Raw genomic sequence first — 72089 nt, forward strand, 5'->3', positions numbered from 1 at the left:
ACTTGAAGACAAATCTCTAACATTGTATTTGCATAAGAATAGCTGACAATCATGGAGTCTTTAAAATTTGCAAAGTACTTTTCCTACATTATCTCAATTTGATCCTCATAACCATGTGAAACAGTTCCTACAGGTATTACTATTTTCATTTTACAGATAAAGAAACTGAGGTAAAGTGACTTGTTTGTAAAAGTCACATAACTGGTGAGAAATAGCTTTGGAATAGAGATCTCACTGATTTGAAGACCAATATATCTATGTAGTCCCTTCAATTAACCATATAGCTTCACAACAACAAGTTATATCTTTGCTCAGGACAGAAATAGAAAGCATCATGTTTGTTTGCCTGTTTATTTGTGAAAGTAATAATTCTAGGTCAGCCATTTTTAGCAGAATGGCAGTTTATCAACTGAGTCTCACAGAAGAAAACCTCTACAGATCAGGGATGACTGATGATTGAGAATTACAAACAGATATCTCTCCTTCCTTCCCAATTTCTTTTATTCATACTCTTCAATTTTAATGCACCTCCTCCTAATCCCTCTCCATCCCCATCTCCTTAACAGATAATCCTTCTTGTTAATCAATGGGAATGAATTGGCAAAACAACCTCCAATTTGCTTTCTGCTTGGAGTGGCCCAGTGGAGTTACAATAATTATCTAAAATGATTGATCAATAGAGGTCAAAAGACAAAGATTTAAATTCCAAACTGAGATTACATTAATTAGTGAATGGGACAGATTGGGAGAAGTTTTTTCAATTTATGAAACTAGGCCTAAATCACATGATCCCTATTCCCAAAGCCAGAAGATCAGTCCTTGAACCCTGGGTTGCAGGGAGTCATATGGTCTCTAAAGGTCAGACTCTCAGAAAGTTATGTGACCTGTGGGAAGCAGACAATATTGGTTACCAATAGTCAAGGATGGTTACTTCCTTTTAGTCTATTCAATGAAAAAGCGTGGTTCTTTTGCTATTTAAATCCCGATAAGCTGGAAGCTGGCCAGGTTCCATGAGCACATGATGGGAGCTGGGATGGCTCCCAGGTGTGTATCTGGGCCTCTCCAGGCAGAGACTAAATAAATGATCTCTCTTTGTACCTGAGGATGTCTCTAATTAGTTAATTTAGTAAGGGGGGTCTCACATCCCTCCCACACATTAGGATTACTTTTTTTCTCATCTATAGAAAGATATTAACAGATCTTTAAAACCTCTTGTAATATGTGATTTTGGCTTTTTATATGTAGCCAGAAACTGCTGAAATAAAATAATCTAAAAAAAAAACCAAATTATTAATATGCATATCTACAAATCACATTAAGTAGAGCTATTTTACAATGAACTGCCCTAAATATTTTAGTAAAAAAAAAAAAATCAAGTGTAATTCTAAGGGCAATTCTTAAATAATGTCTGCAGTTAAACCCAGTAGAAAGAACATGACAGAAAAATAAATAACAACATTTATTAATGTAGGATATAATCGGGTTGACTTTTTTTTTTTTTTTTTTTTTTTTTTTTTTTTTTTTAACATCTGTGCTTCTTCCTTGGCAATCACTAGTTTCATTTCCCTGCCAGAAATTCCACATGTGAGTGGGAGGTGTGGGGAGTTACTATTTGTTCCTTTTCTACCTTGTACAGAATGTTCTCCTATCAAAAAAAATCATGTCTTAGAATCAAGGCTTCATTGTGGGTGTGGAGACTAAGGCAGCATCTACCTACCAGTTCTGCTTTTGGCAAGTCTTCTCCCCCTCACCTTGCTGTCTGCACATAGGTACCCTCTAAGGTTACAAAAATACCTTTGAAAGTACTCTCCCATTTAATCCTCACAACAATCTCATAAGGAATATAGTGTATTCTCATTTTATGGAGGTACCCAATGTCACCTGAAATATAAAAGATGGACTCAGATCTGGACCCCAGGATTTGGACATCAATGCCAGTATCCTTATCCTTATTCTAAACTCCTTTAAGATTGATCTTCTGATAGTACTACTTTACATTTCATATCTGACTAGAAAACACTGAGAATCCTTAAAGTCCAAATTCCTTAACTTGACATTCAGGATCCTTTGCCATTGTAGTTCTAGCCTATATCTTTGGTCTTATGTCCTGTAATTCACTCATAGAGAATAAAATTTAACAAAATCTTATTCAATTTAAATGTCACTTCCTTAATGAAGAATTTTATAATTGTTCCCAGCTAGTACTGTCCTATCTGGAAGGGATTTCTCTCCACTCTGATTTCCTAATTATGTGGCACCTATCTTATAATTATTAGACTGTATTGCAGTTATTTATGAGCTTATTTATCTCTCTTTTTTGTATTTATTTACCTCTTACTGGACTGTGTATTTATCTCTCCAATTAGAGCTCTATGAGCAAAGGCTAGAACTCATCTCTTTGTGCTTCCTAAGTTTTAAAAAAATGTATATAAAACATGTTTCTTGAGGAATTTATAATTTAATTGGAGAGAAAAAACTGAAAACAAACATGAGAGTATGTAATCAAGTCATATTATAAGTATGGGGTGGACTCTTAAGTGCTGTAGGAGAAGAGAGATCAGTCTGGGTTCATGTAATTAAAAAAAGGTTTAATGGAAGGGTTAAGACTTGAGCTGGTTTCCAAAGAATAGTAATGAATAAATTGGAAATAGAATAGAAGGTAGAGGTAGATAGGTATCATAAATAAAAGTAGGGTGGCCAGAAAAAAAAAAAAGTTTATTTAGGAGACAGTGAAAGCAAATCACTTGGAATAAGTGTTGAATTTTATGTTGACTTAGGTAAAGGATAGGATGGTTTTGGATAATAATACCAATTTAGGCAAGGCCCTAAAATTCAATTCAATCTATAATCACTAAGTGCCTGATGTACATAAGACACTGTACTAAGTGCTAGAGAAATGAGGACAAAGTGATCCTCAGAATGTTTACATTCTGTATTGCAGGAAAATCATTATTGGAGAAACTGGGTATAAATTATTTAACTTGGGTGTGATTCTGAGCAAATCACTGATCTCTCTAAGCCTCTCTGTATAATGAAGAGATTGGACTTGATCTTTAAGGCCCCCTAGAGTCCTTATTTTATGACCCCATATGCATACCTACACTTTTCCCTTTTAGGATTGTTGTATTTATGTGATCAAAAAATTATAAGCCCTCCTATAGATTATTGAAAGGTAAACTCATTGATGGGAGACTATGCACTGTAAACCTGAAGCATACATTAAAAATAGAAAAATAAGATAAGCGATTTCAATATGGAATTTTTGAAAACTAAAAAAAAATCCATAATAAACATAGAAAGAAACCTTAAAAATTATTGGAGAAAGAAAAAAATGAGCAAAAAGACTAGAAACAAAATAAAAACCTTAAAAAAGACTTACAAAATTGTACAAAAATAATCTAAATAAAGAAGAGAAAATCAAATTACTAAAATAAAAAATTAACAATGTAAAATCATGAGAACAACAACAAAAAAGATTAAATCCTAGACTACAAATCTAAAAGAAAGAAAAGAAAAAAAAAAGAACATCCACAACAGTATAAAATATCCAAATTCAATGCATCACTAAAATACATATCTTAGGATTTAAAATAATTCAGTCACAGAAAATGAAATTGCACAAGACTTATATAAAGGAAATACCAAAAGGTAACAAATCCTGGTCCAGATTTGCAAGTTAATTCCTCAAATATTTAAAGAATAATTCTTATACCATATAAATTATTCTCAAAAACTGAGAAAGAAACCATTCAAATGACCTTTATGGGACAAATATAGCCATACTATTTAAACTATTCAATCCAATAAATATTTATTAAGCACTGTGTGATAAACAATGTGTTAAGAACTGGAAATATTATTAATAAAAATATAATCCCTGCCTCCAAGGAGTTTATGTTCTAATGGAGAGACTACAAAAGAGGCAGGAAAGGGGTGAAATGGGAGATGTATACCCAGTGTGGAGGCATTTTGTTCTGTGAAGTTGAAACCTGGCAGGGCAGCAGAGGCAAAGCAGAGTGATCTGAAAGTCTTGTTTCTGTCCAGTATAAAGGCAAGCATTGGGAGGAATTTAGGACTCCATCTTCTAGCCAAAAGGGAGAGGAAGCTGAAAGAAGGATGAAGATTATGAAGAAAGATTAAGAAACAATAGAATAAATAAATATTAATGTAAAAAAGTTAAATAAAATTCTAATCAAAAGATCATTTTATGTACAAAGAATTATTTGCTATAATCAAGTTATATAAATACTAGGGACTCAAAAATGTTTCAATATTAAAATAGTTAGGACTATCATAAACAATCATATTTAAAACAAAAATACCTTAATCCAAATGATTTGGATTAAAAAAAAAAGCCTTTGGCAAAGTGTAAATCCTATATGCCTAAAAAACCCTTTCCCTACAAAAAATATATACGTATAAGTGTGTATGTATGTGTGTGTATATATATATGTGTGTGTGTGTGTGTGTGTGTGTGTGTGTGTGTGTGTATTAAAATATGAAAAAAGTAAATAGTGAATTGTTAATTTGTGAAATTATGGAAAGGGGCAAACATGTCTGGTGTTTAAAAAAACGATAACATTATATGAAATGGGGAGATACTGAGACCTTTCTCAACAAATATCTGGATGACAAAAGGATGACCCCTTTCTTGTTAATTGTCTTAGTTCTAGAAATTCTAGCAATAGCAATTAGGTAACAAAAAGAAATTAAAAGTATGTATGATGATAGAGACAAAATTATCACTATTTAAATTAATAGTATTTTTTCCAATTATATTTAAGGATAATTTTTTTCTTTTTTTATTATTAAACCTTTTTATTTTCAAAACATATGCACAGATAATTTTTCAACATTGACCCTTGCATAGATAGCCTTGTGTTCCAAAATTTCCTCTCCTTCCCCAACCCTAGATGGCAAGTAATCCAATATATACATGTTAAAATTATGTTAGTTCCAATATATGTAAATATATTTGTACAATTATCTTGCTGCACAAGAAAGATCAGATCAAAAAGGAAAGAAAATGAATAAGAAAACAAAATGCAAGTGAACAACAAAAATAGTGAGAATGATATGTTGTGATTCACACTCAGTTTCTGCAGCCCTCTCTCTGGGTGTAGATGCCTACCTTCATTGAAACTGGCCTCAATCATCTCATTGTTGGAAAGTCACATAAAGACAATTTTCAAATTCATGTTTTGAAAGATTTTTAATTATAAAATTTTTTCCTTATCTCCTTCCCCTCTTCTGTCCCCAAGATGGCAAGCATCTTGGCAAGCAATCAGATAGGGTTTATGTATGTACAATCATTTAAAGCATATTTCCACATTAGTCATTTTGAGAAAGAAGAAGCAGAACAAAAGAAAAAAAAGGGGGGGACCAAAATAAGTAAAAATAGCAATCTTTGATCTGCAGTCAGACTCTCATCAATTTTTTTTTCTGGATGTGGATAGCATTTTGGTCATGAAGTTCTTAGATCATTGTATTGCTGAAAAGAGCCAAGTCTATCAGAGTTGATCATCACACAATATTGCTGTTACTGTACACAATATTTTCCTGGTTCTGCTCAATTCATTTAACATCAGCTTATTTAAGTCTTTCTAGGTTTTAGTGAATCAGCTTGCTCATCATTTCTTAGTACAATAATATTCCATTGTATTCATATACCACAAATTCACCATTCCTCAATTGATGGACATCCTCTTACTTTCCAATTTTTTGCTACCACAAAAAGAACTGCTATAGACATGTTTGAACATGTAGGTTCTTTTTCTTTTTTAAAAATGAATTATTCCTATTTGAAAAGAAATACCATTCAAAATAACCTTAAGATGCATAAAATAATTGGAAATCAATTCCTCAAGACTCAATCAAGACGCATTTAAAAGAATTTCAAAACAAGAATGACAAATAATTAGAAGGATCTATAGTGCTCATTTACAGATTTAATGTTATACTTGAAGACAAAATGGCATAGGGCTAGAAAAAATATTAATAAAATTAATTTGTAGTGATAGATTTGGAATCTGAAGGAAAATAATGACAAACAGTAGGAATGAAAGAACACCAGCACTTCCAGACTTTAAAATTTATTATGAAGCAATTATGACCAAAATTATATTAGTGAAAAAGACTAAATAAGCAAAAATTAGAAACAATGAAATTTAATAACCAAGTATTTGATGATTTGTCCTTCTTTCTAGAAGAGGACCATGATATCACGGATGTGATGCCATGACATGCAAATACATTGGATTTAAGTGAGGGAAGACTGTGTATTGTTAGCTGTCTCACTTTTCCCTCCAGAGCCATCTGGGTCCAGTGGCCAGATATAGATCAGGATGACTGGAGATGCCCCTTGATACAGGGGGAGACTTTGGTCTTTTTTATGCTGAGGTTTTCAACAAGTCACACTGCTTCAGTAATTAAGGCTAGGTAGTAATTGAGTCAAAGAATCTCCTCTTTCACCTAGTCAAAAAATAATAATAAATAAAAATTGGATAAATCTGTCAGCATAACCAATGTGGGGAAATTTATTCTTTCTGAAAAGAATTATTGGAAAAACTGGAAACCACTTTGGCAAATTTAAGTTTAGAACATCTTGCATTATAAACCATAATAAACTCAAAATGAATACATGACCTAAATATGAAAAGTCATACTATAATTTTTAAAAATGAAATTAGGTACATTTGAGTTATTTCAGGAGAAAATTCTCAACCAAAGGATGTAGGAGATCATAAAATATAAAATTAATAATTTTGATTCTGTGAAATCTAAAAGCTATTGCATGAACAAAACTTTTGTATCTAGGACAAGAAGGGAAAGCAACACTATATATAAAAAAATCTTTGTGTCAAATATCTCGGACAAGGGGTTTAATATCCAAGCTATGTAAGAAATCAGCATAAATATATAAAACAAAGCTACACTCACCCCAGTGGATAAAAGGTCAAGGGATTTAAACAAATATTTTTCAAAAGGATAACTGCAAACTATTTAACAACTATATGAAATATTACAGAGGCATTATGGACTACTGATTGAAAACTTGACCATGGAGTCAGGAAGACTTGGCTTGAAATTTTGCTTCTTTTGTTTATATTGGATATATAACTGTAGGCCAGTTACTTCTCCATGCCCCAGGCATTCCTTGAAATTCACTTCAGAATAATTACCAGTTATACTATGCATGGATATTCTGGGAGACACTGTTGTTGTTGTTTAGTCAATTTTCAGTTGTGTCTAACTCTTCATGATTCCATTGGAGGTTTTCTTTTCTTTTTTTTTTTTTTTTTTTTTTTTGAGGCTGGGTTTAAGTGACTTGCCCAGGGTCACACAGCTAGGACGTGTTAAGTGTCTGAGACCAGATATTGGAGGTTTTCTTAGCAAAGGTAATACAGTGGTATGCCATTTTCTTCTTTAGCTCATTTGACAGGTGAAGAAACTGAGGCAAACAGAATTAAGGGACTTTCCCTGAGTTACACAACTAGTAAATATGCGAGGCCAGATTCCAAATCAGGAAGTTTTCTTCCTAACTTGACAACCTACTGTCTCTCTATCCACTGTGACTTCTAGCTATAGCTAATCCAGGGATTTAGACTGGGGGTTAGAATGTAATGAGGTATGGAGACAGAAGAGGAAGGGAAGATGGGAAAACATTTGGAACTCAAATCTTACAAAAATGAATGTTGAAAATTATTTTTACATGAATTTGAAAATAATAAAATATTATTAAGTGGGGTATAGAGGGAGAAGAATGCAATGAGGTATTCATAGACCATGAAATCAATTACTTAAAAAAGTCCCAACTTTACTAATAACAATAGATTAAAAGAATATAATTTATAAATTTAAAAAAGATACTGACCCATAAAATACTACTTTCCTTTACATGGACAATCATCACAAAAACCAATCATGCTAGATAAAGAAAGTGTTTCCCTCTGGGCAACAGAATCTTTGCTAAAACCCTAGACAATTTTGATTGCTGAAACCTTCCAAGACGTCTTGGGGTTTATAGGCTAGGTTTCTTTCTGAAGAATCATGCCTTAAACCCAAATCATTTGGGGGCTCTAATGGATTGGCCAACAATAAGTCCCAAGCCAAACCCTAGTTGGTCACTGTTTGGATCTGGATTGACTCAGAGTGAATGTAAACAGTAATTGTTTCTGTTTTGGCCAGAAATCCTGAGGATCTTCCCTCCAGACTGAATTCCACCACCACCACTACTACTATCACCACCATTTGGCAAAAGAAGCCATTTTTTTGCCTCAATTTTTACCTAGCCTTAATCACTGAAAGGGGAGTTTGCCTCAGTTAACTGAGGCAACTGAGACCTATTAAAGTCCTTGGCTTAAAAAGGTCAAGATTTCTCACTGCATCCAGGGCCATCTCCAGTAGTCCTGATCAATATTTTACCACTAGACCCAGATAGCTCTGGAGGAGTAATTGTGGCTGGTGACTTTGCATAGATCTTCATGACATCAACTTCCTGATATCAAGGTCCTCATCAAGAACTAAGGGCAAACAACAGCTATACCCCTAAATAGTATTTTAAAATTTTAGACCTAAAAAGGTCCTTTGGTTTCTAGACCAAGTCCTTTTGTTTCACAGATAAACTAAGCTGGGGTCAAATGATTCCTTCAAATTCAGAGTGTATCTCTGTCCCAAACTGTCCCTGAAGATTTGTGGAAAGAAATGCAGCTTTACTTTCTCAGAGGCCCAGCCTGTATTTATTTGCAGCTTTTCTGTCCCAAGAGGAGCAGGAAACATGGGAGCTTATCTGTTCAGAGCTCATTGTTTGGAGGGAGGAGGCCCTTGATTGATGCTGGAAAGTAGCCATGTGGTTCTGCAAGAGTTCTCCCAGGCTGTATTTTCAGTCCCTTTGGCTGGACTATTCCTTAGCAACCATTCCCACACATCCTTGCCTATATAGGATGCTCTCTCCCTATACCAATCAATCAACAAGAATTTTTAGTTACTGTGTGATAGACACCAGAGCTACAAAAATGAGACAAGTTCTTGCCCTCAATATTCTACTCAGAAGATACATGCTCACAGAAAAGTAAACACAAGATATATACAAAATATATACACTATGATTTGAGGGCTTCATTAACATAAAGATTTTAGAAAGACTCTAAGACTGTCACTTTGAGATGAGCCCCAAAGGACAAAAATGTAAGAGATTCCAAGAGGTAGAATTGAGGAAGGAGAATATAGAACTATGTAAAAGCTCTGAGATGAGAGATGAATATGGTGATCAGGGGACAGCAAATAAGCCATTTTGGCTGGAACTTCAAGTGCATGACTGGAAATAATATGTAATGAGCCTAGAAATAAAGGCTGGAGCCAAAAAGGCCAAACAAAGGCCTATATAGTTTCCATTAGAAGAAATTAATTTTAAAAGCCATCAACCTTAGGGTAGAACCTTTGAGCAGTTAGGGGTATTTTTCAAATGCTATCATCTAGATCCTCCCATTCCAGTATAACTTTCCCCAAACCACTTCCTCCCCACTTCCAGACAATGTCTGTGACCTGTGACTAGCACCCTATTTCCATTTTACCAATTAATTTTGATTAATGATACATCTCTCTTTAGGAATCTATAGAGCAAAGCTGTGGATCTCAACTACATATGGAGTCACATAACTGAATATGGGCATCATGAAATTATGATTTATTATCAGCAAATGTTTGATTTGTATGCCTATTTCATATACCTATGTACATAAGGGCATATAAAAATTTCTTGGACAAAAAGGATTTACAAGTGGAAAAAGTTTAAGAAGTGCTGCTATAGTAATAGAGTCCATAGCTATGATCAAACAGCACATGGCAGATTATTCTGCAGTTTATAATTATTCAGAATCACAAAATCATGTGACAATAGCAGTCCATGAACTTTGAGCAAAAAAATCACTGAAGTTTATTTTTCACTGAAACTGGTCATCTGTCCCACAATCCAGCTATGCTAGGAGCCATTGGAAATTACATTTCTCTCTCTCTCCATCTCTACCTCTACTCTAGCCCCTAATATATTGTGTTATTTTCCATCTAGGATAACTGATGTAGTTGGGAAATTTGGTCTAGATTTCTAAGTCATAGCCCTCAAGGGATTTTCCTCTAGGGAATAGATGCCATTGTCCTTAGGGCAGGGAGAGGAAGTACTGGTCACCCAATCCATTTCCCAAATAGTTCAAGGAATGTGCTGCAGTAAACAGTGAGCTCACACATTCTTAATCATGTGATGCCTAATAGTAACATTTGCTTTATTTTCTCCCATTCTGGGTATCTTGGAATGTCAAATCAGGGAAGTTACACAGAGCAAAGCTGTATAAACATCCAGATATGTCTAGAGCCTTCTCTAGTTTTTCACCATTTGATCCCCAAACAATGTACTTTAACTTAAATTATAAGCCTTCAAAATGAGGAAGGAATCTGACCAACTGAATAATAAAAGCACATTCTTTTGAGATGTTTCAAGAATGCCACATCATACAAGGAATCTCCTAAAACCTTTAACAGAGATCAAAGAGAAATAAAGAGGACTACTAGAGACATTTGTCTCTTTTGGTATCCAAAGCTGGGTCAAATATGACTAAACTTCTTAATTAGGGTAGATGTCAATTTTGGGTTCCTATGGTTTGGTGATTTAGAGTAGTTGCAATTCACTGGTACTCTGAAAAGGATTGTAAGGAGTACCCATACTAAGTTGAGGTGGCCAGAATGCATTGAGGAGAAAGGGACCCATTCACAGGGATTAGAAGGGAAGCAGTCCAGTGAAGAGGAAGAGGAGAGAGACTCCCCAGCACCTGGGTCTGATCAGGTCTCTTTGCAGTGCTCAGGACCCCAACTTTTTGGTTCTCTCTAATCCTTTGACTTTCCTAAGCAGAATGATTTTCCTAAATTGGGTGAAAATCATTTTCTACTTTCCTTGCTTGTCTTTCTCGGAGTGATATTTCCAGACAGATTGTGTTTTTTCTTTAAAGCTATCTGTTAAGCAATTGTGTTTATAGTATCAATCAGTTAACTAGTATTTATTAAACTTGTAGTAGTGCCAGATACTATGCTAATCACTGGGGAAACCAAAGTAAGGCAAAAGGAGTTCTGGGAGGCAAGATGGTGGATTAATCAGTGAATTGCTATAATTCTCCCATACACACCTCTAAAGAGCCATAAAATAGCACTCCAAACAAACCCTGCAACAGCAAAACACACAAAAAGATGTGGTGAAATATTTTTTTTTTTTTAGCTCAAGAAACTTGAAAGATCAACAAGAAAGATCTATCTCACTTAGGTAAAAGGGGATGGCAGTCCAGGACAGGAAGCATCCTAGGAAGCTCCACCTCAGGAAGCTAGCTGGAGATCCTGAGTCTCAGTGCATTAAAGCAGGCAACCACCAACACCAGATCCCCCCACATGCTTCCACATAGCCAGGGGAATGGGTAGACTCCAGTTCCAAAAACCTTCATGTGCTTCAGTGTAGTCCCATGGCAACCTCTAGCAGCCAGACCACTATGTGCATCAATGTAGGCCCAGGTAAATGCATAAATGGCCCACTGGCCCCAGGGCACAACAGTATAGTACCGGATAAACAGCTAGAGTCTGCAGCCCCTGGCACAAGAAACCTTAGACAATATCTCTTCTACCCCAGGAGCAGAGCTCAAATTTAAAAAGAAAAAGGCCAAAAAGAATAAGCCCCCCCGCCCCCCAAAAAAAGACAAAATGTGAAAATAGAAAGTTATTATGGTAACAAGGAAGATCAAAACACAAACTTAAAAGAGGACAATCATGTCAAAGCATTTATGGACAAAATCCCAAAGAAAAATGAGAAGTGGTCTTAAACCCAGAAAGAACTCATAGAAGAGCTCAAAAAAGAGCTTAAAAATCATATGAGAGAAGTAAAAGAAATATTGGGAAAAGAAATGAGAATGATGCAACAAAATTATGAAGAAAGAATCAAACAGTTTAGACAAAAAAAAAAAAAAAACTCCTTAAAAAGGCCAAATGGAAAAGGAAGTACAATGAGGAAAAACAACTCCTTAAAAGTCAGAATAGGACAAGTAGAGGCTAAAGACATCAAAAATCAAACAAATTTTTTAAAATAGAAGAAAATATATCTCATTGGAAAAATAACTGACTTGAAAAATAGATCCAGGTGAGACAATGTCAGAATTATATGCATTTACCTGAGCCTACCTGAAAGCAAGTTATTTTGCTAAACAAAAAGAATCGGACGTTGAAACAGTGTACAATTAGCCTGTGAAGGAAATAAAATATGCAGGCGGACAAAAATATATGGATTGGGAATTCTATGTAGTTGTTCATAGTCATCTCCCAGAGTTCTTTCTTTTTTTTTTTAATTAAAAAAAATTTTTTTTGACAGTACATATGCATGAGTAATTTTTTTTTTTTTTTTACATTATCCCTTGTATTCATTTTTCCAAATTTTCCCCTCCCTCCCTCTACTCCCTCCCCTAGATGACAGGCAATCCCATACATAATTAAATGTGTTATAGTATAACCTAGATACAATATATGTGTGTAAATCCAATTTTCTTGTTGCACATTAAGAATTGGATTCCGAAGGTATAAGTAACCTGGGTAGAAAGATAGTAGTGCTAACAGTTTACATTCAATTCCCAGTGTTCCTTCTCTGGTTATAGCAGTTTCTGTCCATCATTGATCAACTGGAAGTGAGTTGGATCTTCTCTATGTTGAAGATATCCACTTCCATCAGAATACGTCCTCATACAGTATTGTTGTTGAAGTGTATAGTGATCTTCTGGTTCTGCTCATTTCACTCAGCATCAGTTCATGCAAGTCTCTCCAAGCCTCTCTGTATTCATCCTGTTGGTCATTTCTTACAGAGCAATAATATTCCATGACATTCATATATCATAATTTACCCAACCATTCTGCAATTGATGGACATCCATTCATTTTCCAGTTTCTAGCCACTGCAAAAAGAGCTGCCACAAACATTTTGGCACATACAGGTCCTTTTCTCAACTTTAGTATTTCTTTGGGATATAAGCCCAGTAGTAGCACTGCTGGATCAAAGGTATGCACAGTTTGATAACTTTTGGGGCTAATTCCAGATTGCTCTCCAGAATGGTTGGATTCTTTCACAACTCCACCAACAATGCATCAGTGTCCCATTTTTCCCACATCCCCTCCAACATTCATCATTATTAGTTCCTGTCATCTTAGCCAATCTGACAGGTGTGTAGTGGTTTCTCAGAGTTGTCTTAATTTGCATTTCTTTGATCAGTAGTGATTTGGAACACTTTCATATGGGTGGATATAGTTTCACATTCATTATCTGAAAATTGTCTATTCATATCCTTTGACCATTTATCAATTGGAGAATGGTTTGATTCTTATAAATTAGGGTCAGTTCTCTATATATTTTGGAAATGAGGCCTTTATCAGAACCTTTAACTGTAAAAATATTTTCCCAATTTATTACTTCCCTTCTAATCTTGTTTGCATTAGTTTTGTTTGTATAAAAGCTTTTTATTTGATGTAATCAAAATCTTCTATTTTGTGATCAATAATAATCTCTAGTTCTCCTTTGGCCATAAATTCCTTTCTCCTCCACAAGTCTGAGAGGTAGACTATCCTCTGTTCCTCTAATCTATTTATGATTATTCTTTATGCCTAAATCATGGACCCATTTTGATCTTATCTTGGTATATTCCCAGAGTTCTTTCGCTGGATGTAGCTGGTTCAGTTTGTTACTGCTCTATTGGAACTGATTTGGTTCATCTCATTGTTGAAGAGGGACACGTCCATCAGAATTGATCATCATATAATATTGTTGTTGAAATATATAATGATCTCCTGGTCCTGCTCATTTCACTCAGCATTAGTTCATATAAGTCTCTCCAGGACTTTCTGAAATCATCCTGCTGGTCATTTCTTACAGAACAATAATATTCCATAATATTCATATACCACAATTTATTCAGCCATTCTCCAATTGATGGGCATCCACGTAGTTTACAGTTTCTGGCCACCACAAAGAGGGCTGCCACAAACATTCTTGCACATACAGGTCCCTTTCCCTTCTTTAAGATCTATTCGGGATATAAGCCCAGTAGTAGCACTGCTGGATCAAAGGGTATGCACAGTTTGATAATTTTTTGAGCATAGTTCCAAATTGCTTTCCAGAATGGCTGGATGTATTCACAATTCCACCAACAATGTATCAGTGACCTAGTTTTCCCACATCCCCTCCAACTGTAATGACCACATTAGCACTCTGGAAACCAATCAGACGGAGTCAGGATAAGCGAAAGTCTTTATTTTTGGTCTTTAGTGGTAGAAGTCAAGGGGATGAACATGTAGGATCTCCGAGACTTCACCTCCTCATCTCCCACCAGAGTGAGTCTGCTCCTCCTAGTCCCTCCCACAATTCTCTGTATATACCAAATGATTGGGCCAGCACAGGATAGTGGAAAGGGCCATTTTCCAAGAAATTCTTATAGAATATTGTCCAATCGATAATTAGCCTCAAGTGTTCAATTGTCTGACCTCAGTGCATTGACTCAAGAGATTCATTCCTTTACATCCAACACTCCGCATTATCTTTCCCTGTCATTCTAGCCAATCTAACAGGTGTGTAGTGGTATCTCAGAGTTTAGACAGCATTTTTCAATGAATTATCAAGGAAAACTTGGAATCAGAGGGCAAAATAGATAATGAAAGAATCCACTAATCACCCCAGAAAAGAGATCCAAAAATAAAAACTCCAAGGAACATTATAGTCAAATTTCAGAACTATCAGGTCAAGAAGAAAATACCGCAGGTAGACAAAAATAATTTAAATATCCAGGTACATTCAAAATTATACAGGATTTAGCAGACACAACCTTAAAAGATCAGAGATCATGATATTTTGGAAGACAAAGGAGCTAGAACTACAATAAGAATCATCTACCTGGCAAAATTAAGCATTTTACTTCAAGGGGAAAAATGGTCATTCAATGAAAGAGAATTTCAAATTTTTATAAAAAGAAAACTAGAATTGAAAAAAAACACTTGATCTCCAGTATTAAAACCCAAGAGAAGCATAAGCAGATACAAAGGGAAAAGAAAACATAAGAGATTCAATTCAGTTGAACTATTTACATCCCTACATGTGAAGATGATACTTGTTATTCTTAAAAACTATATCAGATAATACAGCTAAAGGAATATACATAGACAGAGGGTAGAAGTATAAGGTGAATTTGAGGGAATAACATTTAAAAATAAGGGACAAAAAAGGGGAACATTAGATACAGAAAGAAGGGGGAGGTAGGATGAGGTAAATTATTTCACATGAAGAAGTGCAAAAATCTATTATAGTGGAAGAAAGATGGGAGAGTGAGCGAGGAGCATTGCTCAAACCTTACTCTCATCAGTATTGGCTCAAAGAGAGAATAATATAGTTAAATATAGAAATCTATCCTATCCAACAGGGAAGGAGATTAAGTAAAAGATAAGGAAGGAGAACCCACAGAAGGAAGAGCAGATCAGCAAGGTGTAAGACTAAAGCAAAATACTGTTGAGGAGAAAAAGTGTGAAAAGAGAAGGAGGACAAACAGGAGGAAATATAGGATGAAGGGAAATACACAGATAATAATTATAACTCTGAAAGTTCATGGATGGGATTAACTTTTCCATAAAGTTGAAGTGGATAGCAGGGTAAATCAAAACCCAGAATCCTACAATATGTTGTTTACAAGAAACACCCTTGAGGTAGAGAGACTTATGGAGAGTTAATGTAAGAGGCTGGAGCAGAGTCTATTATGCTTCAGCTGATGTAAAAAAAAAAATCAGGGGTAGAAATCTTGATCTCAGACAAAGCAAAAGCAAAATTAGATCTAATTAAAAGAGGTAAGAAAGGAAACTACGTCTTGCTAAAAGGTACCATAGACAATGAAGTAATAGCAATACTAAATATATATGTATCGAACAATATAGCATCAAACTCTTTTTTTTTAAATTAAAGCTTTTTATTTTCAAAATATATTCATGGATTTTTTCAACATTGACCCTTGCATAGCCTTGTGTTCCAAATTTTCCCCTTCTTCCCCCCCACTCCCTCCCCTAGATGACAAGCAATCCAGTATGTTATACATGCTAAATTCAATATATGTAAACATATTTACACAATTATCTTGCAAAAAGGAAAGAAAATTAGTCAGAAAACAAAATGCAAGTGAACAAACAACAAAGAGAGAGAATATTATGTTGTGATCCATATTCCCACAGTCCTCTCTCTGGGTGCAGATGGTTCTCTTCATCACAAGATCATTGAAAATGGCCTCAATCATCTCATTGTTGGAAAGAGTCATGTCCATCAGAACTGACCATCATATAATATTGTTGTTGCCATGCACAATGATCTCCTAGTTCTGCTCGTTTCACTTAGCATGAGTTTATCTAAGTCTCTACAGGCCTCTTTGAAATCATCTGGTTGGCCATTTTTTATAGAACAATTATATTCCATAACATTCCTATACCATAACTTATTCAGCCATTCTGAATTAATGGGCACCCAATCAGTTAACAGTTTCTTGCCACTACAAAAAGGGCTGCCACAAACATTTTTGCACATGTGGATCCCTTTCCCTCCTATAAAATCTCTTTGGGATATAAGCCCAGTAAAAACACCGATGGATCAAAGGGTATAACATCAAACTATTTTTTTTTTAATTATAGCTTTTTATTTACAAAACATATGCATGGGTGATTTTTCAATACTGACCCTTGCAAAACCTTGTGTTCCAAATTTTCCCCTCCTTTCCCCCACCCCCCTCCCTTAGTTGGCAGGTATTATAATACATGTTAAAATCATGTTAAAATATACGTTAAATCCAATATATGTATTCATATCCATACAGTTATCTTGCGGCACAAGAAAAATCGGATCTAGAAAGAAAAAATAAAAAAATCTGAGAAGGAAAATAAAAAACTGCAAGCAAACAACACCAGGAAAAGTGAAAATGCTATGTTGTGGTCCACACTCAGTTCCCACAGCCCTTTCCCTGGGTATAAATGGCTCTCTCTTCATTACTGAATAATTGGAACTGGTCTGAATCAATTCATTGTTGAAGAGAGCCACATCCATCAGAATTGATCATGGTATAGTTTTGTTATTGCCATGTATAATGATCTCCTGGTTCTAGCATCAAATTCTTAAAGAAGAAGTTAAATGAGTTACAAGTTTGTGAACAAATGAGAAACAGAGCATTATGAAACATAAAATAGATCATTTTAATTATATTAAATTAAAAAGCTTTTCCACAAACAAAACCAATGTAATCAAGATTTGAAGGAAAACAAAGTTGGAAAACAATCTTTACAGCAAGTGTCTCTAACAGAAGTCTCATTTCTCAAATATATAGGGAAATGAGTCAAATTTATGAGACTATAAACCATTCTCCAGTGGTCAAAACAGGCAGTCTTCAAATGAAGAAATCAAAGCTATTTTTAGGTCTCTTCTCTAAAGGAAAATAATAATAGTATTTACATCACAGATTTGTGGTGAGGGTCAAATGAAACATTTGCAAAGTGTTTAACATAGTGCCTGGCATATTCAATGTACTTAATAAATGCCTATTTCTATCCTTTAGTTCAATCAGTCAAAAAAGGCCCTTCTTCATCAAAAACTTAGCAGAACAGAACCAGTTACAGAATGCCTAAGCATTTTTGAAAAGTCATGTGAGTGTTACAGCAGTCAAACATTCTGAGCTTGCTTATAATGATGAGACTCATTGAGTGATTGCCCATTATATATTGTTATTCTCCAAACTGTAATTTTTTTTATTTAGAATTTTTTCCACAGTATATATGAGTAATTTTTTTATAATATTATCCCTTGTATTCATTTTTCCAAATTATCCCCCCACTCCCTCCACTCCCTCCCCCGGATGACAGGCAATCCCATACATTTTACATGTGTTACAATATAACCTAGATACAATATATGTGTGTAAATACCATTTTCTTGTTGCACATTAATTATTAGCTTCTGAAGGTATAAGTAACCTGGGTAGATAGACAGTAGTGCTAACAATTTACATTCACTTCCCAGTGTTCCTTCTCTGGGTGTAGTTATTTCTGTCCATCATTGATCAACTGGAAGTGAGTTGGATCTTCTTTATGTCCAAACTGTAATTTAATATCCTCTTCCCTCTTTTCAAAATTCTAGGTGTCTAAGGCATTTTTCCCCTTTATAGAGGTTAAATCATACATACTGAATGTCAGACACTGAAAACTTAATGGGAAAATAAGCTAACTTTTTTTTTTTATTTTATTTGCGAATTTTACATCTATTTTTCTTTATTTTTTAAATAGTTTATTTTCTATCAATTAAATATAAAAAACATTTTTAACAAGTTTTTTTTTTAAGTTTTGAGTTCCCTCCCTCCATTTCTTTACCCCTCTCTAAAACAGTAAGCAATTTGGTGTCAGTTATACATGTACAGTCATGTAAAAAACACATTCCCATAATAGTTATGTTGTGAAAGAAAACACAGCTCAAAAAATTTAGAAAAAGAAAAGAAACCAATAAAAAGATAAAGTAAAAAATAATACATTATTGGTCCACTTCCCTCTTACTATGATTAGAGAATGTGCAAAGTGACAGGCAAGGTAGGTGGAGATTCAGACATTGCAGCAATGTTTTCCCTACCGTCATTCTGACTGCATGATCAATATTTTTTAATTCTTCTCTAAATCAGAGTGTTACTCTCATAGCAAAATATTTTCTCTGACATTTGCCCAGACATCATAATAATAAATTATAATTATATCATGTTTTAAAGGTAGTAAATCATTTTGCACTGTACATATTTGTCTTTAGATCTGGAAGCAATCATAGAGTACATCTAATCCAATCGCTTTTCATTTTAGAGACAATTGATTAAGCAATTACCATTTGCAAAATAGGTAGGGTAGTAGACAGTGCCAAGTCTGTATTTAGGAAGACCTGAGTTCAAATAGATACTTAGATACTTGATTAGCCTTGTGACCATAAACAAATTATTCAACCTCTGTCTCAATTTCCTCAACTGTACAATGGGGATAATAATTGCAACTACCTTCCAGGATTATTTTGAGGACCAATGAGATAATGTTTGTAAAAGTGCTTAGCACAGTGTCTGGAACATAGTAGGTACTATATAAATGGAAACTCCCACTATTACTATTTTTATTACTATTATTATTAATAATCTTTTGTGACTAATAATATTTATAATATCTGGGGCCATTTTTTGAGTTTTCTTTTCATACACAGTAACTGCAGGAGAGGATATTGTGCCCATCTTTAAGCATAATTTATCTTCTATTGTCTCAAGAAAAAAGAGAGAACAAACAGATGGGTCCCCAGTCACTGTTTTATGGAGACAGAATTAATTTAGTTTAGATGAATATTTAACATCTACTAAAGTCTCTTAAAATGATTTCTAACTGGTTCTTTTCCATAATAGCCCAGAAAGTGACACAGAAATTTCCTTAAGCATTATTTCAAAGAAACCGCTCTAGCTTTCCCAGTGATATAATTCCAAGGAAAGAAGGAAAAACAAAATTTGTCTTTCCCCATTTGTGATTGAGCATATAGATCATGATATTCCTACTTGAGTTTCATGACCAAAGTCATGAGGCAACATCCATCATCCATTAGGTTTATTGAAGCAATATATTCTTTCATTTACAAAGCAATGGTTAGTCTTTTTCAGTGGTCACTAGTTTAACCCTTCACTCCTATTCTATGATAGGCAAGACTTTTTTATATTCTCCACTTTTTGCATAAATTTTTCTCTTATCCTGTTCTTAATTATAACCTGGAGTTCTCTTGTTGACATTATATCTCTTGTAAGCATGCTGTATGAAGATGTATTCTGATGGAAGTGGATATCTTCAACATAAAGAAGATCCAACTCACTTCCAGTTGATCAATGATGGACAGAGACAGCTACACCCAGAGAAGGAACACTGGGAAGTGAATGTAAATTGTTAGCACTACTGTCTATCTACCCAGGTTACTCATACCTTCGGAATCCAATACTTAATGTGCAACAAGAAAATTGGATTTACACAGATATATTGTATCTAGGTTATACTGTAACACATGTATGGGATTGCCTGTCATTTAGGGGAGGGAGTAGAGGGAGGGAGGGGAACATTTGGAAAAATGAATACAAGGGATAATGTTATAAAAAAAATTACTCATGCATATATACTGTCAAAAATTTTATAATTATAAAATTAAAAAATAAATTTAAAAAATCTCTCTTGTAACCAAATCTAGTAGAAGTTGATCTTTCTACAGCCTTAACTCCCAAAGATTCAGAAAGATTCAGCAAATACTTACTTCCATTGCCACTTCAAGACTACCACCATTACTTGATAATTTCTCCTCGTTAGAGGACTATACCAAATACCTCTACCATGCTCAGTCCATTCAAAGGGCTGCCATCTATTGACTTTTAGGTCATTTTGCCACTTTCCTTAATGACTTCATCCCTCACTTAGTTTTCTTCTCTACCCCATCATCTTTAATGACTTCTTCCTTCACTCTTATTCACATCTTGCTGGGAGCTGGAAGAAGTCACAAAACTGTGCTAAGTGATTTCTTCATAAATTTATATTCTTTAATCTCAATTGGGCTGCACTATAGCAAGGCAAATCTCCTACTCCTCTCAAATTGATTTTTCATCCCATTCACCACTTTAGCTCTCCTCCAGTCTCCCTCCTCCCATCCTCTCAACTAAGGACTTTACCTAGCATTCCATTGGAAAAATTGGGACCATTCTCAAGAGTTCCCTCTTCTCTCCTCCCCTTCATTTCACATTCTTCTGACATCATGTTGCACCATCACCTCCTTCACTCCAGTTTTTGATAATGAAGTAGCCCTTCTCCTTTACAAAGCCAACCCCTCTATGTGTACCCATCATCCTATCCCTTCCATATTCCCCAATAAATTGCCCACAAAATCATCCTCATTATTTCTCTAGTATTAAAGGTATCCTTCTCTACTTGATCCTTTCCCGCTATCTACAAATATATCCTTGTTTTCTTTTTTAAAAAGTCACTTAATGCTACCTTCCCAGATGGCAATCATCATTCTATATGTCTCTCTGTCCTTCACTTTCCTACCCTTCTCAGCTAAATTCCTTGAAAAAGTTGTTTATATTCAGTGCTTCCACTTCCTCTCTTCTCTTTTGCATATAAACCCACTACAATCTGGCTTCCAACTTCATCACTGAACTGAAACTGCTTTCTCTAAGGTTCCAATAAACTCTTTTCATTTTTTTCTTATTCTAATGTCAATGAGCACCAATTAAAATGCATACTTCTATGAAGACAGTATAACAGAAAAAGAGGATTGTATTGTGAATGCAATATGTATATATATATATATATATATATATATATATATATATATGTATAGCTTGTTTTTTCTTTTTTAAGTGTATAATAAATTAAACATATAACTTTTAGAACTGCTTGTCTGTGATCCTTCTTGGCCTTCCTTCTGTTCTCTTCTATGCATTAAAAACTTTCAGTGATTCTCTTTTGTATTTCTTAGGATTTGTTGATTTTTTTTTTTTTTTTTTTGGAGGGAGGAGAGGCACTCCTAGTGCTAGCCCATTTCTTACTCCTAACTCCCCTCCCATTTGGAAAAAAGAGAAAGAGAAACAAAATCTTTGTAACAAATAAATCCAGTTCTACAAAACAAATTCGCTTTACTAATGATGAATTAATTGCTAAATTTTATGGCCTTTTTTTCAGACTTCACATTTTCTTGATCTCTCTGAAGCTTTTAATATTAACCACCTCTTTATATATTGTCATCTCCTGGTTTATGACATTAATCTCTCCTGGTTCTACTCTTGCCAGTTTGACTACTCCTCAAGCTCTTTTGCTGTAACTTTATTTATGTCATGCCCAATAGCAGTAGGTATCCCATATAACTCTGTTTTAGGACTTCTCTTTTCTCTTTGTGCTATCTCTCTGTTTATTAGCTTCTAGGGTTAAATTATCAGCTCTAGACAGATAATTATCTATCTATCCATTATCCATCCATCATTTATCTATCTATCTATCTATCTATCTATCTATCTATCTATCTATCTATCTATCTATCTATCTCTCACTCATAGTCTCTCTCTACTGAGTTCCTATAATGCATATATGAAACTGGACATACCATAGTAATCTCAAACTCAACATATCCAAAACAGAACTCACTATCTTTCCCACCCAAATCCTCCCCTTTTCTCAACTTCTCTATTTACCATTGACATCAGGATGACCCAAGTTTAAATTCTGCCTAAGATACTTACTAACTACTTAACCCTAGGCATGTCACTTAATCTCTATCTGTCTCAGTTTTTTTATCTGTAAAAATGGAGATATCATTTACTTCTCAGAATTGCTATAAGAATTAAATGAGATAATGTTTTTAAAACTGTAAGTATAGTGTCTGGAACATAGGAGGTATTTAATAAAGGCATGTTCCCTTCCCATGATAGATTTAATATTGATTAAATTCATGATAGAATAGTTTCCTCAAGATGATAATAGTATCCTTATCTTATTATTAGGAGCAGTTAGATAGCCCAGTGAATAGAATACTAGACCTGGAATCAAGAAAATTAATTTTTCTTAGTTCAATTCTGGCTTTAGACACTTATTAATTATGTGACCTTGAGCAAGTCACTTAACTCTGCCTCAGTTTCCTCATCTATAAAATGAGTGGGAGAAGGAAATGATAAATCACTTCAGCGTCTTTGTCAAGAAAACCCCAAATATGGTCACAAAGAATCAGACATAACTGAAGATCCCTGAACAATAAAAATTCTATTATTTATATGTCTTTAAAACTAGAAAATGTATATATCAAATAATACTTCCTTAGAATCTCCCTCTTTTTTCTAATTATTTTGAAAACTATTTTATTTGAAAAAAATTAACTTTTATTTACTTGAAACTATTTCCTTCAATACAAATAATCTTGCCTATCACTTTTAGTTCATCTTATACATTTACAAGTTACATTCTTCCAGTAGAATGTTGTCTTTGAGAACAAAACTTTTTATTTTTATTTTTTTTAATTTTTTTTAATTTTTATTTTTTTTATAATATTATCCCTTGTATTCATTTTAACAAATTATCCCCCCCCTCCCTCTACTGCCTCCCCCCCATGACAGGCAATCCCATACATTTCACGTGTTACAATATAACCTAGATACAATACATGTGTGTAAATACCATTTTCTTGTTGCACAATAAGCATTAGATTCCGAAGGTACAAGTAACCTGGGCAGACAGACAGTAGTGCTAACAATTTACATTCACTTCCCAGTGAGAACAAACTTTAAAAAAAATTGTTCTCTTGGTAACCCTAGCACTTATAATAGTACCTAATATATAACAGGTGTTTAATGCTTATTGGCTTTAACTGACTTGTTGAGGAAGAGAAATTATTATTAATCTCTCATATTAACAGCTAATTATTGAAATTGAGGAGACCCAGGCTTTTTTTCCCTGTCCTGTTTCTTTGTTTCCTTCCTCTCTGAAGGACAGAGCTGATGGAGGATAGGATTAACATTCTCCTCATTCTTATTCCACCCATCTGCCTAGCCTAGTCTTCTGCCTAGTCTTCTGTTCCATGGGTAAGGTAACTTAGATAGAAATGATATAATTAAAGCTCAATAGAGGGACAGCTAGGTGGCACAGTGGATGGAGCACTAGCTCTGAAGTCAGGAGGATCTGAGTTCAAATATGATCTCAAATACTTAACACTTCCTGACTGTGTAACCCTGGGCAAGTCACTTAACCCCAATTGCCTCAGAGGAAAAAAAAAGTTCATCAGGATAGATCCAGTCCCTCATTGTAAACTTCATTCTCTCTCATTACTGGTTAACTCATCAGAGTTGATTGCCATCCTCTAGAACTCATCATGAGAACCTTTGACATTTGAATACACTCTCCTTTTAATTAAAGTGATAGCATTATTAATAAATGACTATCTAGAAATTATGTCTCTCAAACTTTTAAATACTATATGAACTAAGGGAAGTATCAAGTTATCGTATCATTGCATTGTCCAAAACATTTTTATTACATGTCTATTGGGGGAAATGGTCAGGTTTGGCCTAATTATCCTGTCATTGGCTGTCCTACCTGATGCAGGAGTTTCCCTTGCCACTCCAGTAGATATTATAGGTCAGATCTCTACATCTCTCAAAATCACGAGGCTTCCTCCAAGCCTAGATATGGCCCTTTTGAAAATGCTGGTTGGTTACCTATTCAGGAAAAGAAACACAACAAAGAAAAAGGAAGCCAGGGGATTAGGCACAACCAGCAAAGTTGAGTCTCATTGCACTAAGTGGGACATGTGGGTGTTACCATTATGCTGACTAAGGAAATGGGCCACTTCTCAGGATCCAGGTAAACAGGCTAACATAATTCCATTTGCAATGAAAAAGGAGAAAAAGGAGAGTGAGATGACCAATACGTTTTCTATATACACTGAGTCACCAATTCTTTAGCCAATAAGGGAACTCAATCACAATAGAAGCCTCATAGTGAGAAATCACACATTGCTTTACCAAGCTTTCACAAGATCACCTGACTATGTCACCTGACATAGTCAGATCTGGCAACTTTGAGCATGCCATATAGTGGAAGGGAAAACCCCAACTAAATCAAATAAATAAATTGAACAAAACTGATTTCAAGGTCCATTTCTCCTTTAACTAGCTTCATGACCCTTGACTTATAAGTTACTTATTTTGACTTCTTCATCCTTACAATCAGGAAAATACCTGTTATGATCAACTCACAGAGTAAGTATCTAGTGAAATCATATGTGTGAAAATGCTGTACTAACTGTAAGTTAAATAAAATTTTAAAAATATTTTTGATGGTTAAATTTAACTTTTAGAATCTGTGACTATGGCAAAACACCATAAATTTCCTGACAAGGTCTTTAGCAAGAAAGGTTCCTATTTCCTGGTAATTTTCTCCAACATTGATTCCAAGTTCAAGGTAATGAATGACTGAATCGTGGGTGGCAGGGATGGTTTTTGCTTAGAAACAAAGATTAGGAATGAAGTTTAATACCTGTGATAATAGTTCCAACACTGACTGAATGTTTAATCCAAGTGAATGATTTAGCTTGAACTGCCCAACTAGAGTTTGCATTGGGGATTGAAAAGATCTTTGAAAATTTTAGATAGTCAAAAGTAGTAGCATTGACATATAAGCTGGGCTCCTGAGAAGGCTGAACCTGGTAGATTGTTTGAATTCAGGTCCTGAGTTACAGTAGGACTAAAACCAGATTGCATCCAGTTAGGCACCAAAATGGTAACTTCCCAAGAGTAGGGGTTGGAAAAAGAGTTAGTCAAAGTTCTAATAATGTTCACTCAGATAGCCAGCCAGTCAACAAGTATATTTCAATTGCTTAATGTAAGCCAAGTACTATGCTGATGCAAAGGAAGACAAGCACTGGGATCAGGTTTTGAACCCAGCACTTGCCTATGCTTGATAGAGATATTCAATGTCAGAAGCAAAAACACAAGAAAGATCTTAGCTTTGTTACTTTTATTTAAAACTACAAAGTAAAAAAAAGATGGATTGGAAATAAAATTTTAAAAATGGAATATAGTACTTATTTCTTAGTACTTTTACTTACTTATCACTGAATGACAGAATTTTCCTTTGGAGGTAATAATCCTCAATCATGTTATTGTGTGGTACGGAAATGGTGAAGGGTCACCATTTAATAAAAAAAGCTGGAGAGAGCTCTAGAGAAAAGCAAAGTTTATTGTACATTCTCGCGAGAAGGGCGTCCCACTCTTCGAGTAGACTATCGAAGAGAGGAAGCGCCTCCTGTGGGCAGGACAGCACCTTTAATCCCTAACGCAAAACGCCCCCTCCCACCACTGACCCTCATCCTCATTGGCTGAGAGTCTTACATTCTAAACGCGAGATCTACCCATGAAATTGAACTTGACCAATAAGTACATAGTTGCCCATATTTGTTTTTTTTTTTTTTTTTTTTTTTTTTTTTTAATTTTTTATTTTATTTTATAATTATAACATTTTTTAACAGTACATATGCATGGGTAATTTTTTACCACATTATCCCTTGCACTTACTTCTATTCAGATTTTTTCCCTTCCTCCCCCAACCCCCTCCCCCAGATGGCAAGCAGTCTTATATATGTTAAATATATTACAGTATAATTTAGATACAATATATGTGTGTAGAACCGAATTTTTTTGTTGCACAGGAAGAATTGGATTCAGAAGGTAAAAATAACAGTTTACATTCATTTCCCAGTGTTCCTTTTCTGGATGTAGCTGGTTCTGTCCATCATTAATCAATTGGAATTGGATTAGTTCTTCTCTATGTTGAAGAAATCCACTTCCATCAGCATACATCCTCGTACAGTATCATTGTTGAAGTGTATAATGATCTTCTGGTTCTGCTCGTTTCACTCAGCATCAGTTGATGTAAGTCTCTCCAAGCCTCTCTGTATTTCTCCTGTTGGTCATTTCTTATAGAACAATAATATTCCATAACATTCATATACCATAGTTTACCCAACCATTCTCCAATTGATGGACATCCATTCATCTTCCAGCTTCTAGCCACTATGAAAAGGGCTGCCACAAACATTTTGGCACATACAGGACCCTTTCCCTTCTCTAGTAGTTCCTTGGGGTATAAGCCCAGTAGTAGTATGGCTGGGTCAAAGGGTATGCACATTTTGATAACTTTTTGGGCATAATTCCAGATTGCTCTCCAGAATGGTTGGATTCTTTCACAACTCCACCAACAATGCATCAGTGTCCCAGTTTTCCCACAGCCCCTCCAACATTCATCGTTATTTGTTCCTGTCATCTTAGCCAATCTGACAGGTGTGTAATGATACCTCAGAGTTGTCTTAATTTGCATTTCTCTGATCAATAGTGATTTGGAACACTCTTTCATATGAGTGGAAATAGTTTTAATTTCATCATCTGAAAATTGTCTGTTCATATCCTTTGACCATTTATCAATTGGAGAATGGCTTGATTTCTTATAAATTAAAGTCAATTCTCTGTATATTTTGGAGATGAGGCCTTTATCAGAACCTTTAACTGTAAAAATTTTTTCCCAATTTGTTACTTCCCTTCTAATCTTGTTTGCATTAGTTTTGTTTGTGCAGAAACTTTTTAATTTGGTGTAATCAAAATGTTCTATTTTGTGATCAATAATGGTCTCTAGTTCTCCCTTGGACACAAACTCCTTCCTCCTCCACAAGTCTGAGAGGTAAACCATCCCATGTTCCTCCAATTTATTTATGATTTCGTTCTTTATGCCTAAATCTTGGACCCATTTTGATCTAATCTTAGTATGTGGTGTTAAATGTGGGTCCATGCCTAGTTTCTGCCATACTAATTTCCAGTTTTCCCAGCAGTTTTTGTCAAATAATGAATTCTTATCCCAAAATTTGGGATCTTTGGGTTTGTCAAAGATTAGATTGCTATTTTTATTCACTATCTTGTCCTGTGAACCTAACCTATGCCACTGATCAACTAGTCTATTTCTTAGCCAATACCAAATGGTTTTGGTGACTGTTGCTTTATAATATAGCTTTAAATCAGGTACACTTAGACCACCTTCCTCTGACTTTTTTTTCATTAGTTCCCTTGCAATTCTCGACCTTTTATTCTTCCATATGAATTTTGTTGTTATTTTTTCTAGGTCATTAAGATAGTTTCTTGGGAGTCTGATTGGTATAGCACTAAATAAATAGATTAGTTTGGGGAGTATTGTCATCTTTATTATATTCGCTCGGCCTATCCAAGAACATTGAATGTCTTTCCAATGATTTAAATCTGACTTTATTTTTGTGGCAAGTGTTTTGTAATTTTGCTCATATAATTCCTGACTCTCCTTTGGTAGATATATTCCCAAATATTTGATACTGTCGACTGTTATTTTGAATGGAATTTCTCTTTGTATCTCTTGCTGTTGGATTGTGTTGGTAATGTATAAAAATCCTGAGGATTTATGTGGATTTATTTTGTATCCTGCGACTTTGCTAAAATTCTGAATTATTTCTAATAGCTTTTTAGCAGAGTCTTTGGGGTTCTCTAAGTATACCATCATGTCATCTGCGAAAAGTGACAATTTGATTTCTTCATTTCCTACTCTAATTCCTTGGATCTCTTTCTCGGCTCTTATTGCCAAGGCTAGAGTTTCTAGTACTATATTGAATAGTAATGGTGATAGTGGATAGTTGCCCATATTTGGATGAAATAGGGAGATGTCATAGGAGGGGAAGGCAATGCCCTTCAGAGTCCTTCAGGCCTACTCGAACTCTGAAGTAGATGAAGCCCCACTCGATTTTCACAACTGTCTTGAAAGATCTCACCTCATCTCATTCAGTCCCTCCTCTTATTTTGTACACTGAGATCTCTTCAAATTTTTGTAACATAATTTCACATTCCCTATGAATTCCTCACTTCCTTCTGGTTTCTGTTGGCCTTGGGCCACCGGCTCCACCCTTACCCTTTTAACAGCATCTATTTAACAGACCCTTCAGCTTTCTCTTCCAACCTGATCATTCCAGATGATGAGTTTTGGACAATTCTGGTTATTAATCTGATCAAACAAGGGATGTAGATAGGGAATAATATAACACCACTAAGAGCTATAAGGCCAAACCAAAGGAGCTGCTTCCACCAGCTTCCCAAACCAGGACCATCTAGAAGTATTGAACAGTGAGGTCCAAGTCTGTACAGGAACATGAGCAAGTTTCCTAATGTTCTTAGTGATTTCCTTCACTAGATTACCATTGTTACCAATCTTTATACAACATGTGGATAAATTTAGTTTAGCACAAACTCTCCCTTCCTCAGCCAACAAGTAATCCAGCACAAGTCTATGTTGTAAAATAGCCTCTCTGGTTTGAGTAGCTTCATCAGCCAAAAGATGTAGTGCCTCAGCTGTCTGATTGGTGATAATCTCTACAACTGCCTGAAGCCTAATTATCCTGTTCAACATGTATATTGGAGTTCTATATCCCCAACTTCCATCTTGAGCCCAGGTCGCTGGCCCATACTCTTTGACTATTCTTTCTGGAGGCCAGGCCTCACCCCAACCATTTGCATCTCCAGTCCAAGTGATGGAGGTATCTAAACTCCGTTTCTCCCTTCCCAAATTATCATACAACTGAATCCCTAAATATTGGTTTGCCTGTTCGGGAAGAAAGAAAACTTTTGGCTTTATTAGTCCAATATAACAATTCCCTGTCCAATTAAGAGGCAGATGAGTATAGGCAGTTAAACCACAGATCCAATAATGACCCTTTAGAGCAGGTTGTTCCCTTTCCTATCTTCTGTCAATGACCACTGATGTTTCTCTTCTCAATTCCGGAAACCGGTCCCATTATGAGTTTGGGATCTGTTGCTAAGGATCCAGGCTGGGCTTAAGGGGACAGGTACCCATGGCCATTGGTTCAATTGTTGGGATCCACCACAGATCCAACAATTCGATAAGTTAAATGTCCTCCCTATATTCTGCATGAGCAGGAGAAATTGGTTCTCATCTCTAGAAGGTCATAAGGAAATAGATAAACCCAAAGCTTAGGGAGAGCCTTATAATGTTCAACTATTATAACACCGTGAAGTTAAGGTGAACTTCCCAAAGGAAAATATATCAAATCACAAACAGGCAAAGAGACCCAAAGTAAGAAAAGAGAAGTCATACAGTTACAATGCACTGAATTCAGAATCAGTGTTCCCATTCAGTGGAGGTCCCCTCCTCTTATGTAATTGGAGGTCTCCCCTGTCTTCAACTGTCCACTCTGATAAAGGTGGCGCCACAGGTCCTTTTGTCCTGGTGTGGTGTGTCCAGCCTCGTTCCTGGGTATGAATCGCAGTATCTGAAGTCAGTATCACTTGGTAGGGTCCGTCCCAGCATGGAGTCAGCTTCTCGTCCTTCCAGGAACGGATCAGCACCCAATCACCAACCTGAATTCTATGAACAGGGAAACCTAGAAGTCTGAGCTATTAGCCCTTTTTGTTGAAGTCCTTGCAAATGTTCCAGCAATGATTTAACATATCTCTTAACAAACAAATCCTTAGTTTCTAAAATAGGGTCCCAGTCTCCCTTAGGATAAGCCTGGAAAGCATGACCATACAATAATTCATAAGGTGAAAGCCCAATATCTCTACGTGGCTTGGTCCTGATTCTAACCAGAGCGAGAGGAAGGCATTTCGTCCAAGGTAGTTGGGTCTCTAAAGAAAACTTAGTCAACTGCTTTTATTTCTTGGTTCATCCTTTCTACATTCCCAGAAGAGGGAGGATGCCAAGGGGTATGGAGATCCCAAGTGATTTCTAAGGCCCTAATCAGATTCTGCAATACCTGGGCAGAAAAATGTGTTCCCTGACCCGAGTCTATCCTCTCCACCATTCCGTACCTAGGAATAATTTGTTCTAATAAGACCTTACTTACTGTCGAGGCAGTTGCTCGGCCTGACGGGAATGCCTCCACCCATGAGGTCAGATGGTCCACTATGACCAGCAAGAACTTAAGGCGACCCACTGGTGGCAGCTCAGTAAAGTCCACCTGGATGCTTTGGAATAGTCTGATTCCAGGAGGTCGTCCCCCTTTTGGAAGCTGGCGTTGGGCAGCCCTGTTAGTCCTTCGACAAACAAGACAACCGTCCACCAGTTGTCGAGCCATAGTATATAGGCCGGGGGAAACATACCTTGTCAGTATAGCATCACACAGGTTTTGGACATCCCAATGACTGCCCTGGTGCAGTTGCTGAAGGACTTGCCTCATACTTGCTTTGGTCAGTACCTCTCTGCCGTCAGGTAAGAGTCATCATCCTTCCGAGTTCTCAACTGCTCCGAGAGTTGAAGCTTTCTCTTTTTCCTCCTGAGTAAAACTAGGAGAGGGTAGACTAGGGGGAAGTACAGGTATCAAAGCCATTATATGAGAGATTTCCTGATCTCCGGCTCCCTTGGCCTCCCGGTCTGCTAATCTATTTCCCCTTACCTCAAAAGAATTTCCCATCTGATGTCTCTTTACATGTATTACTGCTATATTCCTAGGAGTCAGAATATTTTCTAGTATCTCTCTGACTAGTGTATGATGAACCAGTTCTTTACCTTTACTGTTTACATATCCTCTTTCCTCCCAAATCCTCCCAAATACATGCACCACACCCCAGGCATATTTAGAATCAGTATATATATTCCCATCTTGGTCACACAATAATTTTAACGCTTGATTTAAAGCATACAATTCACAGCAATTCACAAGTTTGAGCAGACCAATGGGCAGGTAGACTGCCCTTGGTAACAGTGGAAGTTCTAACAAACCCATTTCTTTTCCCATTTACCATCCTAGAAGAACCATACATAAATTCTAAACAAATATTTATCATAACCTTGTGTTGATAACAATAAGGAATTTGTCCCAATGAGTTTATATCCAAGTAGATCTTTCATAAGTGACCATTATTCATACAAATCAGTTTGTTTTTAAAAACATCCAATGCAAATACAATCATATACAGAATGTCTAATTCCACACAAGAGAATTCAAGAAGTTTTGATAATAGATTCCCATTAACTTGTAATGGGAGAGACATTCTGCTATTCTGAAACATAAGGTCTTATCAAGTATTCTGATAAAGAGGCAGCAGGGGGGGAGGTTTGCAGAACTAAGAGGCAAGGAAATTGAGACAGGACTGAGTCAGGACAATAATTCAAAGTTAAAACATAAGCTAGCCAATCATAGTCTAGCAAATTTTCAGCTAGAGTCCCCTGTAAAGGCCTTTTGTCTCTGCAGCCTTCTCCAAACCCAGCATCTGCTAAAATCAGGTGTGTCTAGCTAGTGGACAGGTAAAGAGCTTTTTCAACTTTTTGCAGCCTCTCCCTTATCTGTAGAGACAAGAGAGCGAGACAAAAGGAGACCTTTTGTCAATCGCAGCAATTCTTAAAAGAATTGTGCCGAGCATAGAGCTCTAACAACGATCCAGGCCAGAAGCAGCCTGGATGTCCGCTGCAAAAAAGAAAAAAAATCTTTTACCTTTTCCAGAGTTCCATTCAGTACCCAAATTATGTCTATTTTTCGAGGTCCTTCATCAGGGAACCAAAATGATGAGGTAAGCAAAGAGTAAGTAGTTTCCAATTAGGCCTGAACTGAAATAAGACATCAGTTTTTCCCAATTTTCTGACCAGTTGAAATCTCAGTTTCCCTTCCCCCCCCTGTTTACAGAAATTATCATATTATACACAACAGACTAGTAAATTTCCCAAAATAGCAATAGTCATACAGTTTTATACAGCAATAGTTCTGTTCTCCAGGGGACAAAAAGGAAGCAGGATTAAAATTTTTGCAAATAACCCTATCAAATTATCAGATCAGATTAAAATAATCTTTAAACAAGGAGACTATCACGCATGTAAATAAATATTGAATAACTTGTTTTCAGAAAACTTCAGTTCCAACTCCTTAGAACAGTTATAGACTTGAAAAATAAAAATAAAACATTCAGTTATCAACACCATATAAATGTAGGCTTTTCCTTTAAACAGTAGAAATAATTAATATCTAAATCAGCAAGGAGGTGCAGTTATTAAAAACAAAAAACCCCACTATACTTAATGGGAGGGACCTCTCCACGTGGTCACCCTTCCCCCACACCACCATGCTTCCCGACCCAATATATCATAGCTCCATTTAAACTATTAATTACTTTTACAAATCAATCTTTCCCGTCCCGCCTTTAAGTAAATATATATGTATATATTTTTAAACTTTACACTTCAATGTTTGCACGTAACTGACCCAAATTTCATAAAACTTAAAGGTTTCTTTCCCCCGGCCCATGTGGCCCTGCTGCAGTCAGGACACGTGGGAGGAAGAGGAAGGAAGCCACCATCTTCACTGGCTCAATCCCACATATTTCCCCGTGTACAGGGTTTCTGATCCCAAATGGGATTTACTAACAGCTATTTCTGGTCAGCTGAAACGACCCCTGCTTCAAAAGACCTAGTTCTCCTCCCCACCCGAAGGCCCCTGGAAGGGCTAATGGAATTAAATCCTTTCAGGTCCTTCCTTTCAGGTACCATTTAATCCTTTTGGTACCACCAGTCTGCAACAAAACAACAATACCTTATCCGCTTTTTCTTGCTTTTTATTTTTCCTCATATTTTGGCAGTTTGTTCCAATTACTTAATTTATCTCCCAAGGGCATATCTACCGGTATCTTCTGATATTTTTCTCACTTCTCTCCGCGAGGGCTGGCTGGGACTAGGCCACACCCATTGAATTTGGAAGGAGTTTAACAGACTCCTAAACGCCCAAACACGCTAACTGTCACCAGTTAACTCAGTCACCCAGGAAGGCCTAGCTCTCTTCCTGTCTACCGTCTACAGCCCCCTCCAGAACCTATAACTAGACTCAAGGGGCTTCACAGGATGCTTACCTCCACTGGGTTGCTGCGCAGCAAATTTCTTGACTGATCTGTCCTCCACCAACCGGTTGGGATTTTCACCGCGGAGTTTCCGTTGCTTTTCTCTGAGTTTCTCCACTTCGGGTCCACTCTACGTCAGGGAGCAAGGAGAAGCCCCTGGATGCCAACTGTCTTGAAAGATCTCACCTCATCTCATTCATTATCTTCTTGTTCAAAAACAAAGTTAAGAAAGTAGTTATTATCCAGTATGTTCACAGAAATACATATGGTTCTATAATAAAATGAAACCTTAAAGAAAATAGGTGTACCTATATATAGTATATGTAATATGATATAATATATAACATTATATATGATATATATCACATAACATAAGTATATGATAATATATATAGTATATATAATATATATATATTTATATATATATACATATATATGTATATATGTATATATGTGTGTATATATACACACACACACACACACACACACACACACACAAACCTGTAATTTAATTGCTGCCAGGTATTAATGATGAAAATATTTTTCAATCTATACAGATTACAGAGCCTTGAGAAAGTTACTTACCTGTAAGGGTCATACAGTCAGTATGTATCAAAAGTAGGAATTGAACCCAGCTTTTCCCTACTCCTAGGCTAGCTCACTATTCAGCACACACACACACACACACACACACACACACACACACACACAGTTCTTTAAATTTGCCATGCCTCCTTCTTTTCAGACAATTTCCTGTGCCTGGAATATGAACTGCTTCCTCATCATCACTTTTTAGATTCTCTAATTTTCTTCAATTTTCAATGATGTTAAACCTTCTGGGTGCATCCCCCTGAACTTTCTATTCTGTTTTATGCTTGGAGCCATAACTAGCGTGGGACAATTTTGTCCTGGATACTGGAGTTTAGAGTGTGCAAAAACTTTTAACACATGTATTCATTAGTAGTCCCCTTCCTATCAACTCAATTAGTTTTACTTAATTCTTATACTATTCCCAAACATGAATTACAAAGATGATTTGAAGGTCATTAGTGCCATTTGTTTTGGTAATTTTTTTTGTTGCTTGCCATAATCACAAAATTCTCATTATGTCCCAGATGATGATTAGGATCACAGAATCCTAGATAGGATTTGAAGGAACCATGTTATCTCCCCTTGGAGAATATAAGTGTCTTAAGGACAAGTGGTTATCTGTATATTACTGAATATAATGCTTAAAGCATAATAAGTACTTAATAAATGCCTATTGCATTGAATTGACCTAAGTATTGTTCTCTAAAGTAGATACTTGGAGAGGATATATACATATTTTAGTGCTATAATTGTTTTAAACATTTATGGAAACTGTCAAATATGGACCCAAACTATGTCCAAACCTGGCAGACAAATAATAAACCAATGATTCTCGGGAAAATCATATCCATTTTGACTCCAGCTAACATTATATGCTGACCTCTACCCCAGCTTGATTCTTTCAGCTATCTAAGACATTTATAAAAGTCTTTCTGTAATGATTCATTGGTGACACAATAGATGGAATGCTGGGCTTAAAACTCAGCAATAACCAGCCTCAGATACCTACTATCTGGCAATTTACTTAACTTCTGTCTCAGTCTCCCCAATTGTAAAATGGGCATAGTAGTAGTGCTTACCTCGTGGGATTGTTGTCAGGATCAAATGAAATAATATTTATAAAGTACTTAGCACAGTGCCTGTAACATTTTAGGTGTTTAATAAGTGCTTATTTCCTTCCTTCTTTTTGTAGGAATTTCTAGCTCAAGGAAGATGAAGTTGATGGAGTTCTTGGTCCCTGGTAGCTATAGCTCCATAGGGAGGGATATTGAAAGGAGAATCTGAATAACAGTATGCAACTGGGAGACCAAGTTACATCTTGAGACTAGCAGTTACTGTATCCAATCCTTACAGTTACTGTATCCAATCAAAATGCCAAGTTATTATGTCAATCTTTGAAGTTATTTTTCCTGTATAAAAGAACCTATTACCGTGTTTCCCCAATAATAAGACCTATCCCGAAAATAAGCCCTCCCCTTACTGTGTAAGATTCCTCTAAAATAAGCCCTCCCCCGAAAATAAGCCCTATTGAGATTGCTCCTGTAGTGAAGGTGATCCCCTGTGCTACACGCTACATTACGGTACCCTCTCCGTTTCCCCCCCCCCCCCCAATCCGTAAGCGCTCACAGCGCTCCGAGCTGCATCCAATCAGAGCTGCAGCAGTGATATTGCTGGACATGACAGATTGAGTCCACTTCTTCTGAAGGAAATAGAGGTGCAAGACATCCAGGACGGAATTCAGGGTATGGACACTTATGACGAAGTTGTTGAAGAAGATGACATGATCATTATTGAATAAAGGTACATTTTTTTGGTTCACATTTACCTGTTTATTAAAATTGCTGTCAATGTTCATTAAAATAAGCCCTCCCCTGAAAATAAGCTCTCCGGTGTTTTTCTGTCCAAAACAAAAATAATAAGACAGTGTCTTATTATCGGGGAAACAAGGTAGTACCTTAATCACTCTCTAATCTCCTTGTTAAGGAATTAAGCCTGCCTTATGGCATTATGGGTTCATTAGGATCCCCCATTCCCTGTACGGCAAGTTCATCAGGATTTAGAATACCTAATGGTGTCTTCCCCCTTGTTAATGGTGGGTTCTGCTAGGGAATTTAGCTTGAATTTCCCCTTGTTAATGGTTAACTCCCTTTTGAAACTTAGCCTAATAGTCAATAGCACAATAATAAAATCTTTGCCTCTTGAATTGAAGTCTTTTGAATTCAAGAACAATAATCTGCTGTGTGACCCTGGGCAAGTCACTTAACCCCAGCCTCAGGGGAAAAAAAAAAAAAAGAAAAAGAACAATAATCTTTTAAAAAATATTATTATTAAAGCTTTTTTATTTTAAAACATATATATGGATAATTTTCAACATTCACCCTTGCAAAACCTTGTGCTCCAAAATTTTTCTATTTTCTTCTCCTACTCCCTTCTCAGACAGCAAGTGATCCAATATATATATTACACATATGCAATTCTTCTATACATATTTCCACAAATATCATGCTGCATAAGAAAAATCAGATCAAAAAGGAAAAAAATGAGAAAAAAACCAAAATGCAAGAAAATAACAATAAAAAGATGAAAATACTATGTTGTGATCCACATTCAGTTCCCACAGTTCTCTTTCTGGGTACAGATGGCTCTCCCCATCACAAGACCACTGGAATTGGCCTGAATAATCTCATTGTTGAAGAGAGCCCTTCCATCAGAATTGATCATTGTATAATATTGCTGTTGCTGTGTACAATTTCTTCATTCTGCTCATTTCACTTAGCATCAGTTCATGTAAGTCTCTCAAGGCCTCTCTGAAATCATCCTGCTGGTTATTTCTAACAACAATAATATTCCATAACATTCATATACCATAATTTACCCAGCCATTTTCCGCATGATAAGCACTCGTTGTCAATTTCTTGCCACTACAAAAAGGGCTGCCATAAACAGTTTTTAACATGTAGGTCCCTTTCCCTCCTTTATGATGTCTTTGGGATACAGGCCCAATAGAAACACTGCTGGGTCTGTAATGGTGGAGAAACTGAGGCAAGATAGAGATTACAGAGTTTTTAATATTTTATTTGAGAGGGAGAGATTTTGCTAGGTGCATGTTGCCCCCAGGCTGATGTCTCAAAGCATCAAGGAGGGAATGTGAGTTTCCCATGAAATATATATGGCTCTAAGCTCAGGTAGATACACAAATGTAAAGGACAGAAACTCTTGAGTCAATGTACTGAGGTCAGACACTGAAGTACTTGAGGCTAATTACCAATTGGACAATACTCTAAAGAATATGTTGGAAAATGGCCCTTTCCACTATCCTGTGCTGTCCCATCATTTGGTGTATACAGAGAATTGTGGGAGGGTCTAGGAGGTGCAGGGAGACTAGCCAGGGTCACTTCTGGGCAGGAGACCAAGAGGTGAGGTCGTGGAGATCCTACCCACCCATCCCCTTGATTTCTACTACTAAAGACCAAGAATAAAGACTTTTGCTTATCCTGACTCTGGCTGATTCTAGGGTATTCAGGGTGCTAACACAGTTGTCACATTTGGTTCCTGGTGTGGGACCAATGACCCTAATTTCACTGAAGAAGTCCTCGATGACCAGGAAATAGGGTGAGCATTGTAATAGACAAACAGGGAACTTACTTTGTTAAAGGCTAAACTAGTAACCTTTTCTAGCTGAAATGGGGCAGATATTAGGAAAAGATTCTCCCCCAACTCCCCCCCCCCGCAAAGAGACACTATAGAAAGCATGCTTAAGATGATCAAGGGCCAAGGTTTAATTATAACTTGGTTGCAGATCCCTAGACTCTTGAGTACATTACGACGCACGTCCCCTTGGTTCTTAAAGGAAGAAGAAATAGGGCTAGACAATTGGAAGCTGGTAGGAGAGCAACTATGTGAATAGTACAATGATAAAGGTCCTCATTCAATTTCCAAAGAAACATTCTATATATACAACATAATACAATTGGCCTTAAAGAATCCTGCAAGTTATAGAAAAGAGAAAAATTTTTAAGAACAGCCAGATGAGGAAGTATGAGGAAAAAGAGGAAGACAATGAACAGATTCATAGCAATATCACTAGAGAACATGTGGAGTTAAGTGAGGATGAAGAGCATGGTGAAGGGTGTGATGATCCTTTCTCTGACCAGGCAGCTTCAACCCCACCTAAACCAGAACTGGTTCTTGACACACCCCCATCAACTTCACCTTCCAGGATGAAGGAAGGAGAACTAATGGGATGGGCAGTGATACCACCAGCATCTCCTCCTTCTCTGCCCCCCCCCCCAAGCAATCACCCCTTCCCATGACTAGATTGCAAAAGGCTTTAAGCCACAGAAGAAGGGCAGGATTTAGGTGATTTGAAAATCAGTATGTTAACTGTGATTCAAAAGTTTAACTCTTCAGGTTAAGAAAGTAGAAGATACACTCCTTTTGATATAGAAATCCTCAAAGACCTGAAAAAGGCTTGCACTCTTTATGTGGCTACATCAGCTTATGTCACAATGTTATTACAGAATTTGGCTTATAGAGTCTTAACCCCTAGGAACTAGAAATCTATAGCAAGGACATGCTTGGACAAAACTTGTTGTGGTTTTCTGAATAGAGTTGTACACAGCTGGGACAACTAAGAAACCCCGTGGAGAGGTGAAATCTGTTCCTCTCCAGCCTATGGATCCCTTGCCTCCAGGCACAGTAGGCTTGATCATTTCACCTGAGTGTACTTACAAAAAAGTGTCCATCTATATACTGATGTGGGAAACTGGGGAATGTGTAGATAATATCCTAGTCACTAATACAGGTAGACAATGTGTGACTTATCAACCAGGAGAAGTAATAGCATCAGGTTTACTGATACAGACTCCTAATAAAGAATCTGGTGATAGTCGCCCAGATTCTGACTCCAAGCAACAAAATCCAGAAATAACTGGACAGTAACTGTGACAGATGATCGACCTATGCTTGCTATCTATATATAAATGGCATACCATTAGAAGGGTTGGTAGACACAGGGGCAGATCATACAGTCATTAGAGGTGCCAACTGGCCCAGTCACTGGCCAAAGATTAAGACAGACACCTACATATCTGGCTTAGGAGGATCAATAGCAGCTAAAGTTAGTGTCTCCGCTTTGAGATGATATTTGAAGGTGAAAGAGGAGTTTTTACTCCTTTTATAGTTGAAAAAATCCCCATCAATCTATGGGGAAGAGACATTTTACAACAATTAGGATTAAAAATGAGTACTTCAGTTTTTTAAGGCAAGGCTGCTGTTGAAGGCCTGCCAACACTTTCACCTGATCCTATCCAATGGAAAACTGATACACCAGTGTGGATAGAACAGTGGCCCTTAGATAGTGATAAAATTCAGGCCTTATTAGATATAGTACAAGAGCAACTTGACCAAGGGCATTTACAACCTTCTCTAAGTACTTGCAATTCCCCAGTATTTGTTGTAAGAAAGAAATCTGGAAAATAGAGGTTGTTGACTGATTTAAGAAAGTTAAATGAACAGATGGAAACTATGGGAACTCTTCAGCCTGGACTTCCATCTCCTACTCAATTGCCTAGAGAATGGCCTCTTTGGGCTATAGACATTAAGGATTTTTCCATTCTACCCCTCTAGATAAGGAGGATATGAAAAGCTTTGCCTTTTCAGTACCCAGCGTTAACTTAACCGAGCCTTATAAAAGATATGAATGGACAGTTTTGCCACAAGGAATGAAAAACAGCTCTACTACATGTCAAATATATGTTGCTGCTGCTCTTATTTCAGTAAGAAAAGCATTTTCAAAAGTAATGTTATTACATTACATTGATGATATGTTGGGATGTGCAACCAAGAAACAAATGTTAGAAGCATATCTACAAAAGACCACGGAAACACTAAGGAACTACAAAAAATTTCAAAGGCATGCTCCTTTTCAATATTTAGGATATGATGTATACCCTAAGGTGCTTACTGTACAAAAACTTTCCTTAAGAACAGAGAAGCTAAACACCTTAAATGATTTTGAGAAATTGATAGTAGATATCCAATGGATGCATCCAGTGTTAGGCTTGACTACCTATCAATTGCAACCATTATATGACATTAAGGGGAGACAGTACTTTAAACTCACCATGCCAGCTTACAAAAGAAGCTCAAGAGGCTTTGAGAGAAGTTGAACTGGCTTTATCCAATGTGGTTGAAAGAGTCACTCAAAAACCCTTGGAAATATCAGTTTTTGCTACACAAGAGGCATTCACAGCAGTCCTTCATCAAGGAGACAATGTGATAGAATGGGTGAACCTCCCAGCACAACCAGAACAAAGTCTTATTCCTTACCCAGTGCTTGTGGCTAGAATTTTATTAAAGGCCATTAAATGAGCAGTACAATTATCTGGGATAAGACCTGACAAGATATACACCTTTTATACTAATGCAGAAATTAATGTATGTTGTGAAACCATCCCAGAGTGGCAAATTTTATTAGCCATGGCTCCAAATTTTACACATGGGTCTCCATGAAAGATAACCAGACTATTACATAATTGGTGATGGATTCTTGAAGAAAAGCTTTCTAAAGTTCCTCTTAAAGGACCAACTATCTTTATAGATGCATCCAAACATAATATTTGTGCTGTTTATTCTTGTGACTTAACTATAAAGAGAGTAGTCAGAACTCTTTTTCAGTCCACTCAGTAGAATACATTGTATGCAATCATTCTAGCTCTTACTTATTATCCAGGAGACATAAATATAGTATCTGATTCAGACTATTTAGTAGGTGTGGTACAAAGAATTACCACAGCCCAAATAAAATTTGTAGTCGTCAATATATATCAGCTCTTTAAGGAACTTCAAGAGCAAGTGAGAAAGCATCCAGGTAAGATTTATATCTTGTATTTCCACTCTCATAGTGAACTTCCAGGTCCTATTTTTGATGGCAATTCAAAGGCAGATAGCCTTCTAACCATGTTGGCCAATACTAATTTATTTCAAGAAGCCCAAGAATCTCATTTTAAATATCATCAGGCTGTTCAAGATTTACATTTACAATTTGGAATAACAAAAGAGGAAGATAGGAGCATAGTAAAAGCCTGTACAGCTTGTATTCCTTTCCAAACTCCTACACTCCCTCCAGGGAAGAACCCTTGTGGTTTGAGACCTAATGAAATTTGGCAAATGGATGTGACCCATTATAAATCTTTTAGTTGTCTGCTTTTATCCATGTTATGGTAGATACTTTTTCAGGATTCACTTTTGCAATACCAGAACAAAAGAGACAACCTGAGTGGTCAGTGAATTCCTTATACAAGCATTTGCAATGATGGGTGTGCCACAAGCAATAAAAACAGATAATGGACTTGCATATACTTCTAAACATTTTGCACACTTTTGTGCACAGTATAAGATTTTACACATTACTGGCATATTTTTCAATCCACAAGGACAGGCAATAGTAGAGAGAAAAAACAGAGACATTAAGATGCTCCTCCAAAAACAAAAGAAAGTGGGAGCCTTGGATAACCCTAGAGAACTTCTAAATCTAGCTCTTTATACTATTCTTGATTTTTGACAAAGATGCACTGGCTCCGGTAGACAGGTTTTATAACCTACTAGAAGGGCAGTGTCCAGTGTGAGCAGCTCTACTATCTTTAGATAATTGCCAGGTGATGTGGAGAGACCCAGAAAGTGGTGAATGGAAGGGACAAGATAGGTTAACTGCTTGAGGGAGAGGGTTTGCTTGTATCTCCACAGATGGAGAAGGAATCAAATGGATGCCAATGAGCCATATTTACCTTGTCCATTGGAAATAGATGAAGCAGACCCTTGAAATGAAGGAGAAGACCCAAGAAACATGGGGTGGTTCCATTGCTGATTGTGCCCACCACTGACAGAGCCTGGCAGTTATGGTGTTTGACTCATGGACATCAAGATCTGTTAGACTTTTAAACCCTCAGGAATCACTGGATTCTCTAAGACATGAAAAGATTGTTGTAGGACTTGAAAACCCTCAGGAATCATTGGATTCTCTGAGACATGATAAGACTGTTGTAGGACTTGAAAACCCTCAGGAATCAATGGATTCTCTGAGACATAATAAGATTGTTGTAGCACTTGAAAACCATCAGGAATCATTGGATTCTCTGAGACATGATAAGATTGTTGTAGGACTTGAAAACCCCTAGGAATCATTGGATTTTCTGAGAAATGATAAAACTGTTGCAGGACTTCAAAATCTGCAGGAATCATTGAATTCCCTAATATATAAAAAGACTGCTGCAGGACTTCAAAAACTTGTGGGATCATTGGATTCCCTTACACATGAAGCAATGGACAATAGATTGGTTTTGGTCTCAGGCTGATTCTAATGTATCCAGGGTGCTAATGCAGTCATCACACACAAAGGCAGAGGAGGTGGAGTCCAAACTCTGATGAGTAGGGATCTTCAGGCAGGGACCATCAATCTGGTTCTGACAGATTGAGGATAGGACCATAAATTCTTACAAATTGGGAGGATTTAGGAGGTGTCCAACTAGAGCCAGGAATTCTGAAATTTAGAGTTATAGATAATGCCAATTAGGTATCTGAGATAGAATATCTGTAGTCATATGTTCTGGAATGTTAGATCTCCAGAGCCCTAATTATCTCAGTTCTAATGAGCAGAAAAGGGGAGTTGCAACCAGAAGGATTGAGGCAGATCAATTCTAGGAGCTGAGGGAGAACAATTGGGGAAACTAAGGCAGAACAATTTAGGGAAACTGAGGTAGGACACTTAGGGAATTGTGGCATAGCAGTCAAACATTTTAATAGCCCTTTGGGCATAGTTCCAAATTGCTCTCCAGAATGATTGAATAAGTTCACAATTCCACCAACAATATATATGTATCCCAGTTTTCCCACATCCCTTTCAACATTGATCATTACATTTTCCTGTCATTTTAGCCAATCTAAGAAGTGTTCAGTGGTGCCTGTTGTCTCTATTTACATCTCTTTGATCAATAGTGATTTAGAGCAACTTTTCATATGACTAGAAATGGTTTTAATTTCTTCATCTGAAAATTGTTCATATCCTTTGACCATTTATCAACATGAGAATGGCAGAAACAATAATCTTAACAATGTATGATATACCCAGTTAAAGCAGCCTGCACTTTGATTCTGATTCACTGTCAAATTATTGGTTGCATTTATTTTTAATACTATTATCCCATCTATGTTCTTACTCCAAGTACTTAAGATTCACCTTGACTTGACCCAGCCAAATTTCATTCCTCCTGGGAAAATGACTTGGAATTTTCTTTTGACTATTTTACAAGCCATGGAAGTAAATCAATCACATAATTAGGGTAATATGTTACATATTTTTTAACTTAGTTACCAAATTCATTCCTTAAAAGTGGTTGTGAGATACTTTTGACTCCTTCCAAAAAGCAAATTTACCTTCAGAAAATGAAGCTCTACTATCACTAAAGGAATTCAAAGGTCACAGACTTTAAAATCAATCCTGTTTGAGAAATTTCAATAACATTTGGAGCAAAGACAGTGTAGGGAGATCCCCAGGGTTGGTACTGGCCCAAAGCAGTTGAAAAGTGACAAGTGTTCATTATATAATGAACAAAAGATTTTGACTAGGATTATAGTCAGTAGCCCTATCTTCTATTCTTATCCTTGAATTTTTGCCCTCAGCTGAACCCAAACTCCTTTCAGCTTTGAAATGTTTTATAGATTCAGATACAGAATTGAGGATTTTATAGGAATTAAAATAAAATTTCTACCTCCATATCACTCTAACTCTATGTTATCATAGTCTAAGATTATAGACTTCAAGTCAACATCAACTAGAAATGTATGTAGTCAAAAGTACAGATGTAAACTTAGTTTCTGCTAGCTTTTTAAAATTTTAATTTTTAAAATTCTGAATTAATCAGTCCCCAAAAAAGAAGTTTTCTACATACAAAGTAGAACACAAAAAGATTATATTTGAAATCATGAATCTCTTTTTCATGCCACTTGTTTTTATAAAAAGTAGGTAATAAATTCAGCATATTATTTTCAAAAATGTCTTGTTGGGACTTCCTTCTGAGCTTCCTTCTGTTTTCTTCCATGCACTTTAAAAGATATTTTAATAATCCTCCTTTTTTCTTTTCTTTTTTTTTTCTTTGATACTCCTCCAACTACCCTACTCTGCCATTTAAAAGAACTCTGAATGATAAATAAGCACAATCAAATAAAATAAATCCTCACCATAGCTATGTATCAAAATATGTTTTCCTCCATACTTTGAGATCACCAGTTCTCAATGGATAACATGCTTCCTCATAGGTCTTCTGGGTGGGAAAATATTTAGCCATTGTTTTGATCAGAGTTCTTAAGTCTTTCAAAGTTTTTTTTTAATGTTTTTGCATAAACTTTTCATAGTTCTGCTCATTTCAATCTGGAATTATCTTCATAATTCACAGGTTTCTTTTCATTTATCCTCCTTTATCATTTATTATGGCATAATAATATTTCTATACATTCATATACTATAGTTCATTCAGCTATTCTGCAATGATGAACACATTAAGTTTCCATATCTATTTTTTAATTTTTTCCTTTTAGCCTCATCTTCAGGATCATGAAGCTTATTTTGCTGGTAATGATTCCCTCACTAATATTATTTTCCATCTTAACCCCCCCTCTCTCTCAACCTGTCTTTTTGTTGAATTTGGTGTATTTCTCTGCATAATTGAGTGAATAAGTGGTATGTGTTTCCATCTTTCTTTGTTTGATTCAAGTAAGAATGAGATTCTCCATTTCCCTCCTTTTTCCATCATGATTTTATATTCCTTTTCTCATGCACTTCAATTATGAGAAATCAAATTTACTCCCTTCTTCCTTTATATGATAATGTGTTTCTTTTACTATCCCTTTTATTTTTCTTAAAACTCACTGCAACCTCCCTACAACCAAACCGCTGTACTCTGTTTTTCTTATTTAAGTCTCCCCACAGCCTTTGTAGACATTAAGGTTCTGAAGAGACATTTGTTTCTTCTTCCTCTATTACAATATTAGCACTGATGAGGTTGGGGTCTGGTACCAAATGATGAGGTTCAGTAGCAGTTCACATGTGAAGAATTCACAATGGTTTTTCCTTGCCAAAAATATCTTTATTTATGAGAAAAGGATAGGAAGAAAATGAAAAGATAAAATAGATACCAAGAGTGTTAAATATGAAATAGATTTGGAAGAGTATATTGTTGGCAAGGAAAGTGTTTTAACAATTAACAAGGGAAAAGACAAATTCCCTAGTGAAACTCAATTAACTAGGAGAAAGGGAACACTCCATGAGATGGGAATATGCCATTGACTGGCAGGTTAAATCTGTAGTGGAGTTTAGCACCCTTAAAGAGTTAATTTGCTATAACAAGGAAAAAGGTGCCATGAGGCACGAGGGAAGGGATACCAGGAGGCAGCACACTGTGGCAGGCTAACCCAAAAGGGATTTAGCAAAAATGGCATAGGCTACCGACAGATTTATGGGGGAAATTTAATCTTGGGGGTTTGACATCATAAATTGGCTTTCTGATTGAATACAGTAAGGTAGGGTTTCCCAAAACTTCCATAAGGGTGGGACTGCAGGGCTGAGGAGCACATTAATATCCTTCCCTGTTTACCTCAGGGGGTATTATAATCTTATTAGTACTTTGGACTTTCTCTACTAACCCCATTTAGTTACCTAGGATGCCTCATCAGCACTTTATAATCTTTTTCATTTAATCAAATAATTCAAATTATTTACATTTACTTTTCTAGTTTCTGCTTTCCTTTTGTGCTTGTAATTCAGAGCTCCTATTCAGCAAAAATATTTTTAAAGATCTCAATTCCATTAAAATGTATGTTATTTCCCCTGATAATACTGAAATCAGATTTGCAGAATGTTATTCTTGTTTGTAGACCCCTATCTATTACCTTTCTGAATATTATATTCTAAGATCTCCTTCATTTATACTTGAAACTGCCAGATCTTGTGTGAATTTGCATGTTGTTTCTTGTTATTTGTATACTTTCTTTCTGGATGCTCACTGAATTTTTCTTTAATGTGGGAGCTCTGGATTTTGATTATGACATTCCTGGGACTTTCTTGGGGTAGATTATTTCTTTTAGGAGGTGATTAGGGAATTATTTTCACCTAGTCCTCTGATTCTAATAGATTTGGGCAATTTTCATTTATGATTTGTTGAAATAAAGTACTTTAACTTTTTTTTTTTAATTATGATTTTTTTTTCACAGAGTCTGATGATTCTTAAATGATCACTTTTTGATCTGCTTTCCAGGTCATTTGTTTTTGATAGTAGATATTTACAATTTCTATTATTTTTTCACTTGATTTTGTTTTCTTTCTTGTTGTCTCATAGAATCGATGATCCCCGTTTGTTCTATTCTAATTTTCAAGTGAGGCCATTCCCTGAGTTAAGCTATTAATTCTTTCCTGCAAAGATTTTATTTCATCATTTGTCACTTGCTTACTTTCTTCTAGGTATTTTTGAGTCTTTTTTTTTTCCTTTGAGTCTCTGATTGCCATTGTTAAAGAAAGTATGCTTTCCTTCTAGATTGGATTTTTGAGTATCTTTGGATCTCTGATAATTCTTTGTAGTAGTCTGCATCATCCCCCCAGGCTTAGTTCCTAAATTGTGTTTTTGTGCCAAGGTCACCACTTCTCAGAGTAAGATTTTTCTGGATCTGGGGTTCAGAATACTCATCTCCAGGGCCCTCTGTGTATCTCAAGACAATACCAGAGAACTCAAAACCAATGATGCTGCAGTGCTCTAGACTAAGGACTACCACAACAGCAGGTACACTACTCTACTGGTGGCCATTTCTAGTGGTTTCCAAGGTTTGAATTATGGGTTTCTTACTACCCTGGAGCCTTCTTGGGGGATTCCTCTCCTATTGATGTTTCTGGATATAGAGCCTTCCAGGTGTCTGTTGTGCTGGATGTCAAAAGAATTGACTGCCTAACTGTGAGCACTGACTTTTTAGATATATCCACTATCTTATTTTGCCTGTATGCTTCTGGCTGACTTTTTAATGCAGATTTAGGGTAGAAAGAAGTCATTTACCATATTTGCTCATTTGATTTCTTGAACATTGTTCAGAGTGGTACTATTTAGATTTTTGCTGGATGGGGATATAGAAGCTAGGAAGCCTGCCTCTCTGTCCTTTGTCTAATTTGGCCTTGGGCTAACTTTTTATGATCCATCTCAAAGTGATGGATCATAGCCTTCAAATATACACTAAAAGAATGACAACTAGCCCCTATATTCTAGTCACTACACTTCAGTAGGTAGTAACATAAAGCACAGATGGCCTTTAAGAAACTAAATAACCAAAGTCCAGCAGATGGTCCTGGAGAGAAGCTTAATGATCACTGGATTTTCCCAATATAGATGATGAAGAAGGAAGACATATTATACTCAGTATATATGAGCTGCCTAGAGAAAAGCAAAGAAACAATGTCCAGCAAAATAGCATAACGACATCACCATAGGACAGGTCTATATTATCCTAAGTTGTAGAGGGCCAAAACTCTGGAGATGTATACTTGAAACAAGGATACTTACAACAAGGTGTTAACTCAGTGGAATTGATGATTTAATGGTTCTCTGTTCACAAATATACTTAGTACTTAGCATGGTGATTTAATGGTTCTCTAGTTCACCTATATTCAGTATGCTGTAATGATGAATTGTAATAGGGTATTTAAGGGCTGAGAAGACTGGAAATGAGACATTCCATCTTTGACCAGCCTCTTGGTGACTTTCTAACCTCCTGGACTCCTCCACTAAGATCAAGACTGGGTCAGACTGTGACAGACACAGACTGTGAAGGAAATAAAGACTTTAGACTCTAATCCTGACTGTTCTCAGTTAACTATTCTTCTGAGACCAAGGTCCTCCAGAAAGCTAGCCCAGACATTACACTAAGTATGATTTGCCCTAGCCTTGTATGTATTCCATGCATGTGAGAGAAGACACATGTGCTTCTTCTCTCATGGATCCTGTCAATATATGTTTCATATCTCCCTCTCTCTCCCTCTCTCTCTCCCTCTCTCTCTCCCTCTCTCTCTCCCTCTCTCTCTCTCTCTCTCTCTCTCTCTCTCTCTCTCTCTCTCTCTCTCTCTCTCTCTCTCTCTCTTTCCCTCCTTCCCTTTCTCTCTCCCTCTCTCTCTCTCTCTCTCTCTCTCTCTCTCTCTCTCTCTCTCTCTCTCTCTCTCTCTCTCTCTCTCTCTCTCTCTCTCTCTCTCTCTCTTTTCCCCTTCCTCCTTATCTATGTCTTTGTCTCTCTGTTTCTCTCTCTCCCTCTCTCTCCCCCTTCTCTGTCTGTCTGTCTGTCTCTGTCTCTGTCTCTGTCTCTGTCTCTGTCTCTCTCTCCCTCTCTCCCCCTTCTCTGTCTGCCTGTCTGTCTCTCTCTCTGTCTCTCCAGCTCTGTTTGTCTCTGTCTCTCTTCTCTCTCCTTCTCTCTCAAACATTAGTGGATGCTGACACATCTAAGCTAGGTTTTCTGAGGGACTGGATGAAGAGGACACAACACATGACACAACCATTATAATAATTGTACAAAGCTGCCCAAGGGCAGATTTCAAGTAAGCAGCATTCATTTTTATATAAGTATCAAATAAGATCATATAAAAATATTTCATTTATTTTTATTTATGTTTACAACCCCTAAAGTAGTATATAAATATAGATGATATTATTAATTTTATTATTCATATTATTATATAATTGTTAGTATTTAATTATTGTTAGGTTTATTTTATTATTACTTTAAGTTATGGCATACTTATTTAAAAGTCAGCTACACAAATATATTTTGGATTTTACTTGACTAAAAATAATGGGTGTGTACTTAAACTATGTACCTACTTTCATGCAACTTTATTTCACTTTCACCTCAGAAAACCTGGATAAGTAATCCCTGCCTCAGTGTCCCCGATGCAGCCTCCCCCTTTCTAAAAAGCTCAATGCAAAACACAAATAAACACAGAAGGAAAATGTATTCTTGACAGGCAAGCTGTGTGCTCAAAGACTGTCACTGTTGGAAAATGAGAAAATAAACTACTTAACTCTACAAGTCATTTGGGCTGAATCCGATTATCCATCTGTTAATACAGTGCTGCCAGCAAGTGTTGCCAATGACAGATTAAGGTCAAAGAAGCAATCACTCCTGGGAGATACCCAGTATGCCTCTCACAGACTATTGTTGCCAGAGAATGCTTTTTTTTTTCCTTCTTGGAAACATCACTTGTTGTTATTATATACTTTTATACCAGAGATATTTTTAGTAATAAGAGGTAGCTGTCTCATCAACAAGGCCATCATTTGTAGAGATGATGGAGAAATGTAAATGCTTACTGTTAGCCTGGACTCATTGTATAACAACATAATTATAATAATGAAGGTTAATTAATAATGGATGATTAGGAAGACACATCAGATTTTGAATAGTGATTATGTTTATGTCAGTAGAATTGATGTTATTTCTCAAAAGCCTATATACTAAAAGATAAAAGAGGGAAAGATCCCAACTGATGTTTAAATCCAATCACACAAAAAAGGGAAATTTTTGCCTCCCCCAATATTATTTGACCCTTGACTTGTTCCTTCTCCCATTTCCAAACTATGAAAATACATTGTCTTCAAATGCATGTTTTTGCAAATCACAGTTGCATTAGATGGAAAGAATTTACATTGGAAAATTTCTGATTATATACTTCTAACTTTCCATGTCTTACTCATTACTGTTGGGTATTTCTAGGGTAAAAATTGTTGAAATGCAGTCTCATTGTTATAGAACACAAGAAAAGGAAGTAGAAGATCTTTTACCCAGGAAACTACTAGGTCATCCTCTTTATATAGACTGATAGTATAAACAGCTTTACTGGTTCCATATGAGATAACTGTTAAATAGCATTTTAAGCTAAGTAATTTCAAGGTTGTTAAAGCTTGGCTAACTGTCCCTGGGAACAGTGTATTATATGCCTGTATACCATTTATGCTGTGGATCACACAGATGTTAAATTAAGTTTTGATGGCATTATTATGTGGCAAAAAATAAAAGTGCAATTCAATTCAGCTCAACAAACATTTATTAAGTGATTAATATACGCCACTATGTTAAGGGTTGCTTGCCCTCAAGAAGCTTACATTCTTCTAGAAATAAAGTAAGGTAAAGGAACTATTATAACTCAGTAAATAAAAAGATGAAGAGAAAAATGACCTGAGGAAATTCAATCACTTCAAGATAAGAATCTAAATTTTCTCCAGGGGTAAGTAGGGATTGTAACCTCCAAAGCTAAAAGATCTAGAACACGGGACCAAAAACTAAGTCTGGGCCAGGGCTGTTCTTATGGCTTCAAACTAAAACTGTTTTTTACATTTTAAAATGGTTGCTTCCAGGAACCAAGATGGTAGAGTAAGGGTAAATCCTGTAACTTACTCATATTCCCCTTTGGGCAACCATAAAATAACACCTTAAGACAGATTCTGGAGCAGCAGAACTAGTTAGGAGAAGGCGAAACAATCTTTTAGCTCAGAAAACTTGAAAGATCAGCAGGATTAGCAGGATGAGTCCATCTCACAGGAGGAACACATTCCAGGACCAGAAGCTTCCCAGTGAGCTGGCAACGATCTCCACCTCAGCAAACCAGCAGGAGATCCTAAGCCCCACACAGTTGATCATGAATCTCAGGTTCCCCCATGTGCATTAGCCCAGCCAGGGGGGCTGGCAGACTCCAGCTCTGGGAACCACCATATGCAACAGTGTAGCCCTGGGAAAATAAGCATCCTGCAAAGACTAGACCTTCATATACTTCAGCACAGCTCCAGGGAAAAAGGCATCATCCAGTGGGCAGATCACCGCATGCTTCAGTGAAGCCCCAGGGACTAGAAATACCCCTCCAGGCTTCAGCACATGCCAGACCCCCACTAGTAGGACCCCAGCTTAGCAGCAAGTAAGGTGCCAGACCCCTCCATCCTTCAGCAGTTCCAGTCACCTCCCCACACTGTAGCCCCTCAGCCTAGCACCAGACATGAGGTCTCTCTGAAGCTCTAGGTAAACAGCCAGGGTCAGCAGTCACTGGCATAAGAAGTCTGAGACAATACTCCTTTCCCCTGGGAGTAGGGCTTAAATTTAAAAGAAAGGAAAAGGACCCCCAAATCCCCCCAAAAGAGAAAAAACAACAAAAAAAGAATCTGATCATAGAAAGTCATTATGGTGACAGGGAAGACCAAGGACAAACTCAGAAGAGAAAAAGTCAAAACACTTAATGGACAAAATCCCAAAGAAAAATGGGAAATAGTCTCAAACCCAGAAAGAACTCATGGAAGAGTTCAAAAAAGGAACTTAATTATGAGAGAGAGATGTGAGAAAAATTGGGAAAAGAAATGAAAGTGATGCAAGAAAATTATGAAAAAAGAGTCAACAGTTTGGATACAAAATCCACTGAAGAAAACAACTCCTTAAAGAGTAGAATTGATTATAAGTAATTTAAAAATATGATCTTTAAAAAATATGGAACTTGGGGGTAGCAAGATGGTGCAGTGGATAGAGCACCAGTCCTGAATTCAGGAGGACCCGAGTTCGAATGTGGTCTCAGACACTTAACATGTCCTAGCTGTGTGACCCTGGGCAAGTCGCTTAACCCCAGCCTCAGGGGGGAAAAATATGGAACTCAAAATTCTAAAAACATGTAAAAATATTGACTTACATGTAACTGGGGAAAAGAAAAGTATTACAACAAGAGAACAATTGGCCAAATTAAAAAGGATGTACAAAAACTAATTGAGGAAAATAACATCTATGCATTGTCATCCAGATGGAGAACTATGGAGACAGGAGGTAGATCAAAGCACTTTTTTTTTGTTCGTTTGCTTTTTTTCCCCCTTGTGTTTTTTTCCCTTTTGGTCTGATTTTTCTTTCACAACATGACAACTATGGAAATATGTTTAAAAGTATTGTATATGCATAACTTGTATCAGATTGCTTGTTGTCTTGGGGAGAGAGGTGGGAAGCGAGGGAGAGAGAAAAACATTTGGAATATAAAATCTTACAAAAATGAATGTTGAAAATTATCTTTACATGTATTTGGAAAAATGAAATACTATTGAGGAAAACAATGTTAGAATTGGGCAAGTAGAAGCTAACATCTTTATGAGACATCAGGAATTAATCAAATTCAAAAGAATGAAAAAATGGAAGAATAGAGGAAAATGTAAAATGCCTCACGGAAAATACAACTTATCTGGAAAATACATTCAGGAGAGGCAATATCAGAATCAATGGATTACTTGAAATCCATAATCAAAAGAAGGACCTGGATAACATCTTTCAAGAAATAATCAAGGTTAAACTGCCCTGACATCTTGGAACTAGAAGGCAAAATAGGCATAGAAAATTGGGATACTAGTATACTAGTATATATAGAAAATTGGTGGAGGTGTGAACTGATCCAACCATTATGGAGAGCAATTTGGGACTATGTTTATAGGGCAATAACATTATGCATACTCTTTGATCTGGCAGTACCACTATTAGGTTTATATCCTAAAGAAATCATATAAAAAAGGAAAAGGAGCTACATGTGGGAAAAATATTTATAGCAGCCCTTTTTATGTTGGCAAAATATTGGAAATTGAGGGGATGCCTATCAATAGGGGAATGGTTGAACAAGCTATAGTATATGAATAAAATGGAATATTATTGTGCAATTAGAAATGATGAACAGGCAGATTTCAGAAAAACCTGGAAAGACTTGTACAAATGGATGCAAAGTGAAATGAGAAAAACTAGGAAAACATTACGCACAGTATCAGCAATATTGTATGATCAATTATGAATGATTCAGCTTTTCTAGGCCACACAATGATCCAAGAAAAGTACAAAGTGTCATAAAGGAAAGTGCATCCCCCATCTAGATAAAGAACTTATGGGCTCTGAATATAGATCACAGCATATTTTTTCACTTACTTTCTTCTTTCTTCTTTTTCTTTTTTATTTGTTTCTTTTTTTTACCACCGTGATTAATATGAAAATATGTTTTACATGGCAGCACATGTATAAATTATGTCAAACTGCTTCCCAACTCTGAAAGAGGAGAGGAGGAGAGAAGTAGAAAAATTTGGAACTCAAAATCTTGTAAAACTGAAGATTAAAATCTTTCTTGACATGTACCTGAGGAAAAAATAAAATGCCATTAGCAAAATAAATAAAATGAAGTTTCTTTGTGTTTAAAACATTAAAAAAGCCTTTCTTAATTGTAGAGCACACAAAACCAAGCAGCAGGTCAGATTTGGCCCTTTTGCTGTGGTTTGACAACTTCTAGTCCAAAAGGCAGCCAAACCCTGAATGTGGGGGAGAAAACCATTATGCTTCTTGTTCTTGCAGTCTCAGATCTGCCCTCTGTTTGGAGCCCATAACTAGTGGGATTAACTTCATGGGTCAGAGATGTCTGAGCTGCCATAAAATATGAGCAGGAGAAGAATTAAGACCTTTTCCATAGCAAGTAAAAGCAATACCCTAGTCCAGAAATATTATGAAATAACTGAACATAACATCCAGGACCTTGCTTCAATCTCCTTTGAATGTTCTCAGGTCATTTGTCCAAGGTGGCACATTGTACTAGGCAAACCAGTTTGTACACAGCCTTTCTTTCCCAGTGAAATATACATTTAAAATTCTTCTTCTCATCCTATCTAATGATTCTGATTGGCTAATCCCTGAAGGAAGAGGGCTAGAGAGTCAATGGCAGAAAAATCTGCTTTTGTTAGATAATCCACTATTTGGAACAGGAAACTGAAAATTTTAAGGCAAGCTTAATGTGGAAAGAGGATGGGGCAGAGACTCTTCACTGTGTTACTAAAGAACTTTAGACTATTTCCTTTCCTTTCCTTTTTTTTTTTTTTTTTTTTTTTTTTTTTTTTTTTTTTTTTTTTTTTTTGGTGAGGTAACTGGGATTACCTCACCAAAAGTATCACACAGCTAGGAAGTGTTAAGTGTCTGAGGCTAAATTTGAGCTCCTGACTTCAGGGCCGGGCTCTATCTACTGCACCATCTAGCTGCCCAACTATTTGTTTTTTTCCCCCTCCCCTGAAAAGGTGCCTCTTTTCAGTAGAGCAATAGACAGAAGGAGTAATATTAAAAACAACCAAATTGCTGCCCTCCAGTAATTTTATTCATGCTGTGTCTGAATCATTTAAATGCTAGAATTAAGGATTTTTACTGTTTATAGATTGCATTCATTTGCTAAAACCACAATCAAAATAAATTGCATTGGATTCTATGTTCCAATGTGTTAGGGGCCAAAGTAAACTAACAAACCTTAAAGGAAGAATTTTAAACTATTAACAACAATAAGAAAGATTTCTATAAATCACTGTTAACAGAAGAAATGTAAATCAAAACATTTTTGTGACTTCACCTCATACTTAGCAAAGTAGTAGATGACAAAAAATGGAAATTTTAGAAATTTTAGAGGAACTGTGGAAAGACAGGAACATCAACGTGTTTGATGAAGCTGTGGATCAATTCAGTCCTTCAGGGAATCAATTTGGAATTATGTTAATAAAGTGATTAAAATAACCATACTCTTCAACCCAAACATTTTACTGCTAGAATTGAATGTCAAGGTGGCCAAAATCAGAAAAGTGCCATATGTATTAGATTCCCTCCCTCCCCCACACATGTTATTTAAACCATATAGCATACATGTATAGTTTAAACTGACTCAGATCTTTTTGAAGATGTCAATAGTTTTCGCCATGAAGCCACAAGGTAAGTCACTTAGAACCAGTTAGAGAATATCTCTGGATGTTCCACCATCTCTCTAAGGCTCTTCCCTTGTATGTCATCATAATTCTCCCTGAAGCAAATTCCCTAGAGTCTTCCATGTGGAGAAGCTGGATTATCTAAACAAACTGATGGGATATACTCATGTCCCAAACTCCTACTACACGTGTAACATGATTACTGAAGTAGCTTGCCCCATATGTAGCAATGAATAAAGGATTAGTGGCCATTAATACATTTTATATAACACTAGAATTATTAATTGCTAAGGCATAGCCAGCTGCTCTAGAAATCAGGTTTCCTGAATTAACTCCACACACAGAGAAAAAATAAAGTATGAATTCTAGTAGTATAACAACTACACTTTCCTGCTTCCCAGCTCATACTCTTTAAAGGCAGTAAGAGTCAGCTGTGTAACCTCATCTGTTAAACTCACTGTTACATGTTTGTAGTAATTACCCACACACACCTATTGCATTGTCAAATGGGATGATTATCACTGAGCTATCAACAAACATTTTCATAGTGTTTGAAGGGGAAAGCGTTGAAGTACAAATCTCATTCTGCCAAAAATCAGGGCTTCATTATACAAAATGAAAAAGAAAAAAAAAAACCAAACAAACAACAATCCAAAAAAGGTGAAAATACTATGTTGTGATCCACATTCAATCTTCATAGTCCTCTCTCTGGATTCAGATGGATCTTTCCATCACAAGTCTATTGAAATCTATTATTAATCACCAACTTTGAGACAGGCACTCTAAATGTTGGGGATACAAAGAAAAAAAGCAATCTCTGCCCTCAGAATCTAATGGGGGAGACAATATGAAATTAGCTACATATAAATAAAACAGGACAAATTAGAACTAACCAATGGAGGAAAAATACTAGCACTAAAGGGAAAGTCCAGCAATGCTTCTTGCAGAAAGGTAGAATCTTAGCTAGGACTTGTGTTTAATGCCAATCTCAAGTCTATTGATATAGGATTCTCTCCTCACTGGTAAAGATCAGTGCCCTGTACCTGAATGAAAGGGTGGGATGGAATTGGCAAAAACAGCTGAGAGAATCAATTTCTTTAAGATTTTAAACCTACTTCTAGTCTCTTTACTCTTTAGGTTCTGCAACTGACTCGAATGCTTCTGGCTTCTACTTTCAAAAGAGGAGATGGACAATGCCAACCCCTTTTCACATTGCTGAAGGAAAAGATGCTGGGAAGAGGATAACTTTGGGGAGAAAGCATCTCCATCATGTTCCTGTTCTTGCTGCACTAAAGACTTTGGAGAACTTCCCTTCTAATGAGCTCTAAGCTTCTCTTTGTTATGTTAACCTTACTTCCAATGGAAGAGTTTTGTCACTCCATATTGTCTGGTATATATTCTCCTATATATACTGCTATTTGCTATCTGTTTCTTATCATTCAAGATAAATAGGTTCTCTGTTACTTGCTGTGTAGCACATTATGGCACTAATATTTAGGAGGAATGGAGTTGCCATAGCTATAAAGCTTGAGGTCTTTGTTTTGCCCCATTAATGCAACAGAAATCAAAACATATCCCCTAGACTTATGTTATTAAAGGAGCTAATAGATATAATTATAGTCTAGTACCTCCTTTTTTCTGAGAGAGCAGAGAGGTCAAAGTTAGGGGCCCTAGCCTCTTGTTTCCCTTCAGGTAGAAAGTAAGTCTCCCTTGGAGAAGGAAGTAACGAAAGAAGAGGCTAGGAAAGTCTATTCTGTCTCCCTTTGAGTCATATCACAGCACTTCCATGTTTCCATGTGAGGGACAGCCTTAGTTAGAGACATAGAAAATCAAAAGACAGAAATGAGGAGGAAGAGAATTCCAGGCACAAGCACAGCCAGGAAAACTACCCAGAACTGGAAAATGGAAAATTTGTTCCAGAAACAGCAAAGAGAACGACTGGATCCTAGAGTATGTAAAGGGGAAAGAGGTAAATATGGCATAAGAAACTTGCAAAGGTATGAGGGGGCCAGGTTATAAAAGGTTTTGAATGCCAGAGGATTTTATATTTCATCCTGGAGGTATCAGGGAGTCAACTGAGTTTTTTGAGGAAGGGTAGGAGATAACCTTGTTAGATCTGCCCAAATCAGGAAAATCAATTTATAGCAGATAATATGAAGCAGAGAGAGACTTGATGCCAGAGCAACCATCTATTGGCTATTGTTTGTTTGTTTTTTCAGATTTTTATAATAGTCCAGGAATGTTGTTTTCAAAGATCTGTGACATCAGGACATGAGTTAATGATTGTACCAGTGCTGGAGGAAAGAATGTAATGTTTTACAAGTTAGAATAACAGGACTTAATGACTGAATAAGGGTGGGATGGGAGTGAGAGAGATTGAAGAATCAAGAATAATATCTAGCTTAGTCTGGGTGATTGGGAAGATTGTGATACCCTCGACAGTAACTGGGAACTTAGAAAGTTGGGAGAAAGATTTGGGAGTTCAGTTTTGGACATATTGAATTTAAGATTTCTCTGGGACATCCAATTCTATATGTTAATTAAATATTTGGAGATTTGAGGCTAGAGGTTTGAAGAAAGGTTAGGCCTAGATAAGTAGATCTGGAAATCATCATCTTAGAGATGATAATGGCATCTATAGGACTTGATAAGATTAGCAATCAAAATAGTATAGAAAGAAAAGAGAAGAAAGTTCAGATTGCCCTTGGAGGAATACTCATAGTTAATGGGTCTGGCTAAAGATTAAGCAAATAAGACTGAGAAGGAACAGTCAGATAGAGAGGAAGAGAACCAGGAGAGATTAAAGAGATCATATCAAAGATAAAATGGTGACTGACAATATCAAAAGTTCCAGAGAAGTAGAAAAAAATGAGGAGTGACAAAAGGCTATTAGAGTTTGCAATTAAGAGATCCTTGGTAACTTTGGAGAGCAGTGTAAGTTGAATGAGATCAAAAGCCAGTCCACAGATGGTTAGGGAAACAGTTAAAGAACAGGAAGTGGAGACAAAAAAATATATAGATAATTTTTAAAAAAGAAACTTTAATCACAAAAGGAAGGCGAGGTATTAGACAATAGCAAATGATGATGGATAGATCAAATAAAAGATTTTGAGATGGAAGATGTAGTGTTTGTAGACAGGAGGGAAGAATTCTTCCTCCTTTTATTTCTGTTGTTTTTTTTTTCTCAGAATTCTCTCATTCTATTAGTATAGCATTTCTAGCACTATATCAAATAGTAATGGGATTAATAGACATCCTAGCTTTTTCTCTAATCTTATTGGAAAGAATTCTTTCTTTATATATTATCTCTTGTTTTCACAAATATACTATTTTCAATATTAAAGAAGGGTTCATTTATTCCCATCTTTCCTAGTGTTTTGTTGTTATTGTTGTTTTATGAGCTAATTGAGATTAAGTGTCTTGCCCAGTTTCTCACACTAGGGTTTTTGTTAAGTATCTGAGGCAGGCTTTGAACTCGGGTCCTACTGACTTCAAAACCACTCACTATTCACCCCACCATCTAACTGCCCTTTGTGTTTTTGTTTGTTTGTTTGTTTTTCTTAACAAAAATGGATATATTTTTATCAAAAGTTTTTTCTGCATCTATTAACCTAATGATATGATTTTTATTGTTATTTATGTGGTCAATTATGTTTGTAGCTTTCCTGGTATTGAACAAACCCTGAATTCCTGGTATGAATCCAACCTGGTCATGGTACATAATCTTTATTATATCTGCCCAAAGTCTTCATACTTAGACTTTTTTTTCCAGAAACTCCTTTTCCAAAATATCTGTTGTGAATTCTAAAATGGCTATATATCACAAGATATGAATATATATATGCATATATATATACAAACACACACATATATGAAAATAACTTTAGCAGCACTTTTATGGTAGTAAAGAAACAAAAGAGGTGCCCATAATTTGGAGGATAGCCAAGAACATTATGGTATAGGAATATAATGTAATGTTAGGACATAGTAAGAAATTAGTTAATACGAAGAATTCAGAGAAACATGAGAAGACATGAACATATGTGTTCATGTAAGCTCCCAATAGAGAAGTAAAATTAGGAAAATAATACAATGAATCTTATATAATTAAAATGATCAGAAAAAGAATCTAGTTTCCCTTTCTGTAGAGGCAGGGGACTATGGATATCAAACATCACACAATTGATAAATGTTATTTGGTTTTCTGTTGGTTTTGTTTGTGCAAAAACTTTTTAATTTAATAATCAAAGTTATCCATTTTGCCTTTCATAAAATTCTCTAGTTCTTCCTTGGTCATAAATTTCTCTCTTCTCCAAAGATTTGATAGGTAAATTACCCCTTGCTCTCCTAATTTGTAATTTGTTTATGGTATTATCCTTTATGTTCAAATCATGCACCCATTTTGACCTTATTTATCATTTGGTTTGCATAACTATTTTTCTTTCTTTTAAAATACTTTGTTACAAGGACTGACTGCCTATATAGGAGGGGAAGGGAGAGGATCACATTCACTTGATATTAAAAGAAAAAAATATCAATAGAAATATTCCATTGGCCCTTAGTTCCAAGCAATTCTTTAAAAGGTTATTTTCTAGAGCATTTGATTTTTGTAAATTGCCCTTGACAAACAATACAGGTAAATCTTTTTCCTGAGATTTTAAAATGATGATTTCATTCTTTGGCATTATATTCCTTGAATGCTATGTGTATGTAATTGTAAGAGGAGAAATGGAGTTATAAGATTCATTTTCCTTGTGGGCCATTAGTCTTCAACATGGATTCTGAATCCTTCTCATGCATTTCCTTTCCTTGGTTGCTCAGATGTGTTAAGAGGGCAATTTGCTTATCAAATGATAATCAAATGAGCTTTTCAGAAAAGCCTGGAAAGTCAGGAACTGATACTGAATGAGATAATCAGAACTAAGAGAACATCGTTTACAGAAACAGCAAGATTATGTGAAAATCAAATATGACAAACTTAGCTTTTCTCAATAATGCTGTGACCCAAGACAATTTTAATACACTTGGAATGAAAATGTCATTTGTGTCCCGAGAGAAGACGATGGAGACTGAATGTGGATTGAAGCACAGTCTTATCACCTTTGCTTTTGTTGTTGTTGTTGATTATTTGTTTGCTTTTTCTTTCTTGTGGTTTTTTCCTTTTTGGTTTGAATTTTCTTGCACTACATGAAAAAAATGGAAATATGTTTAAAAGTATTATATATATAACCTATATAAAATTGCTTGCTATCTTGGGGAAGGGAGAAAGAAAAAAATTGGAATACAAAATCTTACAAAAATGAATGTTTTAAAAAAATCTACTGAAGAAAACTTAATATTGAAAATTATCTTTCTGTGAATTTGGGAAAATAAAATACTGTTGAGGAAAAAATGATGATCAAAGTCTATTTCTGATTATGGGATCAAAAATAGTCTTAGAGCCAAAACATTTTTATTTTTGAATATTCTTAAAACTTGGACAACATAATATTTTCTAATTTGGTATGAAACCCATATATGAAAAACTTGAAACAATTTCATCCTTATGGCTAAATAATAAACTTCTGAAAAAGGAAACACGTGGCAAAAATGCTGATGCTGTCATGACTATCTCTATGCATACAGCATATGGATGATATTGCAGAAATGTTGATTCATCTTTAAGAAAATGCCTGGTAATAGCTTTTTATATCAAAGGATTTTGCTTATTTAGTTCCTGTTTCCTAGGTGTGCAGTAAATGGCCTTAGGGACAATCTTAAAGTAATAGATGAAAATGCTATCCCTCTTATTGTTGTTATCCAGTCATTCAGTTCCTTGCACATGTGGGTCCTTTTCCTTTTTTTATGATCTCTTTGGGGATATAAACCCAGTAGAGACACTGCTAGATTAAATGTTATGCACAGTTTGATAACCCCTTGGGCATAGTTCCAAATTGTTCTCTAGAATGTTGGATCAGTTCACAACTCCACCAGCAATGTATCAGTGTCCCAGTTTTCCCACATCCCCTCCAACATTTATCATTATCTTTTCCTGTCATCTTAGCCAATCTCAGGGATTTGTAGTGGTATGTCAGAGTTGTCTTAATTTACATTTTTTCCTATCAATAGTGATTTAGAGCATGTTTTTATATAACTAGAAATGATTTTAATTTCTCCATCTGAAAATTGTTTTGAGCACATTTTTTCCATGCCATCTTTTCTCTCAGTGCTATCCTGTAAGTCCCATCCTAACCTCCAATTCCTACATATAATTCTCTACTGCTGGAGCCCAGATGTCATCCTGGAGCTTAGGTGGGCCAGCTAAAATCTGACTTTTCTATGGAAATAGGTTTTACATAATTACATCTGTATAACCTATATCAAATTGCTTGCCTTCTTAATGGGGAGGATGGAGAGAGGGAGAGAATTGGACACTCAAAATTTAAAAACAAATGTTAGAAATAATTTTTACATATAGTTGGGGAAAATAAAATACTAAAATAATTTAATATCTGACTTCTCTGAAATCAAAAGGTAAGGAATTCATGGTTTCATAAGCAGAACCTTGGAATATGGTTTTCCTCAAAGCATTGCATAATAATTAGGTTTATTTTTTAGTCAATATTTTCCTGGTGATATTGCATGGCAGTTTTTATTGAATAAGTACTCCCATCTCTAAAGAGTTAAAATTGAAGGTCATCTTAAAGACCAAAGGGAGAAATGTGGTTGGTGTGATGGGGTTGTAAAACATTATCAAAGAATTGGGATGGAGAAGTTGCAGAAGACTGCTGAAAAGTACCTAGAAAAGAAGATGGAGAGTGAGAGTAATAATGCAAAACAATCATTTGAGTTCAAATGTAGATTCTGCTGTTCAAAAATCAGAAAGTCCTCTCTAGGTCCCAGGTTCCTTTTATCTAAAATGATGGAGTTGGAAGAGCTTTCTAAAGTTTTTTTCCAGCTCTAGATCAATAGACCTATTGAATCCCCTACTCTAGACATTTTAGCGTACTAGTTTTGTGCCATATACTTTAGATTTCAGAGGGCCCTTTCCCATTCAAAATCCCTACTTTTTCTTCTCTTGCTTTATCATTCTCCACTCTGTTTTCTCTCTTTGCCTCTTTTTTCCCCTGCTTCTCTCTTTGCCTCACAGGATTGTCCAGTATGCATTTAGGGTGAGGGTCCTGCATACCACCCACCTTCCTGGGAGTGGAGATCCATTGGTAACCCATAAAACTACAGAAACACCATGTTATGTGGCTAGATATCAGCATAGTAGTTGATTGCTTGATGTTCTTTTTGGATTTTCTTGATGCAACAAACTCTCAAACTAGCTCCAGTGCTTAGTTTTTTTTAAAGTTCTGAAAGGTTCTGGGGCCAGTTTTCAGCCCAGCCAATCACTTGCTCCTTGTGACTCAATCAGAAAGTGGCATTCATACTTTGTAAAAGAATCACCAGTTGTTTGAACTTTGTTACTAAGGCATCAATAACACTTCATCTGCATCCTGTGACAACATAAACTGAGCTGGAGGACAGAGGCAGAAGTTCAATCCTTCTTCCTCTACAGAAGGCTGAAGAATAGCCATTCCAAAGGACAGAGATAGGATATGAAATTCAATGTGTGAGTGACAGAAAGGGCAGTTTGACCGGATTATAGATTATAGGATGGGGAATCAATGTATATTGAGGCTGGAAACATAAAAGATGACCATGTTATGAAGATATTTAAAAGCTAAATAAAAGAGCTTTATATTTTCTCCCAAAGATAGTAGGAAACCATTAGATTTTATTGACTAGGAAAGTGACACGGACAGATCTGTCTTTAAGGAAAATCATTTTGGCAGCTGTGTGGAAGATGGATTGGAATAAGGACAGACTTGAGGCATTGAAACCAATTAGGAAGTTATCACAATGGTGTAGGTGAGAGGTACCAAGGGCCTGAACTAAGGTGACGTCTGTGAGGAGAGTTGGAGGTGAGTGATGTTACTTAGGCAGAAGAGACAAGATTTGATGATTTAAAATGAACGTTATCTCAACAGACTTTCTTGTATAACCTCATCCAGAGGAGAGGCTGCAGCTGTGTTTAGATTCATAAGACCAGTCTAAGCAGTTGAAAAATAGTCAATTAACCATCCAGTAATTTTATCTATGACATGTCACATGGATTGACTCATTTTTCTACTGAAGTGACTGAACTGTTAGATATTTTTAGCATGTTCTATCCCTGAATTAAGCCAATGGGGACACTGAGTCTCTACTGGCATCTCATTTTTTGTTTTCCCCACGCAAAACACTTATTCCAGGCAGGCCAATTTCTTTAGCATTCCCCACACACTTCATGCTATTTCTACTTGCAGGCTTTTGCTCACCCTGTCACTACTACCTGAAATGGCATCCTTTTTGACCATAAAGATGCTACTGCTCTGTTTCTTTATCTGTGAAATGAGGGGGTTGAAGTAGAGGGCCCTTCAAATTCTAACTTAAAATCCTAGGAGCCTTCACGGTTCAGCTCAAGTACCGCCTCTTCCTAAAGTGTCATCATCTTCCAGACAGCCTCAGGCGTCCTGCTCACCACCAGCTCTAAACTCCTGCAGCACTTGTCCAAGGCACCGGCTCCTAAGCCCTTCTCTCTTGGAAGCTCAGCTCCTTTCATTCTGATTTGGGAATAAAAAGAGACAGTCACAAGTCACTGGACATTTAACAAAAGATTTGCTTTCTCCTACCTAATACAGCAAAATACAGCACCTTAGCTTTAGCTTTGGTAGATATGGCCTCCCTTGCCTCCTTACAGGGATCGCTCTAGTCAGCAAGTCTCCTCAGGGTGCTTAGGCACCCCCAATCTGAGACTGCATGTGACTGGAATTTATTAAGTCTTTAGATGATGTGGAAACTGGGCAGGGAAGCTGGGGTCAAGGAGACCAGGTAGGGTGAGTGATAAGAAGGGGAAAATCATTATACAGAGCACATTATATGCCAGGTACTGTGCTGAGTGCTTTTCTTTTCTTCCTCTCTTCGTTCCCTCCTCCCTCCCTTTGTCTCTCCCTTCCTCCCTTCCTCTCTTCCTCCCTTTCTTTCTTTCTTTCTTTCTTTCTTTCTTTCTTTCTTTCTTTCTTTCTTTCTTTCTTTCTTTCTTTCTTTCTTTCTTTCTTTCTTTTCTTCCCTTCCTCCATCCCTTTCTCCATCTTTTCTTCCCTTCCTCCAATCCTTTCCCCATCTTTTCTCCCTTTCTCTGTCCTTCTCTCCCTTCCTAGCTTCTTTCCTTCCTTCCTCCTTCCTTCCTTTTCTTCTTCCTTCTTTCCTTCCTTCCTTTCCTTCCTTTTCCCTCCCTCCTTCCCTTCCTTTCTTTCTTCTTTCATTCCTTCCTTCTTCCCTCCCTCCTTCTCATACTTTCTTCCTTCTTTTATCCCTTTGCTCCCTTCCTTCCTCCTTTCTTCCCTCCCTCCCTTCCTTCTTCCCTTGTCTCTCTTTCTCCCTTTCTCTCTTCCCCTGTCCTTCCCTCTTTCCTTCCTCCCTCCCTCTTTATCTCTCTCTTTCTTTCCTTCTTCTTTTCTCTCTTTCTTTTTAACCTTTTCTTTCTTTCTTTTTTCCTTTTTACTTCTTTAACAAATATTTCATTTCCACAACAATTTTGTAAGGAAAACTTTGTTTTCTTTTAGGAAAAGGGTGGGAAAAAAGGGTAATTCTGATTCTTTCACATCTCTTATACTGTTTTCTGGTTGTTTCATACAGGTTTAATGTTCCCAAAAAGAATTTATAAACTCTTCAAGGACTGGGAATATGTCTTATTTTTTTGTATTTCCCATAGCACCTAGTACAAGAAGGGACTCCAATCCTTTTTATGTGTCTCCTACATGCTAGGTGCTCTAATTAAACTCAGGAGATATAAAGAAAAGCAAGCAAAAACAAAAACAAAACAAAAACTGTTATTCTGAACGACCTCACAATTACAAATACAAGTATATAAATATGTACAAACAAGACATATATTCAGGATAAATTAGATGTGATCTCAGGCGGAAGACACCAAGATTGAAGAGGGCTAGGGAGGGTTTCTTAGAAAGAATAGCAGTAAGCTTGTTGCCTACAGATCAGTCAGTTATTTATGCTAGTATAGAAAAGGGAGACTAGGGAGAATAAAGGTAGACTGCTGTTCATTTTTACTCAGTGACAGAGAATGATATTACTGTCCTTCTGGGTTCCTAGCTGCTCCTGAATTCACAGTTCCCTCTTGAAATCACTTTTTTCTTCTTGTCTTTAATTCAGAGACTTTACCCTCCTTTCCTATTCAGATTCTATATTATCTGAACTCCCATAGTGTATCACAGGCACTGCAAGTCTTAAAGATGGCTCTTGAAGAGGGTTTGGAAGCATCAGCAAGTGCACTGAGGTGAGGACTTGCTTAGTAAGCATTGCCACCTGGATGAAACACATGGTCCCTGGGCTCCAGAGTCTGCCCTGACTCTTGGGGCAGGACCAGGTGTTGTTGATAGTCCTTGAAGCTTTTGCAGGATTTAACTTTTTTCAAGTCTAACTTTTATCTTTTGCGACCTTGATAACTGATAATAGGTGGCAAATGGAGGGAGGGAAAGAAGAAGTAAGAGGAGCTTTGTATACAGGACAATCTAGAGACCATAATTTGGCAAACAGATTGGAAGGGTTCCTAGAAAGGACTGTGAGAGAGAAGAATTTTAGGTAAACTTGTTTGCCTTGCTGATCCATTTGGATATGAACAGGAGACCTCCAAGACAAAAGTATAATTGCTTCAACTTCCTTTGACAGGGGTTGTTTTTCATGTAATGGCCCAGGATTCTTATATTGATCCTGGAAGGAAGATCAGCAAGATGACTCAGCATTGTAGAGATATGGGGAATAGAATAAATGCACAATAAACTAATCAATATTACAGTGTAAACACAGATTCTTTTGCATAAATTCTTCAGATGAAGAAAATTTTCAAGGTCTTAAAATTACTTTTCATGGCAAGCATTTTTGATATCCTGTTAAGTAGACATGACTATGGGCTAGGGGAAACCTTTAAAGATGGCTATGCAAATAAGCACTGTCCCACAGACCCAGAGATTAAAAGAAATAATAACAACTGTGTTCCCTCATCCCCCGTCAAAAGAATTGCAATTCTTTTCTAGGCTAATGAGGCATATTGCTATTGAATATTTCAATTAAAAATTTAATTGCCCTCTCCATTCACACACTTATACTACATTTTCTTTTTTAAAAATGTAGATAAAAGAAATCTGATATTTATGACAGTCATTTCTTGCTATACTCCCCCTAACACAATCAAATTGACTCTCTCCCACCTTGCAACAAAGAGTTAAGCACAAATAATTAATACAGGGATTGGATGGGAAAATGTTGCTCCGTGTGTATATTTGTATGTCTGTCTCTGTAGTCCCCAGCCTCTCTATTAGTTGAACAGAACAAACGTTTCATTATCTGCTCTCATATCATTATTGGTCTTTTTGGTTTCTCAGATTTCACCTTCCTTTTAGTATTCCTTTATTTATACTATTGTAATAAAGATGGTTCTTTTTTCAGAGATATGGAAAAGCTATCTAGAGTCCTAAAACTCTGAGCTCCAGAAATGGGCTGGGATGTTTATTAATTGTATGTGTATGTTGTATTAATTACATTAAATTATATACATTAATTGTATGTATGTATATGTGCCTGTGTGTATGTACAGATGTGTATGGTGTGAATGTATTCAATTTTTAGCTAATCGTGGACAGCAGGAAGCTCCTTGGCAGCCCCAACAAAGTGATTTCCTGACTTAGAACCTTTATTGCTATAACACTGATAAGGATAAAAAGAACTGCAGCAGTTGCTGGTGACTTGGTAACCAATTTTTTTTGCTTTGTTCTCTTATCTGTAAGGATCCTGAATGCCTACTTGAAGATTACGTCTGAAAACCTACCCAAGAATTACCTCTCTTTCCACCCACTATCCCCATTGGGAAAAACAGACTCAGAAGAGAATTGAGCAGATTTTAGAATATGAGTTTGTCATAGTTGGCATTTTCTATCTGAACAGAAGTATCTTCATCCCGACATTTCTTTAAAGTTTTTTCTATTCATTCATTTATTCAGGCAATAATTATTTTTACTGAGTACTCATCAGCTATATAGAAACATGGAAAGGTAGATAAATAGAAAAAACCTTATGGTTAGCATTAAGAAAGTTATAAAGATGAATATAATATGGCTCTTGCCTTACTTTAATTGCAAAATCAACAAGTTATATGCAATATTGCATTGCATTCTCCTCCTTCCATTTTTTAAGGTTAAGGATAATTTTTGCTTTAATTTGGATTTGATAAAGGGTAAGAGAGGAAATAATATTTTTCTAATAAAAATTTTCAATATATATTTAAAGATAATTTACTACAACCTTGCTATGACACTTCTTGCTATAGAAATAAATAGAATTCAGTTTAAGTTGAGTCTGTTTGGATGTTCTCATTCAGGAGTTTTTCATAACAGACGTTTCAAAGGGATAGCATCATAATCTGGACTCCTGAGAACAGAATGAGAGGAGAGCTCCTGTGACCCTTGTATTAGATCTTGATAAACCAAGAGAGGAAGTTTATGTTAATTTCCTCTATTTAAATGTTATTTAATAAAACTTAAAATACCTTTAGTGTATCGAAACCTAAAGAAAATTATTTTAATTGAATCCTCACATAACCAGTCAATAGAAATAAATAAATATTACTGACTGACATTTTAAAATGAATTAGTCATCTTTTTAAAAGAGCTCTTTTATAAGAAAACTTGGACTTTGTTTTCCATTTCTTATTATTTTCAGTTGATTTTTTCTTGAAAGCCTATGACATACTAGGAGCTATTCAGAACCATTTTCTAAACCATTGTACTGGAACACTGTTGCCCTAGTTGAGTTGGCTTTCCCATGATAAGCCTGTGTCTGAGATTTAATATGATGGCTGCTACTTTGTCATTAAGCTGATTATTCTGGCTCATCAGGCTGACAGTCAATGCAAACATATTAAAGTAAAATTTAAAAATAGTAGAACACGTTTGAAAAAACTGAGATAAGAAGCCAAAGTATACAATTCTAAGTAAATTGCCTTCATTTTAAATGATAAATAGGCAAGGCAAGCCTTGAGCCAAATTAGGAACTAAGTATTTTTTTTAATCGTCCTCTCCCTCTCTTTCTGAACTTCCTATTTTCCTGTACCTATTCTCCAACCCACCCTACTGCTTTTCTCTTTTCCCATATATCAAAATCTTACTCCTTTACCAAAACTAATTAAGCTAAAAGTTGGAGAATAGCAACAACATTAAACTAATACTTATTAAGGTATGAATGACTCTTAGTCTTCCAGAAATATTTTCATTTTTTACAAAAAAAAAATCCCAGAATGAATTTCTCATTGGTGACATTAAAGGTAGTCCAACAAGATGAAGTGAAGAATTTCTAGCATATATATATATATATATGTATATATATATATATATATATATATGCTTCACTTGTAAGTGAAACCAGTTCTATAAAAAAGCAATGATAATTATCATAAGTTACACTAACGTGTCCTATTTTTACTTCATATTCTATGGTAAGTAGACAAAGCTATTATGTACTTAAAATATTACGGTGGGTGAAATCATAGCCATTCTGGTGGTTTCTTTGTGGAATTGCTTAATTATTTATAAGACATTTAGCTTTTGTTCACTATACATTTTGTTCAAGGAATACCTTAGGTACATGTTGTAGATCCCTGATGTGTGACTTAGAAGGTGCTCTAGACCAGCATGGATTCATTAAAAACAAGCTATACTTAAATAGCTTCATGTTCTTTTTTTTTAAAAACAAGATTACTAGATGACTAGATTATGGGAAGGCTGTAGAAACAGAAGGCTTAAATTTTAGCAAAGCATCTGTGAACAGACCCAAGGCTTAAGGGACTAAGTGGTCCCAGCTCTGGTTCAGACCAAACAGGTTCAGTCCCAACAGGGGAGGGCGATGTTCAAAGGCTATTTTTTTCTCATTGTACTTAGCTCATTAGAGATTATAGATAAATCTAATTGACCTATGAGTAGAGGATACTGGGAGTGTGATTTTAATTCAATATAAGGAAAAAAGGGCCCTAAAATGGAAAGGGCTTCCTCAGTAATCTATTCTCTGACTGTGAAAGTCTTTAGGTGGAGGATGAATTACTTACTATTTGCCAGAGGAATTCATGTAGGGAACTAGACTAAGTGAGCTTTGGTTCCAATGCTGGGATTCTATGGTCCAAGAAGTCTGTTTCTATGTCTCCAGACTTTTCACTCCTGTACAGGGACGTGCTGATAAATGTTTAACAACCAGTCTTGGGGAAGGGGTGTGGAGGAGGGAATTCCCCATGACAACACACTTTTAAGTCTCATCTTCATTATCAATCTTCTCTTTATCACTTTTTAAAGTGTAATTATCAAAATAATAAATCACCTGGTTTGCTAATTTCCAAGGTATAGATGTTCAAATGGAAATTTAATAATTGATTCTCTCAATAATAATAATAATTCTCTTTAATAATTTATTCTCTCAAGCTGGCTCCCATATCTGTTTCATTACCTATAAATCAGAGGTAGCTATGATAATTGATAACTTTACATAACAGACAGCACAGATCCCAGGAATCCATATGTATGTATCATGCTTGTTTGGGATAACCCTATCTTGGAGGGCAGTATCTGTATCTATTTAATTGGTTCATCAAAATGTATTATATCCCATTTCCTACAGATTTAGTGATGCAGCAAAGCACAGTTTCTAGTGCTTCATCAGTGTGCACATAGTCTTCTCATCCTTGTCAGAATGAGGTGGGGATGGGAACATCACCTGAGATAGGTAGATAGATGTTAGCTTAGGGCGCAGAGAAGACTCAAGTTCAAATGTGATCTCAGATATTCTATCTGGGGGTTCTGGGGAAGTCATTTAACTTCTGTTTAACTTAAACCACAGGAGAAGGAAGTGACAAGCCACTCTCTGATACAAGAAAACCTTATGAAAAGTATAATCCATAGGTCACCAAGAGTCAGACAGGACTGAACAACCAACAACAAAACATCTCAGGCTAGAAAATAAAATAAAAGCAATAAAAGGGCAGAGAATGCAGATCGCATAAAAATATATTGATATTTCATTGATATTTCTGGTAGCTTGCCTACAGACCTCTTTGCCTAGAATCTCTGGCTCAATTCCTAGCTTTCACTCCCATCTCAATCCTTTAAATTTGAAAGCTTAAGGAACTCTGGTTTCTGGCTGGCTGGACGCTGGCTTACACTTACACTTTGGAGCCCATCTCTCTCCAGAAGGAGATTTCTCCTCATTCTTTGTGATGATCACTGACACATGTCAGTCCTTTTTGAAGGATCTGATGCTGGTGAATAAGAATACTTTGAAGTACTATTGATTACACACAAGCCGTAGTATTGATCCAAATAATCGAAGGACTATGGATTAGACATGAGAAATGTCTAATACTTTCCTTTTGGGAAAAATTTCCTCAATCAAACTTATAGATGTCTTTCTGGTGCCATTGGCTGATACAGTATTGTCAGACTGGTAATATGTTATAAGGCATTTAAAACTCTTCACAATCTGGCTCCAGTCTGTTTCCAGGATGATAATGCACCACTTCTCCTCACGAACTCTATGTCCCAGCCAAATTGGTCTACTTATCATTTCCAATCCATATCTAATATCTCACTCCCTATCTCTCTGCCTTTTTAAGGGCTATCTCCCATACCCAGAATGCTCTCCCTATTCTCTTAAGTTTCTGGGCACCGCTAGCATCCTTTGAGGCTTAATTAAAGAGCCACTGCCTACAAGAGATCTTTTCCAATTCCCCAAGTTGTCATTTATCCACCACCCAAATTATTTTCTATTTATTTGACATACATTTTATGCTTACTCATTGAAAACATATTGTTTATCCCTTTCTCCATTCTTAAAGTCAGCTAAATAATATAGCTTGCTTGACTTCCAGATTTGAAGTAAAAAAGACTTGGGTTCTAGTTCTGCACCAGATACTTACCAGCTGTGTCACCCTGGGCAAGTCAGCCTCAGTTTACTCAACTGTAAAGTGAGAATAATAACAACATCAACTTCAGATGGTTCTTGTGAGGATTAAATAAATAAAATTATACATAAAGAGCTATGCAAATCCTAAAGTACTAATTAAATGTTGGTTATTATTATTATTATTATTATTATTATTATTATTATTGCCTTTGTATCACTAGCACCTAGCATAGTGCATAGTATATTGTAGGTACTTATAAATGCAAATTGAATTATCCTGAACTCAGGCTGTGTCCAGAGAGGAAGGAGAGAGGGAAAACTAGTGTTGGGTCCCAGTGGTGTCTTTGGGCAGATCTGCTTTGGGCAGGATCCTGGGGCACAGTTGGGTTATGTGCTGGAAACATCAGAACCATGGTTGGACTAACAGGTCAAGATGTTGGCTCTGGGGTATGGTGTGGTCTATATGACAAGCTGGACCAAAGCACAAGGACTTGAGTCAAGAGAAGTCAAATTGAAGAACTCCAAGTTCCAGCCAAGTAGTCAACCTAGCCAAGAATAAATCAAGCAAGTACAGAGCTTTCTGACAGCAAAGAAGCTGTTTGATCTACTCAGAGTCAAAGCATGACTCAGTGCAACCCTGCACCACCTGGGTGAGCCAGGGAAAACTTCCACCCCAAGGCAGATGGGGCTACCATGCCTTGGGGGAGGTGAGCTATAATTTGATAGTCTGATTTAGAGCTTTACACTATGACTGTTTATTACAACAGAGGAACAGGGATTTTATAGAACTTACTTTACTCAACAACTCAGCTGATTGTTAAATTTTTAGTGTGAACATTCACATCTCAGAAATCAGTAAATTATATAAATCAACACTTTTGCTAATTGTCTAAACTTGATAGTGAGGGAGAAAATGTCAATTATAGATCATACCTAAAAATGTCATTGATGGGGACGGACTGCAGATAATTGACACAGAGGATAGAGCATGAGCCCTGAAGTCAGGAGTACCTGAGTTCAAATCTGACCTCAGTTAAGAGTCTCTAGCTAGGTTATCTTGGGCAAGTCCCTTAATCTCAATTGCCTCACACAAAAATTTAATTAAAAATAATTAAAATATGTCACAGATACATTTTTCTTTAGAAAGCCAGTTATTAAACATTCACTGGCA

General features: G+C 36.3%; 1 long non-coding RNA gene across 1 annotated transcript; it reads right to left on the reverse strand.

Annotated features, from left to right (window-relative positions):
• Positions 1–16855: 16855 nt before the first annotated feature.
• Positions 16856–42004, reverse strand: LOC141554191 (uncharacterized). The gene is made up of 3 exons (XR_012485796.1): positions 41885–42004; positions 24199–24320; positions 16856–16932 (listed from the first exon to the last, which is right to left on the reverse strand). It is a non-coding gene; the product is annotated as an uncharacterized LOC141554191 (long non-coding RNA).
• Positions 42005–72089: the final 30085 nt, after the last annotated feature.

Source organism: Sminthopsis crassicaudata, chromosome 1 (assembly GCF_048593235.1).
Source record: "Sminthopsis crassicaudata isolate SCR6 chromosome 1, ASM4859323v1, whole genome shotgun sequence".
NCBI classification, from domain to species: domain Eukaryota; kingdom Metazoa; phylum Chordata; class Mammalia; order Dasyuromorphia; family Dasyuridae; genus Sminthopsis; species Sminthopsis crassicaudata.